This window comes from Branchiostoma belcheri, unplaced genomic scaffold (genome assembly GCF_001625305.1).
Source record: "Branchiostoma belcheri isolate BF01 breed outbred unplaced genomic scaffold, Haploidv18h27 scaffold67, whole genome shotgun sequence".
In the NCBI taxonomy this organism is placed as follows: Eukaryota; Metazoa; Chordata; class Leptocardii; order Amphioxiformes; family Branchiostomatidae; genus Branchiostoma; species Branchiostoma belcheri.
The window spans coordinates 1,300,827-1,372,146 of record NW_017804320.1 but is presented as its reverse complement, the minus strand read 5'-3'; the positions used below and the strand labels follow the sequence as shown (position 1 = coordinate 1,372,146).

The 71,320-nt window shown below is 40.4% G+C and overlaps 6 protein-coding genes and 2 pseudogenes across 7 annotated transcripts in view; 5 read left to right on the top strand and 3 right to left on the bottom strand.

The window, feature by feature from the left end:
* Positions 1-12,725, bottom strand: part of LOC109483902 (AUGMIN subunit 2-like) — a 15,054-nt gene extending 2,329 nt beyond the window's left edge. Inside the window, exons 1-5 of the mRNA XM_019787042.1 lie at positions 12,572-12,725; positions 11,767-11,880; positions 9,562-9,631; positions 5,181-5,300; positions 4,612-4,733 (exon numbers count right to left, since the gene is read on the bottom strand). Of these exons, the coding sequence (XP_019642601.1) occupies positions 4,612-4,733; positions 5,181-5,300; positions 9,562-9,631; positions 11,767-11,880; positions 12,572-12,676 (531 nt within the window). The 5' untranslated portion in view covers positions 12,677-12,725. The remainder of the gene's footprint in view (positions 1-4,611; positions 4,734-5,180; positions 5,301-9,561; positions 9,632-11,766; positions 11,881-12,571) is intronic.
* A 172-nt stretch (positions 12,726-12,897) lies between these two features.
* Positions 12,898-20,419, top strand: LOC109483963 (glutamate formimidoyltransferase-like). Of its 2 annotated transcripts, none has more exons than XM_019787115.1 (6): positions 12,898-13,081; positions 13,833-13,960; positions 15,445-15,559; positions 17,136-17,324; positions 18,327-18,568; positions 20,073-20,419. In XM_019787115.1, exons 1-6 carry the CDS (start codon positions 12,964-12,966, stop codon positions 20,271-20,273), a joined length of 993 nt encoding a protein of 330 aa, XP_019642674.1. In that variant the 5' UTR covers positions 12,898-12,963; the 3' UTR covers positions 20,274-20,419. The 2 variants fall into 2 exon arrangements, with proteins under 2 accessions (XP_019642674.1, XP_019642673.1); XM_019787114.1 differs by having other exon boundaries at positions 18,327-18,576; positions 20,078-20,419.
* Positions 20,420-21,766: 1,347 nt separating this feature from the next.
* On the bottom strand, positions 21,767-26,746 carry LOC109483893 (L-xylulose reductase-like). Its single transcript, XM_019787033.1, has 7 exons — positions 26,737-26,746; positions 26,105-26,202; positions 25,441-25,595; positions 23,888-23,994; positions 23,233-23,297; positions 22,474-22,591; positions 21,767-21,983 (listed from the first exon to the last, which is right to left on the bottom strand). The coding sequence occupies exons 1-7, from the start codon at positions 26,744-26,746 to the stop codon at positions 21,880-21,882; spliced, it is 657 nt and encodes a 218-aa protein (XP_019642592.1). The 3' UTR covers positions 21,767-21,879.
* Positions 26,747-31,166: 4,420 nt separating this feature from the next.
* LOC109483892 lies at positions 31,167-33,992 on the top strand. Its single transcript, XM_019787032.1, has 2 exons — positions 31,167-31,498; positions 33,446-33,992. The coding sequence occupies exons 1-2, from the start codon at positions 31,167-31,169 to the stop codon at positions 33,990-33,992; spliced, it is 879 nt and encodes a 292-aa protein (XP_019642591.1).
* A 3,742-nt stretch (positions 33,993-37,734) lies between these two features.
* Positions 37,735-43,451, top strand: LOC109483891 (annotated as a pseudogene).
* Positions 43,452-45,338: 1,887 nt separating this feature from the next.
* On the top strand, positions 45,339-53,155 carry LOC109483905 (L-xylulose reductase-like). Its single transcript, XM_019787045.1, has 8 exons — positions 45,339-45,479; positions 46,490-46,587; positions 48,021-48,175; positions 48,735-48,777; positions 49,065-49,164; positions 49,298-49,362; positions 52,331-52,451; positions 53,023-53,155. The coding sequence occupies exons 1-8, from the start codon at positions 45,428-45,430 to the stop codon at positions 53,124-53,126; spliced, it is 738 nt and encodes a 245-aa protein (XP_019642604.1). The 5' UTR covers positions 45,339-45,427; the 3' UTR covers positions 53,127-53,155.
* A 5,098-nt stretch (positions 53,156-58,253) lies between these two features.
* Positions 58,254-63,146, top strand: LOC109483965 (annotated as a pseudogene).
* A 5,444-nt stretch (positions 63,147-68,590) lies between these two features.
* The window catches only part of LOC109483956 (FAD-dependent oxidoreductase domain-containing protein 2-like), a 10,875-nt gene continuing 8,145 nt past the window's right edge, over positions 68,591-71,320 (bottom strand). Inside the window, exons 5-9 of the mRNA XM_019787104.1 lie at positions 71,102-71,267; positions 70,640-70,767; positions 69,969-70,079; positions 69,125-69,281; positions 68,591-68,800 (exon numbers count right to left, since the gene is read on the bottom strand). Of these exons, the coding sequence (XP_019642663.1) occupies positions 68,653-68,800; positions 69,125-69,281; positions 69,969-70,079; positions 70,640-70,767; positions 71,102-71,267 (710 nt within the window). The 3' untranslated portion in view covers positions 68,591-68,652. The remainder of the gene's footprint in view (positions 68,801-69,124; positions 69,282-69,968; positions 70,080-70,639; positions 70,768-71,101; positions 71,268-71,320) is intronic.

Below are 71,320 nucleotides of genomic sequence, written 5' to 3'. Positions count from 1 at the left end.
TTTTTTTTCCAAAATCAGGCAAAAATTAATGCATGCGCTGATGTCATCCATAAAAATTACTTGCTGTGGCCTTATTACGGATGACATTTCCATCGATCCATGCTTTATACGAATGAGCTTCACCTTACACTCTTGAGTACAAAAGCTTGAATAATTTTCGACCCACTGGCTTTTAATTGTGATTGACTCTAAACGAAACAGCTATTGATGTGAGCAGTGTGTCTTCTGCCAGACATATTATCGGGAAATGCCAAAGCTTGTTAGACTGGGACAGAATTAATAGGCTCCCCTAATACGTCCAAAGCAAGATCAATATCCCACATTAGAGACTAGTCCGGAAATTAGCTGATACAGGAAAAACTTGGCAGTGCATTTTGGTGAGAACAAGGCTCTAGAGTCAAAGTTGAGCACCTTCGTTGGCAGAGTCTGCTTCTATTCCTGACTCCATTATAAGGCCACACCAATTAAATTTGTTGGTTCTCGGATTTTTTCAGAAAAATATGAAGCGACAGGGCGAAAAAAATAAAAACAGGTCTAGGCATCCTATTGTAGCCCAAATGCTATGATAGGAGCCATTAAGTTAACACAAAAGGCTTGGTTACTAGTAATATTCAAACAATGAATTTTGAACTTTTAATGAAACCTCTGCATTGATAGATGGAAAAACTGTAACAACTATTAAGGAAGAAAAGGACTTTTCTCAATTGTTGGGGGCAAAATATGAGTCATTCAGAACCAGAATCCTTTTTTTTTTTAAATCAGATAACATGCAAATCAGAAAAAAATTAAGAGGTGACTCCGAGAACCAACAAATTAAATTGGTGTGGCCTTATGTGCTATCATGTTTTCATTTACACAGTTCTCTCTCTTCATTCTCTGTTTGAAAACTTGCTGTTAAATTTCAGCTTCCTACCTTCCTTCGTTACATTTATCTCCATGGAAAATAATTTCATTTCTTTTATTAGAAAACTTCATTAAAAAATTCTGTATGAACAGCACCCTGGAAAGGAACACTGTCTGTGAGCTTGGTGTCAACAGAAACCAAATGTATATTTTTACAGCAGACATCAAAATAAATGTCTTAATCACCTAAATAGATAATTAGTTAAAAATAAAAATATGTGCATCATCACGGGAATGCCTGCTGACGACGCATAAAAAAACATGCCGATTAAACAAAGGGAACCGTGTGTTTGAGCTGCAAAAAACCAACTGACCACAATACTCCTGCAGGGGGGATACCTCCTTCACGAAGTAATAAATTTAGAAGGAAAAGGCATCTTTGCCTTTGCTGGCTTAGTAGTTCAATGCCCCATATGGCAGGCAATACCTTACACAACTTACTACATTTAATTTGAAAACATACGAGTCACCGGATGAAGTTTCTGACTCAGCTTTTTTGCTACACACAAAAGAACTAGGAGATTTTAGGCATCTTTGCCTTTGTTGGCTTGATACTTCAATGCCTCCCATATGGCTGGCCGTACCTTACACAACTTACTACATTTAAAAACATACCAGTCACTGGATAAAGCTTCTGAGTCATAACGTACTTGGCAAAAATCCCAGAAAGAGGTAGGAAAGTCAATGAACAAATTATGTTGAAGTAAATGCAATATGGCTGGCCCCCAATGTGGTCTTATTATTGAGCCTTTATCATATAACACTGGAGCTCCCTATGGAGGATAAACCACTGACACATGGAGAGACTGTCTGAAATGGCAATTACTTTTTACCTCCATGAAAAATGGAGGTATTGTTTTTGGCGCGTCTCTGTGTGTGTGTATGTGTGTGTGTTTGTTTCCGCACATTTGTAGTCAGCATAACTTCAGAACGCCTTTATGGATTGTGATGATATTTGGTATGCTGGTAGGTCTAAGGAAGCCAAAGGTCAAGGTCAAATATGGGCCTCCTGGTGGCTGACCTCGGTACTGCAGCAGAACTTCCGGGAAAACAGATGTGCGGGGTGGCAGGGAAAACAGATGTGCGGGGTGAAGGCAGCGCCTGCCCGGTTTTGATTAATGAGGTTCTCCCATGGGAAAAGTCTACATTGACCATATCCAGGCCAAAGGTGCTATAACTGTGTGTTTGAAACCAAAAACCTGTGTTATTTCGTTCTGTACTGCAGTGTACTGTGTAAAAACATTTAGAAAAACTTAATACATATTTCATGGAGGTATGAAATCTCCCAATTCTTGTTGAACATTTTCAGGAACCAAAGACATGCCTGCATCAACACTCACTAGGGTACAGGGTTCCACTGAGCTTCTGTGGCAGCAGATGTCAAGTGTAAAGTTTGGAACCGTACCAGCACAGCACTCCTGGCAACTTCAAACCAATTCCTGAAAGATATTTAGGCCTAGGAAAAGAAATGTTGTGTTTCCTGTTTCAGTCCTGAAAAAATTAGGGTCGGTAGGTTAAGGGATTATCTTTTTCTTTGTGTTTTTTTTGTGTTTCCTGTTTAAGTCCTGAAAAAATTAGGGTCGGTACATTGTACGTAGGGATATCTTTTTTTTTTCCTTCTTTTCTTTTATTAGACTTTGGCGATTTCTAGTAATCCAACTTACACAATACAGTTTAACAAAGTTTAACTTGCATGAGGACACTTGATAATATTTTCGATGTCTGACTGTTGGAAAACTGATTGTACAATGTTTCATCACTCAGGTGTCAGATTATGGAGCTAGAAAAGGTTGATCGCAGTGAAAAATTTATGTCCCTTGCAGGAGTCTACACAAAAAAAGTCTCTAGGTTCGGCAGGTTTTTCTAGGATCGGTTGGGAAACAGGAAACACAACTTTTTTTTCCTACCTAGGCCTAATACTGGCCTGCTGTGGCCATGCATATGGTTGGCTAAGGCCACACCAATTTAATTTCTTGGTTAACGGATTCGCCGCTTCATTTTTTTCTGATTTGCAAATAAAAATAAAAATTTAGAATCAACTGCAAACTACTCATATTTTGCCCTGGACAGTTGAAAACAGTCCTTTTCATCCTAGTTGTTACAGTTATTCCATCTTTTAATGCAATGGTATCATTAAAAGTTCAAAATTCACTGTTTAAATTTTGAACGAGCATGGTGTGTTGACTTCATGGCTCCTATCGTACCATTTTGGGCCATAATAGGATGCCTATAGGCCTGTTTTTATTTTTTATTTTTTTTCGCCCGCCCGCTCCATTATTTTTCTAGAAAAATCCGTTAACCAAGAAATTAAATTGGTGTGGCCTAAGGTTAATTTGGAACTAGTATGTATGGGCCAGCCTGCATGTGGAATCTGACAGGACATTTTGCTGCCAAGACCTTTCACCATCACACGTTTGAAGCCAAATTTCTGTTGTTAGGGTTTGAGGGTTGAGGTTAGGGTAAGAATTAGGGTTAGGATTGAGGTTATGGTTAGGGTTAGGGCTGGGAATAGGCACAATTCCTTGACTGAAAAATGTTCTGACATCAAAACATCTAGAAAGCTCAGGCATCTATTTGGCAGGACACAGTATGCTCAACATGCAGTGTAGATTTTAAAAAATTTCACTCATGCATGTAACAACGTGGAAGCTTTTTACGTCAAACAGCAGCTTTTACTCCAAGAAAATTATGATTTATCAATCTCATTTCAGTTCTCCCTGTGACCCAGAAACGTGCTGATGTTACAATAAATTGCGTCAAATAACATTTAATGATAACAATCTATCAGACCCCTCTCTGTAACACAATTGTGGGACACGGTTCATAAAGGCTACTCGATCATAAAACACATCATTGACACCTGCTGACAGGGGGTCAAACTGTTGTACCGTATTCTGGTTGATAATTAATGATGTCTGCCAACCTGCACATTTGTCTTTGTCACAGGGGAATGAAAAAGCTGACAATCTTTAGGGTTAGAAATTTGATAACTTAAAGTTTTTATTATATAATAAATATTCTTATAGTTTTGAAATCGTGACACAAAGGTCCTTTCTGTATCTATCGATAGTATGTTCAGATTTTAGAATACTAGGATGTGAAAAATTCAACATGGGATGAACAAAAACTACTACTAGTAGTACTAGTATGGTGACCTAGCAAAATGCATGTAAAGAGAGCCTCCTTTAAATTCTAAAGCCTATAGGAAAAAAATGTTGTGTTTCCTGTTTCCTGACCGACCCTAAAAAAAAATGCCCACCCCAGTCTTTTTTTTCTGGACCCCTGCAAGGGACATAAATTTTTCAAGCTGATCCTGAACCTGAACCTTTCCTACATGTAGCTCCATGATCTGACACCTGAGTGATGAAACGTTGTACGATCAGTTTTCTAAAAAGAAAAATCAGCTTTTTAGAAAAAGAAAATAGAAGTGTCTTAATGCAAGTTTTATTTTGTTAAACTGTCTTGTATAAGTTGAATCACTTAAAGATTGCCAAGAATAAAAAAAGGAAGTAAAAAAGATAATCCCTACTTATTGACCCTAATTTTTTTTTCAGAACTGAAACAGGAAACACAACAAGACAGTCATGTTTAAAGTTAAAACTTTTGGTCCAACACAAAAATTCTTTCACTTAGGAAACACAAGAGTTTTTTTTTTTCTCTAGGCCTTAAGTTTTAGTTCCAAGTGACCCTCTGAGAGTTTGTACTTACCATGTGTCCATTGTCCATGGAGAATGTGCTGGCCCAGTGGATGTTGTCTAGGTTAGTCTGGAGATCAGACAGGATAGGAGCCAGCATGGGGAACACCTCTGATACACATCGCTGGTACTGGGCTGGGGGTAGCATGGAAAAGATTTTATTGTGTAAAGAGACTCTTTTTACATAACCAAGTCTTTTATTCAGCTGGCGTTTTCTGTAACTGTTAAATAACTGCCCACGTTTGGTAACGAAATTGTGGATGCATTTCCCTGTGGTCCAGTTGCGCATGTGGGTAGATGATTGTGTAAATGTTGTACATTTTCAGTGCATCTGTGGCGGCGACACCTGTGCTGCAGTGCAATGTGAACCAGTCAGAATTGCCCTGAGGAAAGTGACAGACAGGACCAGTATTCCTTGCTACATATTTCAAATGGTAGCACAAGAAAGTTATAATCTAATGATTATATTAATATTATCGTGAATGGCCAGAGTTTTACTTCAATGCATTTATTTGACACACCAATTGTACTAGTATTAGTAGCATGATGTATGACAAAGCACATATCTACAATGTCATGTACCTGCAATGTGTAGATATTCTCCTACAAATGGTTTCTGTAGTCTGGACTTCAGATGACTCTTGTGCTGCATAACAGCCTGCAGATGCTGACTCAGCTCATTCAGCTGTTTTATTCTGTTCTCTGCAAGTCATAAAATAAAGTGTATTAAAGATAGAATCAAAGCTCATCTGTGTTGGTGAATTATTCCTGTGTACCAGTTCGCTGGACCGGTTCCGGACTTGCAAAAATGTTTAGGTTCAGGTAAAAAAAAACCTGAAAGTCAAGAACTGATTACCTAAAAATCCATGCCACATACTCCATTTCTTTCCAAACCACAAAAAAAACTTCCAAATCTTTGCTGCAAAATGAAGAAAACATTGCCATCGGGCATCGTCAAGTATCGGCCTCCATGTTATGTGGCCACAATTTTGCCCATAGTAGTCAACATTGCAAGGTTGCCCACATGCAATTTTATATATGCCATGGGTTTAGGTCACTCTGGACTTTTGAGTCAAGAAACTGAACCAAAAGCTCTGGACTTGAATCCGGACATGAACCTAAATGTGGGTTTAGGTACTCAAACACATTCATACGTATTACTAATTAAATCATCATATAGTAACAGGAGTCTAAATCCCTCCTGCTATAAAATTGCAACATTATGCAACCCAACACTAGTTACCATGGTGATAGACTGTCTGGCCCGGGTCATTGACCCAGCACTATACTTCACATTAATCCCACCACACAAACAACGTCGTAACTCGTTAATTGAACACAAATTCAATTTTCTTCTTTTCTCAGATAACTCGATCATTGACTCCTGATACCGGTAATGTCCTCGTAACTCTCTGAATCACCAGACATTTTATAGGTCTGATTCAGTAAGGCCACACCGCCTTGATTTTATGGATGACATCCACGCGCGCATTGATTTTCGCCTGTTCTAAAAAAAATATATATATATATATATATATATATACATACTAGTATGACGTCCTCCGAGGCTCTGGCCTGGCTCTAGGCCTGGGTAGTCCATGGTACATGTACATTGTAGTTAGCGACAATACGGAGCCAGTGGTAACAATGGAGGATGGCCGGCACCCAGGCTACCAAAGTTCGGCGACTCAAGAACTCAGTACAAACGTACAGTGCCGATTCATAAATTCCGCAAAAAGCCAGCACGTGCCGGCTTGTCGTATACATCGCTATGTACTGCCGCAAATTCAGGATATTTACAGCTTTGTATTCCTGTGGTTTTTTTAGTAGCATTTTTATTTTTAGCCAGAATTTTTTTTTATTTGCCGGCGCGCACTAGTTTGGGGGTCTTCAGAGGATGTCATCCATAAAATCAAGTCGGCGTGGCCTAAGAGAATAAAATCACATCAGAAAAGCATCAAGTGCACTAAAACAGGACACTGCGGATCAGAATACAGACATGTTGGTGGCGGGGTGGCGGCAAATGTTTAACAGCCCGTAAGGCCATACCAATTTAATTTCTTGGTTAACGGATTTTTCTAGAAAAATAATGCAGCGGACGGGCGAAAAAAAAAAAACAGGCCTTGCCATCCTATTTTGGCCCAAAATGGTACGATAAGAGCCATGAAGTCAACATACCAGGCTGGTTCAAATTTTAAACAATGAATTTTGAACTTTCAATGATACCACTGCATTAATTGAAAGATGGACTAACTGTAACAACTAGGAAGAAAAGGACTGTTTTCAACTGTTCAGGACAAAATATGAGCATTTCACAGTTGATTCTGATTTTTTTTTTTTTGCAAATCTTAAAAAAAATGAAGTGGGCGAATCCGTTAACCAAGAAATTAAATTAGTGTGGCCTAAACAGGACACTGCGCATCAGAATACAGACACCGTGGTGGCAGCAAAATGTTTAACAGCCCATAAGAAGAGTTATAGCTCAGAATATTGCAGCCTGATACCTTTAGCCTTGAGATGAGATTAAACTGTCAGTAAGAAGATAACTTTTCCTGATTTATTGTAGAGCATGATATGATCAGTGATATGACAATTAAGACTCATCTTTCCATGAGGCCATACCAATTTAATTTCTTGGTTAACGGATTCGCCCGCTTCATTTTTTTCTGATTTGCAAATAAAAATAAAAATTCAGAATCAACTGCAAAATGATCATATTTTGCCCTGAACAGTTGAAAACAACTTCCTTTTCATCCTAGTTGTTACAGTTATTCCATCTTTCAATGCAATGGTATCGTTAAAAGTTCAAAATTCATTGTTTAAATTTTGAACCAGCCTGGTGTGTTGACTTCATGGCTCCTATCGTATCATTTTGGGTCATAATAGGATGCCTAGGCCTGTTTTTATTTTTATTTTTTTTCGCCCGCCCGCTCCATTATTTTTCTAGAAAAATCTGTTAACCAAGGAATTAAATTGGTGTGGCCTGATGGAAAAATTCTTCCCTGATTTTTTAATCTTGTATATAGGTAAAATATATTAGACACTGGTCACTGGCAATGACACTGAAAATATATCAATAAACCTTAAGCCTGATATTAATGTATACTATATATTTTTTCAACTAATCTTCAACTTGTTGCTGTATGTGTACAAATTAGAAAGTTTCACATAGTTCAAAAGAGCACAATTACATAAATACCATGATGGTGCATGTATTTTATATCTGTCTAAAGACTCTTATAACTTTTATTGTTATATTTAGCAATATACCGGTATGGTATGCACATTTTCTATTCAAAAGTTGTTCGCTGAATTAGACATTCGCATTCCAACTTCAAAGTGGATTTCCAAATTCAAACTCTCTGACATTCAACACAATTTTGGACACACACACATCTAGCTTTGATCAGACAAGTCCTCATCAAAAAGATCAATAAACTAAGTACTGTAGTAACATTTGCATTTTAGCATTAATTCATAATGTCTACCTTTTCATAATCTGCTCTGTTAATTCTTCCTCAAACACATTTATATATAATATGGTGACAGGAGTCTAAATCCCTCCTGCTATAAAATTGCAACATGATGTAACCCATCACTAGTTACCATGGTGATAGACTGCCTGGCCCAGGTCATTAACCCTTTGTGTTTGGAGAAGAAGAGGAGGAAACTGAGCAAAAACAATATGTTTTCCTTCAGTAAACATAACTGTGCCTGTAATTTATAGGGATCATTCTCAAGATCAAAATTTTTCATGTAGGAATTACTACATGGAAAATTCTGATCTTGAGAAATGATCCCTGACCTCGAACCTACAATGGGGGTCGTAACATTGTATTTGACAGTCATACAACCTGGCGTCACATTGACTGTATCACGCTCTAATTCCTTTACACAGGGAAGAGGGGACTGGACTGCAATAACACGACATTGATTTTTCTGCTGCATGCAACACCAGGCCTGAAATGTGCTCTAACGATTTTGTATAAAATACCTGTGGCTAAGTTAATGGGATCATTGTGTCCCACATATGCATGGTGAAAATCAAAGAGAGTGGACACTAGACAAGCCTCAAAATTGACTTTTTTTCCTATTGACTATTGTCCCAGCATTGTCCCAAAAATAAATTTCAACTGTTCCGAAGTGAGGATGAACGGTCCCAACCTACTTTTTGGTAAGTATATATGACAACAACTTGAAGTTGAAGTCAACTTTATTCTGCTCCTGTTCTAACTTCCAGGTACACTATAATTGCAGAGTAGACAAGAAATTTAGCCAAAAGCTGGGACGCGTTCTCAATCAACAATGATTACTTTTTCTATTTTCCCAAAAATGTCCCAGAATGTCCCACTCTACATATAGTTGTCCTGGCCTAATTTTTAGCGGTCAGTGGCCATCGGGACACTGTTAATTCCGAGCCCTACTAGAGTGACAGTATTATAGGGAGAAGCACTTGTAAGAAAGTGATGTTGGTACACAATTTTTGTATATGCCCTGCTAGAGTGATAGCATTATACTATAGGGAGAGGCACTTGTAAGAAAGTGATGTTGGTACACAATTTTTGCATACAATGTACGAGATGTTCAACAGTGGGCAGAAAGGACTTCAGCTGTACTTCACCATCTCTCCACCAGGGGGCGTTAGAAAGTAAGAAAGGGTCCGCACATGCAACTTGTATAATTTGAACATGTGAACTTTATAAACAGGTAGTAGAAGGGCTCTTGCATGGGTAATGCTTATTCATTGAATTTTGGCAAAGAACACTTGTGAGTATTTAAACTAATAAATACACACAACATTAGTTATACATTTGCAGTAATAAACCATAACACAAGGTTGAATTTTAACTTGTTTAAACACTAGTTTAATAACCATGTACATGTACACAAGACAAGTCTTGTGTACATATGACATTGAGAAAACAGATAAAATCTATATGTGTTTTATTCACAGAAAGATTACCTAGTGTGCTGAGATCTGTGATGTCATTAGTCTCCTGATCTTGCAGCCTGCACTGGACCTCAACATTGACCTGTATTTGGGAAGGCAGAAAACAGTTAGGCCTAGGAAAAAAATGTTGTGTTTCCTGTTTCAGTCCTGAAAAAATTGAGGTCGGTAGGTTAGCTAAATTTTCTCTTCCTTTTCTTTAATTAGACTTTTGGCAATCTCTAATGATGCAACTAATACAATGCAGTTTATCAAAGTACTCTGAGCTCTTTAATAGACGTACCGGGACGTTTATTTTTTTTCGCCTCAAAATCCACCCGGTACATTCTTATTTTAGACGGTACGTTTATTTCTTTTTTCAAAATCGGAAAAGTTCCGGGAAAATTCATTCCATTGTCGGCACAAATTCCTGTGAATTGTCGATGAATTGTCAATCTCGCCATGACGCCACAAAGAAAACGTTGTCATTAGTAGAAAATCTGACACCCCGCTGGCGTTTCACAACAAAATTTTCAGATAAACAACTCCGACTATCTTTGTTTCCATCGTGAAAGCTCCGATACAAAAACTCCCGCCGGCCGCCGCGAAGAAACCGCATGGTTGCGGTTTGACGCTAGTTTTCGGCAGCTCGGCGGAAAAATAAACCATCCCCAGAAGAAATGTTACGCATGAAAATAACAACTACAACTTTTTTTCCTCGTTATATGAGTTTTTGAGGCCGTAAAATGTTTAAAATGGTTGAAATTTGCTCGAAAAAACGGCTCGAAAAGCCACGGCGACCTGCTTTTAGAACAACAGTGGTCAAAGGTCAAGATAGCATCCAAATGTATAAGACATGTACTAAGTACATATTACAGTGCTAAAACGATACTTTAAACGCATGAAAAATATTTTTTCGGCTACAACTGAAATAAAAATTCACTTATATTTTAATAAGGATAACTTTCAAACATTACTGAGAAATTTTCCGAATTTATTGGTTTCTTGTGTAATATTGTTGTTTCTATGTATGTGCGGTTGGATGCTGTGATTGTAAAGATCCTTTACATTGGGAGAATCAGATGAGATATTAGAGATTATCACGCTTAGTACCCGAGTGTCTCTCAAAAATTGTTTTTGAGTGGAGTTTATAGACATGATCACATTTTTATTTGTTCAGCTGTGTCAATATGTGATTTGTTTGGGAAATAGGATTTGGTTTAGTTTTTAATATATTAATGTCAGTAAGTACATCTTTGGAATTAACTTGCTCCAAGTTCCAGGTAGTAAATACATGTACATTTTGTATCATGTATTTTTCACTTGTTGAACTTGTGGAAGCACCGTTGGCCCCCGGTTAGGGGTCATCCGGGGAACCTATGCCCAATTTTTTCAAAATTAAGGGTGCTAATAGACCTTTTTTTTAAAAATCTTGAACCTTTCTCCTGCCTTATACATCTGCAATTGTACAGAAAATGTAGAACTGAAGTTGCAGGAAATGACCTCCATTTGTGTTTGGAAAAGACAAAATGCAATAGCTTCCCCCCATGGAGGGGGGGTTTCCAGACCACTCTCCACCCTCTGTCAATAATTGCAAGTGACAAGGTCATACAGACGCACACATATATATACACACCATGAGAACACATTTTTGGAGCATAGACGTTGCTTACATGTCAATTTTTAAATTTTCCGGGGGGTACTTTTATTCCAGGGGGTACTTTTATTAGATTTTGAAGATTTGTCCGGGGGGTACTTCTATTCCAGGGGGTACTTTTATTCGAGAGGTGAGAGTAAAACTTACATAAGTACATTAGTACACCTCCATTTTCAATGCCAATGTTGGAAAAAAACGATTGTACGTTACGTTATCATTCACTCAAGTGTCAGATCATAGAGCTAGAAGTGGCTGAACAGCTAGAAAAATATACGTCCCTTGAAGGGGTTCACTCCAAAAAAAGGCTAGGGTCAGCAGTTTTTTCTACAGGGTCGGTCAGGAAACAGGAAACACATTTTTTTCCTAAGCCTTAGAGATATGCATGTGACACTACAGTCTTGCACTCTCCACTACTACTAGTACAAGTATTTATTCTAGACATTCTTCTCATAAATCTTGAGCCTGAAATTTTGTACCTTTCCAAACTTTGTCTTTCCTGGCAGAACAAAAAATTAGCACAAACACTGCTAGTGTTTACTGTAATGTGGTTGATTTTACATCCATGTTACTGACATGTGGCTTACCTTGTCCAGCTCCTTCCTCTGTGCTGTGATCTGTCTGAGCACCTGGAACAGCTGGAGCGATGGGGACTGTTCACGGGCGTGGTCTGTTGCCATGGCAATGTCACGATCCCTCCTCTTTTGGGAAATATGTAATATCAAGGATTTAAGATTGGATCTATAGATTCTATACTATAATCGTGTCCCTAAAAATGTTAATATTAATGGGCCTGCCAACCCGAGATTGTGTGTAACACACAAATTTATTTATAATTTATTTTGCACAACAATTAAAGTAATTTGTACAAGCATGGCATCTAGCACTGACTTATAGATCTCTCTATATACAATGTAACGTTATATAGTAGTAAGGTACATGCGTAACGTTAGTACGTTCTACAATAAGGTTACAAGAGTAGATAGAAACATGTAGCCCTAGTATACTCTTTGTCAATAACTTAAGGCTAGAACCCTTAAATATACTCTCGAAGCGAGGTTAGGGTTTTGGGTTATTTTTGGCGTGTTTTTAGACTTTATTTAATGGGGTTTCTTTTTTGCACAGGAATTTTTCTTTCACACAAAAAGCCTAAAACACGTTAAAATATCCCAAACCTCTAGAGATCTGATTGGAGAGTACATGTACCTTACTAGTAAATATACAACTACAAGAGTAGGTGGCTAGTAATTTAAAAAAAAAATGTAGCCCTAGTATACGCATGCTAAGTTGTTCCTCGCCCCACAAAATTATAGTAATACAGCGATCTTTGTCGTATAATTTGTCACAAAATTATTTGTCATGTGTATGTACCGAAGTACTGGGATGGTTTACCTTTTTCAGATGCCCCGACAGCTCTGCTTGCTGTATGAGGAGGCCATACGGGCCTTGAGAGCGTTGGTCACTTGCCCAAGGATTCGACACCGTTGAAGTATCCATCTAGAATACTGTGGTAGATTTTAAAAGCTCAAAAAATGACTTCACATCAAAAGTTCACTCTTCCAAACTTCAAATTACCGCCATTTTGACTTCCCATCGTGCAATGCGGATGACCTCTCAAGAAAATATAACGTCGCAGCCCATTGGTTAATGGATAGAATTTTAGCCAATCATCGCTGCTCTTTTGAAAACACTATTTTCAGGTTAAAGGTCACTTTGGGTTTGCAAAACTTTTACTGTGGTGTTCAGTTTAGTTAGTTGTTTGCGGTAAAAAAAATACAGGAAAGATGACAAGACGGCTGGTAGCATGTCTGCTGAACATTTCGGAGGGTAGGAGTAAGGAGACACTGGAGGCTATCGCCATGTCTGCACTGAGGGTGAATGACAGGGCAGACCCAGATAGTGGTAGGACAACAAAGTTTCAGCCACAAGTTTACTACTTCTAGTTCTACTACTAGTTACATTGTGAAACATGCATTTACTAATGTCATGTGCAAGTTACATTTGTACATGCATCTTCTAGCTTGAATCATGGAGTTAAAAAGACTCTTGTCTAGCTCCGTGCTTGAGTCAACGCCAATAGCCAACTTGGAAGTACACAAAATGCTTTAGACTGCTTTAAAAATTTACTTTTTGTATAGCCTATAAAAACCTATAAATTAGTATAATATGATATAATATAGGTTTGAAAAAAATGATATAGGTTTGAATAAAAATGATTCTGTTTCACTCTATTGTTGCACTCCAAGAATGCATTGCAATAATGCAAACAATAAATTTAGAATACACACACACACAAACACACACACTCACTCACACACACACACAGACACACACACTCACACACACTCAGACATACTAGTACACACACACACACACAAACAAACACACACACAGAGCACACACACACCGTGACACACACACACACACACACACTCACACACTAGCATGCCTGTCCTTGGTGCTGAACACTATCCACACTCACTCACACACACACGCACAGACACACACACACGTACACACACATACACACACACACACACACACACACACAGTACTCATACACACATACACACACACACGGTGACCAACAACAACAACATTCCTTATTATATGTATTATGTATAAAGCGTTACAAGTGGCAAAAATATTTCAGGCTGCAGAGCTTCAGTGCTGAACATTTTCTCTGACCATGAGTACAACAGATCCTCCATGACCATCACAGCCACAGTAGAGCACATTGGTGAGGCTGTGGTCCACGCCTGTACATCTGCCTACCAACTTGTAAGTAATATTAAACCACACTAGTGCTGTGTACCGGTTTACTGGACTTGGATCCGGACTTCTAGGAATGTTTAGGTTCAAGTCCAAAAAACCAAAAAGTCAAGAACCAAGTCCGGACTTATTACCCTGACCATTCACATACCCCATTTCTTTCCACACCTACTAAAACCTTCCAGAGATTGCAAAATCGTCAAGTGTCAGCCTCCATTGTTATGGGGCCAAAGTTTCACCAAGACAACATTGCAAGGTTGCCAACAACATGCAATTTTGTATATGCCATGGGTTTAGGTCCGGACTTAAGTTATAACCTAAACCTCTGGACTTGAATCCGGACCTGAACCTAAATGCGGGTTTAGGTATGCAGCACTAAGCCACACCAAGTAAATTTTATGGATGACGTCCTCTGGAGACCCTAAATCTAATGCCAGAGTGCAAAAAAAAGAATGGCCAAAAAAAGCAAGCATGTCTAGATTTGAAATGTACTATGGGATGACAAATGTTCTGGCACAACTTGAATGAGAGAACACAGTGTAACAACCAACAAGTCTTCTATTCGTCATGAAAACAGCAATAAACTCAGTTGAACAGCAGTTGTCATCCTGTTCTGTTTCTTTCCTTTAATCACGTCTTCCCTTATCCCACTGTCCTGACTCTTTGGTCATATTTAGTAGTTACCATTACAAGAAGCAAATTCGAAATTTCTGTTTTCTCAGGCCAAATCAATGTATTCGCAGACATCATCCATAAAAATTACTTAGTATGGCCTTACATGTGTATGCTATTTGTTACTTTTAGTCTCCACCAGACTCCAATAATAATATTGGTTGCTAGAAAAATGGTAGAAATTAGGCAATAAAATAATATACCAGAGGAGCACTATCCATGGATTGCAATTCTATGGATGATAAACTCGATCTGCAATATTATTGAGTCTTCTTGTGACAGTGTATTTGTCCAATTTCTACTTTTTTCACATTATCTATTACTAAAAGTAGGCCAGGTAGAGACAAGTAAGTATAGACTGTATAATAGACATCACTCTTTAGTTATACCCAAAATTTTACAGTCACCAATACTAGATGTATCTTAGGCCACACCAATTTAATTTGTTGTTTCTTGGATTTTTTTTAGGAAAAAATATGAAGCGACAGGGCGAAATGAAAATAATAAAAAAACAGGCTAAGGCACCCCATGATAGCCGGAAATATTACAATATGAGTCATGAAGTGAACATACCAGCTGCAGGCTGGTTTATAATTAAACAATACATTTTGAACTTTCTTCAATCATTGGGGCCAAAATATGTCTTTCATTGAGCATTTTGCACTTAATTTAGAACAAAAAAAATTTTTTTTTTTTTGCAAATCAGAAAAAAATGAACAGGGCGATCCGAGAAGCAACAAATTAAATTGGCGTGGCCATATGATGTTAAAAATTATGATAAGCTTTATGGATGGTGTACATTGTTGTTCTTGCTCACACAGATAGACATGAGTAGACATGAGGGAGGCCATCCCAGACTAGGGTCAGTAGACCTGGTGCCCTTCCACCCTCTGTCTCCAGGGGTCACACTGCAGGAGTGTGGGGACATTGCAATAGGTGTGTATACAATGTTTTACATTGTTATTAGATTATTGACTTTACCTTCGTAGGAGAAAATATATTGTTTTTGGTCAGTTTCTTCTTCTTTTCCAGACAAATTAAGTCATTGACCTGGACCAAATGTCTGTCACCATGGCAACTAGTACTGTAGCGGTGTTGGGTTACATTTTGTAGCAATGAAAAATAATAAGAATAATAAAAATAAATAATAACTAGAAAGGCCAATATTTGCTTTGGAGCAAATACAGCGATGGGTTCACCACATTTTACGACATGGCAGGGAAAGAATGAGAAACACAAGGGAAAACAATGATTTACATTGATATAACTATAATATGAAGTAAAATACAACTAAAACAACAGTTGGATAGCTATTCCCTACTTTATTGGTTAGGATTTTTAATTGCATAATGCAAACTGTTGATTTTCAAAATAAAAAAAAAACGTCCATGCCCCGCATTCCAATGCTGGAGCAGGAAAGCTTGAAATACCTACCAAAACACTTGAATACAGACATACTGTCAGTATGGAAATGCTCTGTGCAGGTGTTAATCAAGTTAAATCCCATCAGCCAATCAGCAAGAAATGCTCTGTGCAGGTGGAAATGCTCTGTGCAGGTGTTGATCAAGTTAAATCCCAACAGCCAATCAGCAAGAAGAATAGAGGAAAGCTGCATGCCTATTGGTTGATGCCCTGCATTCCATTGTGATGACTCATGCCCAAACGTGGTAAACAAGGCACACTAACACAGTAATATATTTGCTATAACACAGCCAAAAAACTCAAATAAAACCATTCTAAAAGCCTGTATCACAATAATTTAAAAAAACGCCTTGGGGTATTTGCCCACTGTACCTCCATACCAAATTTCAGGACCTTAGGCCCTAAAATGAAGAAGCTGAATCCATTTAAAAAATGGCAGGAGAAGGAGAAGGAGAAGAAACATCAGAAAAAGCAATATGGGTTCACCACCACTTCGTGGTGTGGTGAACCCATAAAAATAATAAAAAATATCCAACTCAAAACTAGAAAGGTAACATTTGCACATGACTTTACCTTCGTAGGAGGAAATATATTGTTTTTGGTCAGTTTCTTCTTCTTCTCCAGACAAATAAAGTCAATGACCTGGACCCTGGCCAGATGTCTGTCACCATGGCATCTAGTACTGTAGCGGTGTTTGGTTGCATTTTGTAGCAGGACAGAGTTAGAGGGGCTGCTCACCATGTGAATGTGTTTGAGTAAGAATAAACAAAGCAGTAGTTTGTTGGGATAGACCAGGTGAAGGTAAACAGCATGCATTTGCTTTGCAGATGTTCCTTTTCTAGTTTATTATCATATTCTAATGATGTAATATGCCAATCAACCAAAGTGCATGTTGCAACAGTATTGTCCTCAGTGCATAGCTCACCTCAATGCAAAGAGAGAATTTGGTTATTGACTATTAATTATAGGCAGTTCAAAGATATTGCTTTGTACACAGACTGGTAAACACATGCATACAGAAACTTTCATCCACAAGGGTTTGCTTTCTCTTATTCAGCCAAAGTTTTCATGTCTTTATTTCCTTATCTAGATGTGGCTCACAAGTTGGCCTCTACCGTCAAGGGCAGTGCATCCTTTCTCTTCGGCCATGCTGACCGGCCGTTGTGCCGACCACTTGCCCAGCGCAGGAGAGAAGTGGGCTGGTTTTCGACCGGTTGTCCCTTTGAGGAACTCTCACAAGACATAGGAGAAAAACCATCAAGCCGGTATGGCATAACAGGTCAGTGACCTATCATAAAAGTTCATCTGTGTTGGTGGTAAAACTTTTAATAAAAAAAAATCCAACACAAAACTATAAAGGTAACATTTGCAAAGCAAATGCATAATGTTTACCTTCAGTTGGCATATGGTCTGCTCTGTTAATTCTTACTCAAAAACATTTATATATATGGTGACTGGAGTCTAAATCCCTCCTGCTATATAATTGCAACATTATGTAACCCAACTATATCATGTTTTTCAAAATTAGAATACTCAAAATCAAGAATTGTTCCCATTCATGAAAAAACTTTAGAATCATTATATACTTAAGGAATTTTTATATCTTATGTAATGTAATACATACTATTATCCTTTTTTAGTTGCTCATTTATGCAGATCCATTTTCAGCTGTAACCTTTAACTGTAATTGTGCTGCATACCTAAACCGAATTTTAGGTTCAGGTCCGGATTCAAGTCCAGAGGTATAGGTTCAGTTCCGGACTTGTAAGTCCGGCCCTAAGCCCATGGCATATACAAAATTGCACGTTGGCAACCTTGCAATGTTGTTTGGGTGAAACTGTGGCCACATAACATGGAGGCCGGTACTTGACGATGCCCGATGGCAATGTTTTCTTCATTTTGCAGCAAAGATTTTACAATCTACGGAAGGTTTTAGGTGGTTTGGAAAGAAGAGGGGTATGTGAAATGGTCTTTTATGGTAATAAGTCCGGACTCGGTTCTTGACTTTTAGGTTTTTTGGACTTGAACCTAAACATTCTTACAAGTCCGAATCCAAGTCCAGTGAACCGGTATGCATCACTAATTGTAATAATGTGCGTGGGTTTGTGTGGCATAGCTCAGGTGAAAATGAGTATTGTACTGTCCCGTGTTTGGTGGCGGCATAAATATAACGGTTGAAAAAAACATGAGTGTGCCGTCACCACGTTTAATGTGATTAGATGTTGGAATAAAAAGATAATAATAGTAATGTCTCATATCTTTTTTTTTCATTCCCTGGCAGCTATTGGAGCCATGCCTTACATGATGGTGATAAATGTCACCATTGACACTCAGGACTTGAAGTTTGGGCAGCAAATTGTCAAGTCCATCAGGGGTCGAACACCTGGGGGCCTTCCTGGTGTCCAGGCTATGGCATTTACTCATCAGGGACAAGTGGAGATAGCCTGTAACATCATGAGTATTCCTCATGAAGAACAAAGTAGTACTTCATCTAGAATTCCCGGAACTGAAGAAAGGGAGAACTTGTACAGGTACATTGTAATTACTTTTTTTTATTAAAGATTCAAAGATTCATTCAAACTTCATTATCATTTGTAAGTGCAGCGCCACGGCCTTCCTGTTTTACTGATTGTTTCCGTGGCCCTGCTTCAGCCGGCAGATAGAGAAGGAAGTTATAACTCAGACAATATCAGACTGGCCTACCTTGTGGATGCTGTTTTAATCAGTAGGGTTAGTGGTGATACAAACGAAGCCGCCTCATCAAGATTCTGCTACACTGTCCTGTCTAATTGTTCCCTCTGAAAGTCCTGAATGTGCAATGATCTTGAATATGTCCTTGATTGTATCCCGTGTGCTTTCGTTCCCTAATCCAACTGCTCCCACATATCCACTGGTACCGATGTTGAGGTCCGAGATGTAGGCCAAAGATGTTTTCTTGTCGGAATGTCCGAATGTCCGAAATTGTCAGGTAAAAAACTGGTTTGTCCTCTATCCGCTGACTGCCTTCAGTCCTCTTGAGTGTTCCTTATGCACTGCCTCTTCTTGTGCCCTGTGCACTGTGTTTCTGCTTGTGCCTTGTGCACTCACAGCCTCTATCTTTCCTCTCTCTGCTTGTGCCTTGTGCACTCGCAGCCTTTTCCTCTCTGTCTCTCTGTCTCTCAGCCGGACGGGGCTCCCCTCCCTGGAGTTCAGGGGGGTAGGGATTTTGGCGGGAATCTAATCTATCACATATGTACTAAGCTAGAGGCGGCAAATTCGAAATTGGAAGTTGGCATTTACATCATTCACAATACAAAAAGAACCCATACTAGATATATAATCGTACATAATGATACATAAGAAACATATTGATTTTTAATGTGAAAGGAGTTATCTAGACGGTGATAATTGTGAAAATTGCTATTTTTCATTGTGTTCTATTTCCATAGTTTTGTTTATAATCTGTTTCTAAAAACTGTAAAGTTTGGTTTGAGATTTTTGATGAAGCATATATGGATGACATACGTGCGCGCATTGATTTTCGCCTGTTCTCAAAAACAAAAAAGAGCACGTCCTCCGAGGCTCTGGCCTGGCTCTAAGCTTGGGTAGTCCATGGTAGTTAGTAACAATAGGAAGCCTGTGGTAACTCTGGAGGATGGCACCCAGGCTACCGAAGCTCCACGACTGAAAAAGTCAGTCCATGTCATACGTACAGTGCTGATTCATAAATTCCGCAAAAAGCCAGCATGTGCCGGCTTGTCGTATATGTCGCTATGTTGTGCCGCAAATTGACAATACCAGTTTTGTATACCTGTGGTTTAGTAACATTTTTATTTTTGGTCAGAATTTTTTTTTATTTGCCCGCGCGCACTAGTTTGGGGGTCTTCAGACAATATCATCCATAAAATTAAGTGGTTGTGGCCTTATATATATACTGTACTTAGCAATAAGAATGCAATGTGCTAGTGTACTAACTTAATGGTGTGGATTTTCAATTATACTGTATACAATCATCATTTCGTCTAGGATCAGGACCTGTTTTATCTTGTACAGGTATGGTGAGGGGGTATACACCCCTCCCTCTGTTGTGGAGAGACGTATACAGGAGCTAGCTGCTGAAGAAGGGGTGAGGACTGTTGGGACTACTGTGGTGGGCTTCACACCACATGGAGCATGTCAGCTGGCTGAACAGGCACTCAGTACAGGCCAGGCCATGCATTGGAAGACAAGAACACAGGTCACTATGTGATCAGCATTGGAACATGTTTCAGAGGTAGAGATACTGATAATAATGTAAAGGCAATTTAAACTAGAGAAATAACATTTGCAAAGCAAGTGCATAATGTTTACCTTCAGACATGGTCTGCCCTGTTAATTTTTACTCAAACACATTCACATACATTGTACTACAAGTATATGGTGACAGGAGTAGAGCAGACCATGAAATTGCAACATTATGTAACTCAAGTTACACCAGTCACCATGGTGACAGACGTCAACAAATCATGTCATTGGTCAGGTTAGTGTTTGGAACAGAAGAGGAGGAGGAAGAAACTGAATAAAAACAATATGTTTTCCTTCGGTAAACATAATAAAGTATCGAGTTAGAGATGCCAGTAATAAATTAATAGTATAAAGGTAATTTAAACAATGATATTCATTAGGCCACACCAAGTAAATTTATGGATGACGTCCTCTGGAGACCCTAAATCTAATTCGAGAGTGCAAAAAAAAACAAGAATGGCAGAAAAAAACAAGATTTGAAATATACTACAAGTATTAAAGGGACAACAAATGTTAACAACCAACAAGTCTTTTATTCATCATAAAAACAGCAATAAATCTCATGAAGACAGCAATAAATCAGTGGAACAGCAGTTGTCGTCCTGTCCTGTTTGTTGTGCTCATTTACACATATTGCGTTAAAGGTTTTACATTAAATTTACATGCTATCTTAACTATTTGCGGTACTGTTGTGACTCTCTGGTCATAGGTATAGGAAGTGGAATTTCTTCAGGCCAAAATCAATGCGCGCGCGTACATCCATAAAAATTACTTGGTGTGGCCTTAGAATAACAAACTGGTTATGTCAATTACGATGATGTAAACATACTATCATGAAAGTTCATCTGTGTTGGTAGTTAAAATTTTTGGTCCAACACAAAAAATTCATTTTGTTTCACTTGACATTGTAAGGATTTTAGACACTGAACAAGACTATTTCCTAAGAGGGGTGAAGGAAGCTATTTACATCAGGGCCCATCACCCTTCATTGAACGCGACGGGGGCCGACATCGTCTACCAGACACCTTTGACCCAGTTTTGACGTAACACTTCAAAGAAGCCAAGTGACAAGCTTCACAGTCTACTGAGGAAAACCAGAGAGTGACTGGTCGAAAGCTCTAGGTGAGAGAATTTTTTGTGCTGGACCAAAATGATGTAAACAAGTGAAAGATGAGGAAATTTTCTGGTTAAGTAGCGAGGAAGCCTCCCTCTACTGACTCTACTAGTCTAAATCTGAAGTAGTTTCCTACAGAGGTAGTCTAAATCTGAAGTAGTTTCCTACAGAGGTAGTTTAAATCTGAAGTAGTTTACTACAGAGGTAGTTTAAATCTGAAGTAGTTTCCTACAGAGGTAGTTTAAATCTGAAGTAGTTTCCTACAGAGGTAGTTTAAATCTGAAGTAGTTTCCTACAGAGGTAGTTTAAATCTGAAGTAGTTTCCTACAGAGGTAGTTGGAGGTAGTTTTATAAAGAGGAAGTTAAGACAAGTTTAAACAGTTCATTGAAATGACAAACTGTAACAGTTGATGTCCATTATGATGATGTAAACAAGTGAAAGAAGGTGATTTTCTGGTTAAGTGGCGAGGAAGCCTCCCTCTACTGGCAGGTTTGTTCCAGTCATCATGGCTGCCTTGTCACTAAGCAGGAACAGGATGGCATGGACCACGTCTTCTACCTCTGTGGGAAAATCAAACAACAAACATCAATATGGAATTTTTACTAGCATTTTCCATATGACAGGACAACATTAGTTGTGTATACATGTATGCTCGTGCACTTTGACTGCGAACGATTTAAGCCCTGGTCACAACCCGCCGTGCGTGCTTTTTGTCCGTACGTTTTTTGGGAGGCCACGTCTGCTACGTTTTTCTGAAAATGTGCGTTGTACGCTCATAGGCTGTACTGGGCACGCGCGTCGCACGCACGGGTGGTGAATCCGCAGACCGCACGCATGAAAAGTTTTACATGCACTTAAAGTTCTACGGCGTGTCTGCGTGCTCCCGAATCTGTAGGATTCCGTACGGAGGCGGTACTCACCACGCACGGATGCCCTACGTTTTCCCACGTTTACATAGACAGCACGCAGAAGCACGTACGGCGGGTTGTGACCAAGGCTTAAGTCGTTTTTATGCACTAAACGCTGAAGTTCAATTAAAAATTAACTCACCTAGAAACTTGCCCAGAGGTATCCTGGCCAGCATGGGCCCTGACTTTGCCGGGTCACTCCAGACTTTTATCCCCATGTCTGTCATCGTTATAGTTGGGTTTACTGTGTTCACACGAATCTGGGGGGGGGGCATCATTTTAATGACCTCTTTATTATTTATCTTTTTGTTGAAAAGGGTAGGCACAACCACATTCCATTACAACAAAGAATTTGTCATTACCGTAACCTGAATGAAATCGAAGACGAGAGTCATTTTATTGTGGACTGTACTCTATATAATAATGAAAGATTCTCTTCAATTGTATACAAGATTATTTCCCTAGTTTTATAATCTTAGAAAAGAAACATTCACATGCCTCATGAAACTCGATAATCCTCGTACTATAAGCTCCATATGTTCTTACATTTACAACTGTCTTAAGAAGCGAGAAGAAGCAGAACCTGTACATATGTAGTTTTACTATAGATATATTTTAGTCTACCATCGCTATTTGCCATGACCTGTACTTAGTTCGAATGAGCAAAAATGTACAATAAAGGTCTTTCATTCATTCATTCATTATTTTTAATTACAGGCTCATAAAAGAAAAAAATATCATTCATGCTTTCCTGCAGTTAACACTTTAACATCCTTGGTTTCATCGGATGTAGGTGTTTAGCTATTATGAGAAAGGCAGTGAGTTTACCTTAAAATTCAGGGACAAGTAATTCTTTATGTTGTGAATTAAGTTAGACTTTACAATTTCCTCGTTTACCTACCTTGTGTGGCCCAAGCTCCAGTGCCATCACTTTACTCATAATGTCCAATGCTCCTTTGGAAGCACCTATAGCAAAAGAATTTTAATTCTAAGAATTTTAATTTTAAGAATTTTCATTCATTTTACTTAAAAGTAAAATGAATATTGTTTTATTGCAAATTCGTGCCCGATGGCTAATTGCAGGAACAGAAGAAACATTTGGTATAAGAAACAGATAATTAGTACACATAGAACTACTGATAACTACTAAGAAACTACAAGTAAAAACTACTGGGTTTGACTTCTTTTTTGAAGACAAAGGAAGACAAAGGATCCCACTTTTTCTGTAATTTGTGGGTTTTAGGATGTTAAGAGGAGAGTAGTTTTATTTTCATTTGTATATGTGTGAAAGTTTGCCAATGGGTAGAATTTGGAGGCTACGTCAAAGAGTTCATTTCGTTCATTGCTATAGAGGGTACAATTTGAGATAAAATACGTTTCGTCTTCCACCGTATTCAACGTACAATGTTTGCAAATTCGTTTAAGACATTAAGACATATTCACAAAGTGTATGTACCATTCTTGGTACATACATGTATTATTGAAAATTGAATTAGAATTTACAGTCAGGTTGGCATTTTCTCAAATCAGAAAATATGAAGGGTATTACTACTTACAGTATGAAGTATGTTCTTTCAGTGCACGTTTTGCGGCCGGACTTGAAACATTCACAATAGAACCTCCCGTGCCTCGTTCCACCATTCCTTTTGCAACTATCTGGGAAAGGTACGGCAAATAACCAACATTTCCCATTAGGCCATGTTGATTTGATTATATGGATGACATCCTCCGGGAACCTCAAAACTGATGCGCGCGTGCGAATAAAAAAAAAGTTTGCAAAAAAAAAGTTGTTTTCATTATGAAATATACGTGGTTTTGAAGGTTGAACAAATGGGACAGAATATGGTTTGGCGAATAATCTAGTCTTCAAGTTCATTTCTTTACAATTTCGTCTTTTGTCGTTTGATTTTGGCATTCATAGTTTTTATTTATTATTTTTTTGTAACTTACGGTATATTTTTGCTCATTTTGCAACTGTTTTGTACGATTTACAGTATGGTTGAAAACTTTTTTTTTTTTGGAAACGGCCGAAAATTCATGCGCGCGCGGATGTCATCCATATAATCAAATCAACATGGCCTTAATGAAAAGTTTATTGCAAATTATTGCCCGGAGACTAATTGCAAATTACAAAACACAATGGAATAGAGTATAAAATAACTAAAGTCTACATGATGAAGGTAGCTGTCTAGAACTATAACTATGTCTAAAACTATGTCTGAAGGGTTTGACTTCTCTTCTGTAAACCATATGGAAGACGTAATGTCCCACCTTTTCCAAAATGTGTGGGTTTTGGGAAGTTAATTTCAGGGGTCCAGAGAAGTTAAGAGAAGAATAGTTTTTTCTTGGTCTGTAAGTTTAGAGAAATTGGGATGAATTGTAGAAGTTTGAATAGTTAATTCATTTGGAGCGTTGTTATGTAATGAACTAATGAAGTCTACTAGTTCTTTGTAGACCTAATGTTCATAGACTCCAAGATACCTTTTAGAGGAAAAAGAAAAAAAATAAATGAACGTGGCGTGGCTTAAAGTCATTGTTAAGCGCAGAAGCTATCAGCTGACACCTATATAAGGCCACAACAAGTAAATTCTATGGATTACATCCTTCACAAACTCCAAATTTAATGCGAGCGGGCGAAAAAACAAGGCGGGACGAAAAAAAACAAGGTTCCTAAAATTTAAAATTTTGACTCAATTACTGTACAAATGGTTTTGATTCATTGGGAACATCACATATACACAGCCACCATCACATATCACTAGTACTGTATCAAAGTAAAAAAACAAGCTTAGCCTATTAAATCAGAGCCTTTTTTTGTCTCCTCTCTTCATATATCTGCTGTCCACCTTCCGGCATGGCAACAGACATCTTTGTCCATTTTCGGCATGTTGACCACTGTCAGAAGGCAACAAAATTTCTTGTCCTTTTTCCCAACATCGGGTGAAATTCAATGCGCGCGTTGATGTCATCCATAAAAATTACTTGCTGTGGCCTTACAGAAACTCCGCTCTCGTAAGCGTAGAAATGGCAGCTCCCTGCTCGCTACAAGCGCGATTTAATCAGGCTGCAGCCTTTGATCTTTCACAAAATTTCCAAGACCGTGTCTTACTTGTCAAAAGCATCCAAGGTAACATCCAGGAATGACTGGAGTATGACAATCCCAGCATTGTTGACCAGGAGGTCAATGGGTCCAACAGACTCCACCGCTGTCTTGGTGGCTTCTGGGTCTGCAAGATCACACTGAACAGGGTGGATACCTGGGCACTATTAAGAGACAAATAAGGTGTTAAAAAAGACAAAAAGTTACTCAAATTCCACCTTCCGTAAGCTAGATCATATGACACATCATGTGTTATTTGCGATGGTTATAGCCCCAGCCATCGCTTATTTCTCTAATAACGTTATGTATTTTTATGTTCACCGAAGGAAAACATTGTTTTTACTCAGTTTCCTCTTCTCCAAACACTAACCTCTGACCTGACCAATGACATGATTTGTTGACGTCTGTCACCATGGTGACTGATGTTGGGTTACATAATGTTGCAATTTTATGGTCTGCTCTACTCCTGTGACCATATACTAGTAGTACATGTATGTGAATGTGAATGTGTTTGAGTAAAAATTAACAGGGCAGACCATGTCCGAAGGTAAACATTATGCATTTGCTTTGCAAATGTTACCTTTCTAGTTCATGTCTACGTTTACAATTTCAGCAGAAATTTCGAAAGTATTCGAAAGAAAGAAAGAAAATCGGGATCGATCTCTATACATACCTCTTGTACCAGACTGTCCAGGTCTTCCTGAGTCCTACTGAGAGCAAACACCTCAGCACCGCACTTATACATGGTCTTGGCTACATCACGGCCAATACCTGTGGACAAGGACAAAACGCACCGTTTTTGTATTGCCAAGGCCACACCGTCTGAATTTTATGGATGACATCCTCTGAAGACCCCCAAACTAGTGCGCGCGGGCGAATAAAAAAAATCCGGCCAAGGATAAAAATGCTGCTAAACCACAGGAAGACAAAGCTGGTATTGTGAATTTGCGAAATTGAAAATATCAGAGTTATCAACCAAGAATTGAGGTATTCAAAAACCCCAGAACTATCGTAGACTGGAACTTGTTGCCACCAAGCACAGTAGGGGCATCATCACTAGAAAGCTTTAAACAACTGCTGCAATCAAATGTGCAAAGATTGAGTGTAACAAGCCGTTCGGTGTGATATAGCTAGCTGCCGCCGCGCCGCGTGCCTGCGAAGCTGGTGTGTTACGCCGAAGGGCGGTTATACCGGCTATACTGATACAGATACAGATGCGGCAGTACTTAGCGACGTGCCTTACAAGCCGGCACTGTACGGTATGTACAGTTCTTGAGTCGTGGGGGGCTCCGGTAGCCTGAGCACCTGGCTCCATATTGTCACCATGTGGTACCGGACTAGCCTCTGCCAGGCACCGCGGATCGCTGGAAAAAATAGTAGAAATTGGCCGAAATAAAGGGATAGTATACCAGAGAAGAGGGCCATAGAAGCTCCAATTTCCGTGGGTCGCAAATTGGAGCTTCTATGGCCCTGGATCTTCTCTGGTATACTATCCCTTTATTTCGGCCAATTTCTACTATTTTTCCAGCGATCCGCGGTGCCTGGTAGAGGCTAGTACCTGACGACAGGCTTTGACAAGAGGAATGAGAGCCTGTCGTTTTCGAGAGGTGCAGAAATACAAACTGGTCGCTGCATTTCCCACACTGAAGAGTAGAGCATCATCAACCACCTGTTCATACCATACAAGCAGAGTGATGGGTACCGTACAGCAGCGCTCCTAGCGATAAGGGTGCAAACTGCAGAGTGACGGGCAGCATTCTGGAGGAATGTCATATATCTCAAACTCTGTGATGACATTTGATAGATGCATACCATCATCAAGTTAGTTTTACTGGAGGAAAATCTCCATGCTTTTTGCTTTGCCGGTAAGAGTTTTCTTCATAGTCACAAGTTGTACCACCGCTTTCTTGATTCTTATGTTGCATGTTCAACTCCTTTTTCACTCCGATTCTCGTACTGAACGGGGTTTTTTTGGCGACGTCTCAGGGAGGAGCCTAATGGTACAGTATTGTGTGCAGTTTGCAAGAATTCTAGGAATGGTACAGGCATTTTGTCCACAGGCATGTGGAATGTCCACAGGCATTTCTCTGACCCACATCTATGCCCACATTCCTGGAAACCCTTGGGAAGACTCTCTTCCTGGGATGGCCCTACTTTCTGTGAACCCGGGGCTCGTTCACTATACACTCAGGGGAGGAGTGCACTTTATCTGTCTAGACTTAACAGGTACCAAGTCTTCCTCAAAATCATGAAATGATGGCAGTGCCATGCAAACAATAACCCAAACAGCAACCACCGTCGCCATGGCAATGTATGTGTTCATTGCCAGTCTTGTTTGTCATTGGGTTCACAGCGTGTTTCGTCTACTAAACCACGGCCCTTATTTTCCAAGACAAGAATTCAAAGCATGTTGTTTACAAGTGTATTTTTGAGTACCCGATCAAAGTGTTGTGGGTGCTTTTACGGGAGTTGAATAAGACCAAAGAGCACTTCCCATATATACACCCCTCTATGCATGTAAGAAATCGGAGAAATTGGTAGTTTGTTGATTTTAAACGCATTGTTACATGCATGTAACATACTAATAAGTAGTCACAAAGAAAACGTTTTCACTTAGTTTCTTCTGTATGCATATGGTACTGTGTTGGTCTTGTTGATACATTTAAAGCTTCGGTCACAACCCGCCGTACGTGCTTCTGCGTGCTGTCTACGTGCAAAAACTTGGGCAAACGCAGGGCATCCGTGCGTGGTGAGTAACACCTCCGTACTGAATCCTACGGATTGGGAAGCACGCAGACACGTCGTAGAACTTTAAGTGCATGTAAAACTTTTTCTACGTGCGGTCTACGGATTCACAACCCGTACGTACCGTACGGAAGAAGCACGTGTGAGTACGGCCTCCTTACGGTAAAGTTGCAATCGCACAGAGATCGTACGTTGTAAGCACGTACAACTCACCACTTGCGCAACGTACGATGCACGCAACCGCTCACGGCCAGACTTCGCATGCAGACCACACTCTTACACCTTGCGCAACCGTTTGAGCCACTCCTTCCCTACGTTTTCAGAAAAAATCGTAGCAGACGTAGCCTCCCAAAAAACGTACGGACAAAAAGCACGTACGGCGGGTTGTGACCGAGGCTTAAGCGAGGGTGTCGACGTCTGTCAATGACAAGTATTTTACGAATTTGGACCTTCGACAACGGTATGTGCAACTTGCTACGACGGTGAATAAAATGAATACACATATGACTAGAGAAGTAACATTTGCAAAGCAAATGCATAATGTTTACCTTCGGACATAGTCTGCTCTGTTAATTCTTACTCAAACACATTCACATACTTGTACTTCTAGTATATGATGACAGGAGCAGAGCAGACCATGAAATTGCAACATTATGTAACGCAACACCAGTCAGACGTCAACAAATCATTTCATTGGTCAGGTCAGAGGTCACTGTTTGGAGAAGAAGAAGAAACTGAGCAAAAACAATGTGTTTTCCTGCGGTAAACATAAAAATCTTTTTGGTCTGTGAGGTCTTTGTCGTTACACTGTACCATGAGAGGCCAGAATTTTGCACTTATCTATCTGTACATTATTATACATACGCAATGAAGAGTAAAGGAAGAGACTCGATGCACATTGTAGGGCACGGTAAGTTGATCTGCGGAGAATATTGCTTTCTGCAATGGTTTGATTACATTTGGATATTGATGAACTACTGACGCATTTCGTGAAAATTGTTTTGCGAACTCCCTTAGTCAGCTAGTTTTTTTGCCACATCAGTCTTTTTTACTTCTGACAGCAACTTCGAAAAATACTCAACAGCCTAAAAAGATTACCTTTAAAAGTGTATACGTGTACTATGCTACACAAAGGTAGGTTTTACGTATTACTGCTTGGTTGATACGCAAAAATCGGTGTCCCACAAATATGTGTCAGTACCAATCAAAGTGTACAAGGAGTCTCTACCAGACTAACTACGCTGGCTATACATGTATATGAGAATGATTGCCAGGGGAGTTTGGCCGCCTTGTAGGTTTGACTGGCCGCGCAGTTCGGAGGGAAAGAAACTACTCCCTTGGGAAATTTTACTCTCTTTCTTGCCGAACTCTACGATCCGTATTCCCGTAGAAAGGCCTGGTGGAGGCTAAATTTTACTCTCTTTCTTGCCGAATTCTACGATCCGTATTCCCGTAGAAAGGCCTGGTGGAGGCTAAATTTTACTCTTTATTTTGCCGAATTCTACGATCCGTATTCCCGTAGACTGAAGTCCTGGTGGAGGCTAAATTTTACTCTTTATTTTGCCGAATTCTACGATCCGTATTCCCGTAGAAAGGCCTGGTGGAGGCTAAATTTTACTCTTTATTTTGCCGAATTCTACGATCCGTATTCCCGTAGAAAGGCCTGGTGGAGGCTAAATTTTACTCTTTATTTTGCCGATTTCTACGATCCGTATTCCCGTAGAAAGGCCTGGTGGAGGCTAAATTTTACTCTCTTTCTTGCCGAATTCTACGATCCGTATTCCCGTAGAAAGGCCTGGTGGAGGCTAAATTTTACTGTCTTTCTTGCCGAATTCTATGATCCGTATTCCCGTAGAAAGGCCTGTGGAGGCTAAATTTTACTCTCTTTTTTTGCCGATTTCTACGATCCGTATTCCCGTAGACTGAAGTCCTGGTGGAGGCTAACTAGGAGTGGCGAGGGATGATATCTGGACTCTCGATGAGACAGACAAATTTCACAAACATATGTTCTTTTCACTGATTGCTTCTGAATACCCAATACGCAAAAGAGGTCAGAAGACAATGATTGTAGTATGATGTAGACAGTGCATGCCCACATATCATACAGTCACACCAAGGGAAGCCAAGAGACACGGGTGGACTGACTAGACTCCCGGCGACTGTTCGACTGTCCAGGGCCGCCTTTGTCGCAACTTGCAAGGTCTCTTTTTTATTTTTTTATTCCAACATGTAATCACCAGACGTGGTGACGGCACACTCAAGTTTTATCAACTTATATTAATGCCGCCACCAACACAGGGGACATCATCGGACAGTACTCATTTTCATCTGAGCGAAGGGAGGAAAGTCGTGTAAAGTGCCTTTCCCAAGGGCACAAGATCGGTGGCATGTCAGGACTCGAACCCGGGACCTCTAGGTTCCGAGTCGCGCACTCTGCCGCTACGAAACACAACCCCACAATAATTGCAAGGTCTCTTTTTGCAATTCAATTCTGCTGTAACTGGGTATGATATTGGTAGTAACAAAAAAAACCCCGCAGCAACACGAGACAGTGACAATTTTTATAGCTTTAATATATTTGAATCTTTATTTGCATGTTCATGCCCATGGGGCTAAATGCATACATCAGAGTGTGATGTTACATGTACATCATACTGAGTAACATGATACATAGGATACAGGGATAACAGAATATCAGAATGACGTAAAAGTCTTAACAACTACTAGAGAATAAACTAATCTAGGCCTTAAGGATTTCTTCTCTCTTTTTAAAGCAATTGAAGATAGATTCACATATTTTTTTATTGTATGGTCATTGCTGGTGGACATGAGATGACTGAATACCTCTTTCTTTGTTTTTACCTCTCTCTTTCTTTTTTCTTTAATAGAAACGTTATTTGACGACCTTCAACAATTACCGTGGCTCCCGACGTGATCTAATATCATTCTTTCCGAGGACATTGTTAGAGAGGTCGGAGTAAACCTCAGCAATGATGAAAGTTTTCGCCATCCTGTGTGCAGTTTTTATCATCCTCGTGTGTTTGGCTACACCAGCCCGTAGCGAGGCCTTGCCTGAAGACTGCGTCCGCTCAAAAACGCCGAGAACAGGCTCCCTGGGCGTGTATGGCGTGGCGGTCACCTGTAACTCCCGCGGGCTGACCACCTTCCCTGACCACATTCCACCCGACACTTTTGATTTGAAGATGACCAACAACAGAATCCGTAACGTCCCGTATATCCCACCGCTGAGATACCTGAACATATTGGACCTCAGTAGGAACCGCATCGAAACATTGTCGTGGGGGTCTCTCTGTAACTTACCGTCAGCGACTAACATCTACTTGAACCAAAACAAGATCACAGGAGTCAAATTTGAGGACTGTATCCACAACCTAAGCAAACTCAGGTTAGTTGATCTGGCAAGTAACTTGATTGCGTCCTTGTCTGAGAGTGATCTTGGACTTCCTTTGATGAAGGCAAAAATCCTGTTAGTTTCGAACCCTTTTCTCTGCGACTGCAAACTAGAATGGCTAGTCAAGAAGTTCAAATGCTTGAAAGAACAAATTCCCGAATCATGCGATGTGTCCTTTCTTTCCAACGCGTACTATCAAAATCATAACTTTCACTGTGACTCGCCTGTGCAGTTACGTGCTCAATCCCTGTCAGACGTTTCTATCAGTGAGTTAGTGTGTGTAACGACGCCTCTATCCACAGGCGCTAGGCCACCGAGTTTTTGTTGAGATCTAACAATACATGTAACGTTACATTGTTTTGTAAACCATTAAATAAAATCCTTATTATTGTTTCGCGCATGTTAGAACATACACTGTGTCTACTCATTCAGCCCGTTGCCATCACAATACAGTGGTCCGTTGAAATATTCCCAAAAATCATACAGTCACATAACACATAACACCGTGAACACGGCCCGTTGAAAGGTTCCCTAGAATCATACGTACACTGAACACGGTCACAAACTGATGAGGATTCCAAAGAACCATACGAACAGATACCGAAGTCTCCCGAAGATTGCCGAGAGCCGAACAGCGACTTCCGAACGCTTCATCTTGGTTAGGTACTTAGTACTAGTATACACTAGGTGCGAAATGCCATTTCAAAAGACCCTATTTTCTGCGAAATGCCATAAGGAAAATAAAAGTCTTGATACTATCTATAATCAAGGGGTAACTAAGTAGCCATGTAAACTTTTTGGGGGTATGATACCATATTTTAAAGAAGATATGATGCATTTTGTAAAGTCCAATTTCCGGCGAACTGCGTTACCAGGTCGCTGCTGTACAGGTCAATGACATCATCGCTAGCCAATCAGACGCACGATAGGCCCACATTTCCCGCGCGGTTCTAAAATGTAAACGCACACAACTGGCTACATCACCCGACAAGAGTCTTGACATGCTATGTGTAAATGTACTCTAAACACGTCCACAAACCCCACCGACATGTTTTCAGTTCTACATATGTTTCCCAGGCATGAGATTTGGAAAGTGTAGTTGTGCCCAATATCTCTAAAATGTACTATATCGTTGTTTTCTGAGTCTGGGGAGGCAGGGACTTCACACCGAACGTGATTCTAAGTCACATTTTTGCTGCCACCCCAGTTGGTAACGCAGTTCACGGGTAGGTGTTTCCTACCCTGTCATCTTTTTTGAAGTTATCACCGCTAGCGCTAGCCCCCGGCTTGGGGGTTCTATCGAGTCGAGCAGCGGTTTTTGCGACGCATTCGAGTTTGCGAAACCTGTTCTATTCCCGTCGGCCTTTGCGCTACCCTGAACGCCAATGTAACAGCTGAGTAATGAGTGTGCTTTTTATTGTATGATTCAGCGGACCAAGTACCCAGCAGTATGTATTATATATGTATGGTTCATTGTACAGAGAATTCTAGGGAAATTTTTCAACGGACCGTGTTCACGGTGTTATGCGATGAGTGTATGATTCTCGGGAATCTTTCGACGGACAGTGTTCACGGTGTTATGTGTTGAGTTCATGACTCTTCGGATCCTTTCAACGGACCGTGTTCATAGTGTTTGTGTTCAGTGTATGATTATCGGGAATCTTAAGCTTGTACGGAGTGCACAGTATACGAGTGTTCATAAAACAAAGCAACAGCGATCTCAACAAAAACTCGGTGGCCTATCGCCCATGCTCTATCAACAACAGAGGGGGCTGTATATAGCACCAGACAGAGCACACACGGTACAAGCCAACGAAATGTTCACCCTGGCGTGCCCGTTATCCAACAAGCGCAAAGCACCCCTGCATTTGGCAACACGACAAAAAATGGAGGCTTGACCGCCGGCACTGCCATAGTGAAGCGGGATAAACCAGTGTTCCGTACCGTCCACATCATCATCATGACAACAGCCGGTCTGCTAGGCTTGGTCTTTGCCGTCTGTCTGACTCTGAAGTTCGTCAGAGAGTGCCGGTTGCAGAACGCCAACAGGGCAGCAAACAACATTTCTGTGCCGCTGCGGGTCCTTAGCACAGACAACCAATCTACGTCCCAAACTGGACCTCCATCCGCCATAGAACTGTCGCAGCTGATACCTAACTCCTTGTATAACCGTAATAACCCAGCCGCCGTGTCGCACGTCCAAACTACAACCAACACTCAACTATCGCAGTTGGTCCCGCCGATAGCAAACTCGCTGTATCACCGTAATAGCCCAGCCACCATGCCAGAACAGCCACGCTTACCAACCCCACTCCCGCCAATACAAAATGTGTCCTATCATAGCACCAACCCAGCCGCCTTGTCATCTGAGGAACCTGACCGTACGTACGAATATATCCCATAACTAGAGAAGTAACATTTGCAAAGCAAATGCATAATGTTTACCTTCGGACATGGTCTGCCCTGTTAATTCTTACTCAAACACATTCACATACACTTGTACTACTAGTATATGATGACAGGAGCAGAGCAGACCATGAAATTGCAACATTATGTAACCCAACACCAGTAACCATGGTGACAGACGTCAACAAATCATGTCATTGGTCAGGTCAGAGGTCACTGTTTGGAGAAGAAAAAGAGGAAGAAACTGAGCAAAAACAATATGTTTTCCTGCGGTAAACATAAATATATACAGTATCCAAGACAATATTAAGGCTGATTGGACAGCAGGTTAGTTGTATTGACCCACTTTTCTACTAGCTTAATTATTTTATTTTATTTTTTTACATTCCAACATATAATTACAAGACGTGGTGACGGCACACTCAAGTTTTTTTCAACTTATATTAATGCCGCCACCAACACAGGGGACAATACAATACTCATTTTTTACCTGAGCGAAGTGTGGAAAGTCGTGTAAAGTGCCTTTTCCAAGCACAAGATCGGTGGCATGTCAGGACTGGAACCCGGGACCTCCTGGGTCCGAGTCGAGCACTCTGCCGCTACGCCAAACGACCCCACATTACATTTCAAGCCTTACAAAAAATGTTTTCTGTTCTTCTAAGGATAATATTAGGGAGGGCTGACGGATATCTCTTCCGATGTTGAACCGTAAAGTCCCCCCAAAGACGCTATCTATATGTTGAATGGACCAAATAGGGCGAACTTCAAGATGTAAAATTGTAACTTCTAGCTGAAAAACTGTCGAAGCAAGTGCAAATGCTAGTCATGCATGTTTGATGTAGTTGTACAAATGGTACTTCTAGTCCAGTTGTAAGAAACAGGAGGAGCCCGTAAAAACCCACGGGTCCCGTTTGCCGGATCTGTTGGTAGCGCGCCACTGTTACACTAAAAACAGTGGGGGGTTTATAGGCGCTACCAACAGATCCGGCAAACGGGTCTAGACCTTTTCGGCCGAGCGGTTAGATTGTCTGACTGGGGCCCGGGAGGTTGTGGGTTCGAACCCCGCCCGGGACCAGTGGGGTTTTTACTGGCTCCTCCTGTTTCTTACACAGTCCTGATAATTTGCAATTTTAGCCACCCAGACGTTTGGAAAGTAATATTAGAGTCTCTGTGAAAAGAAAGTGGGATGAAAGTAAAAAATATTTCAATCTTAGCAAGGCAGAATGTATAAAAACAGACACATAAGTATATAGAAAATTGGAGACAAAAGATGCACTACTTGACTTAGACATACATACATAAGGAACATACAGATACTTTACTAGGCTTTAATTTAGATGTTGAGTACTTGCGTTTCTTGATCGGGAAGTTACTGTCATTAAGACAGGGTAGTAAGGTAAGCCCGTAGATGTTTTTCCTCATAATTAGACATGTCTAATTGTAAATATTTATCTAAAAGTGTATCTTGTAGTCGAGTTTTGGAAATATGATCAATTATCAAAACGTACATGGCGATTACGAAATTTAGATGCAGCATTTAGGGTGTTGTTAAGGTTATGTTTTCAAAGGCTTAGGTACCTGATAACAGGGCTGGAAATACTAGGTGCACTTGAGCACGGTGGTCAAATCTGGGCTGCAAAGTTCCAACATTTCATAGAATCCGAATTGTGTTCGATCGTGTTCGATCTGGGCAATTCGAATCGAACCCCCGTTCTATTTCGGGGTCACCTGCGGTCATTTACAATAAAACGGCAAAACAAGCCCTTCTACCTCCGTTCCTTGCAACAGATGAAAAACAACACTTTTGATCTAGATACAAACGAATAACACAAGGCAGACTTTTGGTCGACATGACATGTCTGCAAAAATCGTTTAAACCTGCAAGCATGGAGAGTCAAACATACCCCATTCACGGCTCAAAATGACCATAAATGTTGTCCCGAAAAACCATGTTTTAGGGATTTTTGACAAATGGCCTCAATTTTGAATTATGGGTAATTTAGTGCGAAAAATGTAAAAAAATAATTTTTTTCACCAATATGTCGACAAAAACTAGACTTAAAATCAGAAATTAAAAAATCCCTAAAACACGATTTTTGATCTTATTCCTAGTCGTCGAAAAATATAAAACTCGGGGATCTGGGGCAATATACGCAGCCAGGTTTAAACGATGTTTGCCTAAAAACATGACATGACTTGTGGTCGGAAACCCGAAAATAATCGTCTTTCGGAGCGAAATTTAAAAAAATCATGATCAATGATTTAACATAAACAGATAACATTAAAAGGATGTTAAGACGATAATTTCATTTCAACTTGACGAAGTTTACCATTAAACCCTTTTTTGTTTATTTTCAAGTGTTTTATATACTGGTAGTCCAAAACATGTACAGGCCAAAATAACGTCTTGTAACCCGATACCTTTTAGAACGCGCCTAGCAATGGGAAAGAATACCGTAGCGACAGACCGTCGTGAAGAATTGCACCTTAGAGCACCAAAATTTGGAGCTGTGCATCCATTTTTTCTGTGGGTGCACCAGTGCACTTGAACATGTTGTGTAAAGATGTTAAATGCATACATGTCGAAGTATACAATATATTCTTAGATCTTAACTAGAAAAATAATAGAATTATTGCTTTAATCAAAATAAGGAAACATACTTAGTTTTTTTCTGACATTCTACTATTTTTATCTTATATGGTGCACCCAAAAAAAACTTCTGTGACCGAATCTTTTGTGACCGTACCAGTGCACCTATTCCCGAAAATGATTTTTGAGTCTTGCTGTATGTTACTACTTTGAGTCATGCTGTATGTTAGCTGTTAGTATGTAAAATAATTGGCTGTTAGTATGTAAAATAAATAAAATGGCATGGTCAATGCAAAAAATGTATTTTTCTTGCTTTAAGTTGACATGTGAATGAAACAGATGGTGCAAAAAGAAAGAAAAAGAGTTGGGTCCCTACTTAGATAGCTACTTAGATAGCTACTTAGATAGCTACTTAGATAGGTACTTAGATAGCTACTTAGATAGCTACTTAGCTACTTAGGTACTTAGATAGCTACTTAGATAGCTGCTTAGATATCTACTTAGATAGCTACTTAGCTTCTTAGCTACTTAGATAGCTACTTAGCTAGCTAGCTACTTAGCTACTTAGATAGCTACTTAGATAGCTACTTAGATAGCTACTTAGATAGCTTGTTAGATATCTACTTAGATAGCTACTTAGATAGCTACTTAGCTACTTAGATAGCTACTTAGATAGCTAGCTACTTATCTACTTAGACAGCTACTTAGACAGCTACTTAGATAGCTACTTAGATATCTGTATCTGTATCTGTATAGCCGGTATAACCGCCTTTCGGCGTAACACACCAGCTACTTAGATAGCCTCTTAGCTACTTAGATAGGTACTTAGATAGCTACTTAGATAGGTACTTACATAGCTACTTAGATAGCTACTAAGATAGCTACTTAGATAGCTACTTAGCTACTTAGATAGCTACTTAGCTACTTAGATAGCTACTTAGCTACTTAGATAGCTACTTAGCTACTTAGATAGCTACTTAGATAGCTACTTAGCTAGCTAGTATGCATGTCGTTGTCGTTTGTTAACAGTCACCCCTATACCTCAAGATGGTACGGTCCGATATGATAACATTATCATATTAGGTATGCTCAAGTTGTTACCCTGACATATGACGCCCATGATTAAAACACAACACGACGAGCTGGCATCATGGAATCGGCCATCCGATCCACAGGACTGTTCCTGAGCTGCCTGGCGATACTCCTGTCCTTTAGCTTTCTATGGCACCTCAAGGACACAACGATCTTCAGTTCTAATGTCTCCAACAAGTAAGATAGATTATATTATTTTCTATCCTGTAGGATACATGATAGTAGCCTCCGTAGTAGGCTTATAGAACTGTGGGTTTGGTGGTCTTCGGCTGTTTTCTGATTAGCCCAGTTCAAAAACGGGGGTAATTCAACCAGGCCGGCCATGTTGTCTATATGCAATCAGAAAATAGCACATAAAAGATCCCAAAAAACTCAGACCCCAGTTTTTGGCATGCTATGGAGGCTAACATGATAGGTAAAGGATTTTCCAGTCCTGCATTGATTTGGACATTCCCAGAGTGAAATGTTTAGTGTCTGAGCGAGGCCGCTTTAGCTTTGCTCTCTTTGAATTCAGTCACGTAACCTTGACAGTTTATAGCCATTATAGCAAATTTTTACACTATGTCTCTAATTTGCGTTAGTAATATCCCGTTGAGATATCTGCGATTTTACTGTAATTCTCGGTGTAGATCTAACAGCCAAACAGCCTCGTGAGGCCCTAGCCTCCACAGCATGCCAAAAACTGGGGGTTTGGGGGGTCTTCAGGGTCTTTGGAAGCTTTTATATGCTATTTTCCGATTGCATATAGACAACATAGCCGGCCTGGTTCAATTTCCCCGTTTTTTAACGTTATTAGAACTGGGCTAATCAGAAAACAGCCGAAGACCACCAAACCCCCAGTTCTATAAGCCTGCTACGGAGGCTAATCAGGCCCTGCATGTGAACTCAAGTAACCGCGGGACTAAGTGGTCCAACAAGTATTTTGACGATTGTAGTGCCTATATAGACCTACGCCCAAATCCTTCTGACTTCCTCTTGAACAGATATTGGCCAGGTTTGTAGACTTTTTGGCCGTGTTTATGTGAAGTCACCCAAATCGCGATTCGGGTAATTCACATTCCTCACATCTGGTCCACGTGCCACACACTCCTGTGAAACCGTGTCCGATCACGATTCGCTTGAGCTACATTTATTGCTATTTGATGATAACACGCAAGGTGGCGTGTTATTAATGTCAGAGGTCAACGACCTGCTTGCTGGTGCCCCCCTCCCAGCGTATCTCGGCCGAATGCCGACGTGGTCCCGCCAGGGGCGGTGAAGCTCGTCCTAGAACGGACACATGCTGCCTCGTAAAATTTGGTATTCCATATAAATAAAGAAATATCACCCCGTAATCCATGACCAGGCGAAGTCACATTGAAATCACATTGCCAAAAATGATTGCGTTCAGACGCAAATCGCGATGCGGGAAAACCGATTCGAAACCACCTCTAGAAGTGGCTTGGGATCGAGGCGCTTTCAATGTGATTTGGAGCGTTCAGATGGAGCCACTTGAAACCGGCTTCGGGGTAAACCACATGTAAAGCGCCTTGGATGACTTCACATAAACACGGCCTTTTGTGTTACCGGAGAAGGAAACAGGCAGGGTCCAAATTTTCTCAGTTTGGGGAGAATTTGTAGGTACAGTTCGGACCCTGACAGATCTCAACAAGCCCTGAGGGAATGGATGCATGTGAAATTGGTGTCAGAGGTTCGGTTTGAATGAGACCTTAAACCCCCTTTTTTTCTTTGCATTGTTCAAATCCCTTAAAAGCTGTTGCATATATCATTGCAGCAGATCAGTTACGTATGCTGGGAGCCTGCCAACATTCCAGAACAACGTGTCAGACTTGTACAATACAACTAGTGAGGGGAAATGCCGCCCTGTCACCAATTTTGTCTTCATTAAGGTATGATACTTGTGAAACCTAAACGTATCACTTTGTTCACATATGATAGTAAAAGGTTGAACTTTATTCCAACACACAATTGTACAGAGATCAAATTTTCAGCGACCACTGTCGCCTTCATCAGGATGATTAATGACCAATCCCTGGCACTTTTCATCAACTGCTTACGTCATGTATCAGTAATATCTCGTGTGAATAAGGTCACGTGGTTAAGGTAAACCGTAACTCTCGCGAGATCACGTTGTGAAGTGATTGGTCATTAGTTATCCTGATGAAGGCGACAGTGGTCGCTGAAAATTTGATCCCTGTACAATTGTGTGTTGGAATAAAGTTTAACGTTTTACTATGATTACTACCAACACAGATGAACTTTCATAATAATGTTCACATATGCTTAAGTCACTACAAAAAAGGATATGATTAGGTAAACTAAAACTAGTAGTAAAAGGTAAACTGTAAAATTGTAGAATAGATGTTATTTTTTTGTGCGCCAGGCTTTAATGTCTTTGTAGAATATAAATTTTAGCTATTGACTAGTACTGTACACTAAAGGTGAAATATGCCATATATGGTATGCATAGAGTTTCTTGTCTTATGTTTTTTCATCTTTTTTGCCACTCGACGAAGTATTATCCAATGTTTATTTGTGACATCATCATAGACATCGGCCGACCAATCACAACAAATCCATGAATCGTGTTGTAATTAGGCCCAACCAATCACAAGTTGCCGTTTTGTCTGTTAACTACATTCACCAATTTCACACTTCCCATAATGCCTAGTAAAAGTCACGGATATGACGTAAGACCACCCCTCCCCCTTCCTCGATGTAATATTTCCAACAAATTCTATCTACAAACTAGTCAACTATTGTTTTGAATTATTTTTCTAGTATAAAGCGCGTGCCATAATTGCATTTTTGTTGGAATGAGAGAAAATGACGTACCTTCGAATTCTATCGTTCTAATATACGTAATGCGACCGTGCGAGTAGGAGAGTCTTCGGTAGAAGGTAGAACGATTACAGAAGGTACATCATTTTCTCTCATTCCAACAAAAATGCAATTATGGCATGCGCTTTATACTAGAGAAATAATTCAAAGCAATAGTTTTACATGTGACCTCTGACCTCCACAGGAATAACCGACCTTGACCGATCAATGGCTTTTGAGTTACGAAGAACGATTTTGATTTGTTCTCTACGGTTCTGTTTGTCTCTAAGTAATCCCATGTATTTATTTTGTATAATTTGGTTACCTGCGTTATTTATGTTTTACATACAATTCTCTGTTACTTCTGTTTAAGTATTAACTTATGTTTCATTATTTCTGTAAACTGGGCCCCACTGAAAATCAACTTGTCAAAGCTGAGTTGGGCTACCCAGGTGTGTTAAAATGAAATAAAAAAAATAGTTGACTAGTTTGTCGATAGAACTTCTTGGAAATATTACATCGAGGAAGGGGGAGGGGGTGGTCTTGCGTCATATCCGTGACCGTTACTAGGCATTATGGGAAGTGTGAAATTGGTGAATATTTTTTCCATCCAGGTCCATAAGACGGCTTCAGGCTCCACGTTCATGCTCCTGGCCAGATTCGGCCGGAACCACGGAATGACCATCTGCTATCCTACAAACCGTATCAAAGCCAGCCACAAGCAGCTTTCATACCCAAGGTACACATTCAAACTCCCTGTATACTATATTTAAGGGTTGATGACCTGCCCCGAGGTGAATATGGTGTGATAAAGCCTTGTCAGTTGCTATAAACACCGAATAAAACCACTGAGTGAGCGCAGCGAGAAAGGGCCGGCCATTAACGCTAGTATCATATAGCCCATCAAAATCTACACAGTAAAGAGTGACACATTCCTGTACAACACATACAAACTTAAATAGAACAATGTGTTCCATTCGGAGTCACCTGAGGTCACTGAGGGAGGGCGTGTTCTATCTGGGTCAAAGTCAGGGAACAGGTGTTCTTATGGGAGTCACCTGAGGTCATTGGAACACAACTCAAGTTACTTTGGATTTTTTAGAACAAACCGTTGTTCCTTTCCCTAGGGCACAAGATCGGTGGGATGAGTCGACTCGAACCAGAACCCGGGACCTCTAGGTTCCAAGTCGAGCACTCTGCCGCTACGCCACACGACCCCACATTGGCATTTTTTGTAGTGTATTTGACACTAACCGACTTCAATACGTCCTACAGCGGACATTTGACAAAAGAAGACTGCAGGCCGGCCCTGGGAAGAAACTACACCCTCATTATCCACCATTCCATCATGAGAAAGACCGCCATGGACGGGGTTATGGCACCTGGGACCAGGTACATCGGCATCGTGCGAGAGCCTCTCAACCATTTTCGCTCCATATTCTTCTGGCAGAATCCTGGTGCCCGCCGCAAGAAGAACCCACTAGGGGCTTTTCTTAATAAAAAAAGCCGTAAGAAGAAAGAGGCCGTACTCGAAACATCGCAATTTTCAGTCTTATACCCTGGGGTTTCCACCAGAACTGATGACCAGCAAAAATACAAGCCTGATACACCAAGCAATAAGGTGGGTTTAAAGTTAAAACTTTTGATCCAACACCAAAAATTCTCTCACCTAGAGCTTTCGACCAGTTACTCAGTAGACTGACCCAGTGAAGCTTGTCACGTGGCTTCTTTGAAGTGTAACGTCAACACCGGGTCAAAGGTATCTGGTAGACGATGTCGGCCCCCGTCGCGGTTCAATGAAGGGTGATGGGCCCTGATGTATATGGCTTGCTTCACCCCTCTCAGGAAATAGGCTTGTTCACCTTTCACCCTTCATTGAACCGCGACGGGGCCGACATCGTCTACCATATACCCAGGTTACGTCATAACAACGTCATTAGTAAAATTGCACAGTATTCTGTAAAGTTGCACTGTATACTAATACGACTGCACTGTATTCCGTAAAATTGCACTGTATACTAGTAAACTTGCACTGTATTCCGTAAAATTGCACTGTATACTCTGGCAACCCTGGAAATGATTCTTAGAAGATCTACAGCTACCGGTCGTTCACCGGTATGAACAGGGTCTTAGGAACAAAAACACTATCTCTATCCCCCCGCCAGAACAAAAAGACTACAGAACTCTTTCCTTCACCAGTAAATCAGACTATATAACCGGACTGTACAGACAGAGTCTGGCACAAGATAATGGACCTTGTAATGACCTTTAAAACGTTATAGTTGTTGTAAATATATAATTTTTTTGACATTTTATCTTGTAAATATCAACGCCATTCAGGCAACATTGTATGTCATGTTTGTCTGCTATGTTTGATATCTTAATAAAAAATTGAATTGAAACTTGTTTTTGTACAGGACCGTTGGAAGCTGGTACTCTGTAGTGCTGATAACAGAGTATTGGGAGGAATCTCTGGTACTGCTGAAAAGGAAGTTTTGCTGGACCCTGTTCGACATCCTACACACCACACGGAAACTACATGAACTCCCTCCCCTAATAAAACGCAACGAACATGTCAAACTGACCAAGAAGCAGACAAACAACCACAGGAAGATGAGCAACATAGATTATATGATGTACAACTACTTCAATAACACATTTTGGCAACGTGTGAGCCAGGAAGGGCCCGACTTTTGGGAAGAGTTGGCGTATTACAAGACACTGAACCACCAAGTGAACCAACATTGTAACTCAGTAGGTGGGACAAGGGTCTTTTCCGCCGGTAAATGGAGTGAAGAATTTACGATAGATTCAAAATTCTGTGAGGAACTGCAGAAATGGGCGGAGGGGAGGTGGGCTGTAGCGTGTTGGGACGTGGTCGATAGACAAAACAAAGAGATTGAGGAACAAAAAGGCAAGCCTGTGAGTAAGAAGGTTTCAACCTCCTTGCTGTGAAGTTGATTCAGAATCATAATTTAGAGCGAGATGTTATAATTTCTTCATGTTTGTATTTTGTGAAACAACAATACAGAATGCATCCAGATGTATATGATCCTGACAACTGTTTCATGTTCAATTGCCTAAAGTATTAGGACTGTACGTAGATGGAAAACTTACCTACTTTTGATTATTCTTGACACGTCGTTTGCATACTATCTTTCATACTTTTTTACTCTTTGATTTGATAGTATTTGTCTTTAGTGTATTGAGGATACTTCTCCTGGAACAATGACAATGTCATAAGTTATGCTTGAAAATGTCGCCCTAAATGGTAGACTAGTGCACGCGTCTGTTGGAACTTTTTTTTCATTCCTACATGTACTCACCAGACGTGGTGACGGCACACTCAAGTTTTTTTTCAAGTTCACTCAACTTATATTAATGCCGCCACCAACACATGGGACAAATGCATGACAGGACAATACTCATCTACACCTGAGCTAAGTGAGGAAAGTCGTGTAAAGTGCCTTTCCCAAGGACACAAGATCGGTGACATGTCAGGACTCGAACCCGGGGCCTCTAGGTTGCGAGTCGCGCACTTTGCCGCTACACCACACGACCCCACAACTTTTGATACAGTAGATGGTTTATGATGTCAATAGAAGAAACTGTAACTGACATTTGGATGTATCTTGGATGTTATTTTAATAAACTCATGACAGACCAAAACGTACCTTCCCCAAAATCATGACAGTGCCAACAACCCTACCAACAACCTCCGTTGCCATGGCAATGTATGTTTTCATTGCCAGTCTTTTTTTTTTGAGAACAGGCGAAAATCGTGCAATGCGCGCGCGCGGATGTCATCCATAAAATTTAGGAGGCGTGGCCTAAGATATACTAAAGGGTGCACCAATGCTGCGACAGTATGGGATCCATATACAAAGAAAGACAAAGACAAATTGGAAAGGGTACAGAATCAAGCTGCAAGATTCTGTATGAACAACTATGAAAGAGGTGCTAGTGCACGGAACTTCGACCAGACTATGCATGATGTACAAAATGACTAATAAACTGGTGGACATCCCATATGACTACTAAGTACCAGCCCAGAAGAGAACAAATAGCCACGCCTTCAAGTACCAGAGTTATCAACCGAGGATCGAGGTGTTCAAGAATTCATTCTTTCCTAGAACTATCGCAGAGTGGAACTCACTGTCACCAAGTACAGTAGGGACATTGTCATTAGATACCTTTAAACAATATCTAGAGTTAGAAGTTCAAGGGTTAGGAGTAACAAGTCGATCGGTGTAATATAGCCAGCTGCCGCCGCGCCGCGTGCCTGCGAAGCTGGTGTGTTACGCCGAAGGGCGGTTATACCGGCTATACAGATACAGGATACCATTGCTGCAAGTGGACACACCCCTTGGATGAGTGCCACGCCCCTTTCCCGCCCAAAGCCTACATTAAAGTCAAACGTACGTAAGTCCTAAACCTTGTTCTGCGAAAAGCTTCATATCTCAACCCAGATCTCACCTTTCCCTGCTCCGGTCACAAGGGCCCTTTTCCCGTCAAATCTGATCTCCATGAAGTAAGAAATGGGAAGACTGGGAAGACTGGGAAGACCTTGGACTTTGAAATGTAAACGTAGCAGTATATACGTTACCGCCCATTCGACTATCACAATACGGACCAAAATGCCGCTGTCCGTTTAATCAAGGAATTTCTATGAATAGACAATGTGTCAAAGAGAACTGCAATGTCACATCCATTTTAAGTCTATATCAGTCTTTTTCCTTCTGCCGTTGCGATATACAAATTATGCTACCCTGTACATATGGCGAGTGAGTGAGTGAGTGAGTACATGGCGATACTCGAATGAGCCATAACGAATACACTGCTACGTTCACAGTTCAAAGTCCACAGCTGATGAGTCGGCCTCAAAACTGTTGGTTCAACATAGCATACGATCCCAACCTATTTCCTAAGTCATGGAGATCAGATTTGACGGGAAGAAGGCTCTCGTGACTGGAGCAGGGAAAGGTGAGCTCACGGTTTAGATGTAAAGCTTTTCGCAGAACAGGTTTCAGGATTTTTGTCCGTTCTAAGTGTGCGCTGAGGTGGGAGGGGGCGTGTCCATATGTTGTTTACCTCCTGGCTATACCATACCTATGCTTATATATAGTCTCCGTAGCAGGCTTATAGAACTGGGGGTTTGGTGGTCTTCGGCTGTTTTCTGATAAGCCCAGTTCGCAAAAAACGGGGGTAATTCAACCAGGCCGGCTATGTTGTCTGATAATATGCAATCAGAAAAAAGCACATAAAAGCTCACAAAGACCCTGAAGACCCCCCCCCCCAGTTTTCGGCGTGCTATGGAGGCTAACCTATGCTGTCATAATTTGCCATCATACATATATGCAACCTGTGTATATACATGACAAAGTACAAGAAGCTGGCAAATTGCAGGAAGGACTATTTGTGTGAAAGAAGTTGACTCCGTACTACTTATATATACGATATGTATGGATCACAGGGCTTGAAATTCATTTTTGCACTGGTGCACCCAATTTTTTGGAATAGATTAACATCTGTGTCCATAATATCACCAGGGTCCATAATATCACCACCTTGAGAAACAGTGTGCTTAAAGATATTTTTACTGAAACATACCCTAGGTATGTACATTTGAGGTGTGCAGGAGTGCATACCAAGAGTATGTTGCAGTAAAAATATCTTTAAGCACACTGTTTCTCAAGGTGGTGATATTATATGGACCCTGGTGATATTATGGACACAGATGTTAGGTAGAATATCAGCAAAGCTATGATTTTATCATTTTTCTGACACTAAGATAATTTATATTTTAAGAATATGCAGCGAGTGTATACTACTATACAGTGATCTTTAACGTTACAACTTACATACGTAAACCTATGAAAATATTTGGGTGTACAGCTCCAAATTTGGGTGCACTAAGGTGCACATGCACCCTGTGGATTATCATAACTCCTACATTATGAAACAACATCACATACACCGTTCCTTGTCCACAGGTATTGGCCGTGATGTAGCTAAGACCATGTATAAGTGCGGTGCTGAGGTGTTTGCTCTCAGTAGGACTCAGGAAGACCTGGACAGTCTGGTACAAGAGGTCTGTATACACATCCGTTTCTAGATTTTAGCCTGGATGCCATCCTCTGTAGTGTCCGCCAGCTCCCTAATGTCGCTGGCTACCATGGACTGCCACAGGGGGTGACACCCAGGCTATTTAGTTTCTGTACAGTTTAATAGCCATTTCTAAACATATGCGATCAATATAAGTTAGATTATTTTAGAGAGAAAACTTAAGATGAACTTTTGGATACTGAGTAGCTTAAGCATTGGAACTTTGTGGTGATAATTTGTGTGTAGCACAATGCAGAAGTAGATTGCCCATGTTTTTTTAAAGGTATATAAGCCAGGATCTTGCTTGGGGGGGGGGGCCTACATCAATTTCGCATCCACATAGCCTAGCGGCGACCAATGGGTGACCAGCATTCCGCGCCACGCCCACTTTGCGGTCGATTCCATTCGACAATGGGGATGAACAGCATCCTTCCGTACGGCGCGGCAGGTAATCGGAGTTGGAAATGTCAGATAAACAATGTAAGAATTGGTGTATTTGAGGTGAAAATAATGCAAGTACCGAAGTTACGGGTTCCTTTCTCAGCACTCAGAGTTGAGGCGGCTTCCGTCCTAGATCTTCAGTGCCGAAGGTACGTCAACACTTGGTGTGTCGGCGGCTTCAGCACTGGAAACTCGGAATCGGCAAATCAAACCTTGTCTTTAAAAAGGGTATCGAGATGCTGCCACTCATATTTTCGAGATCATACCGCCTGGGTAACAAAGTTTAATCGGGACAACAAGGTTATCGGCAGGACAGGACTGCAAGGCCTCTTTTCTTACATTTTCACAGACAAAGACTTGGCCTAAGATACTGTTTTGTACGCCGCGCGGCCGACGTAAGCACCAGAAGCCCAGTGCCGAAATGGTTTAACTCGGCTCGGTGGTTATTTTGCTCCAACTATTCAAAGACACAGAATTTCAGAAAACAATTTACAAATGTATCTTTTGAACAAGTTTGAGAAACATCTTTTTCAACCATATCTTGCTAAAGTGCGGGTTGTGGGTGTGGCCGAAATGCTACCCGCCTATTGGTCGCCGCTAGGCTGGCTTGGATGGGAAATTGAGGTTCCGGGGGGGGGGGTTCGTTCCTACTTTCTCAGGGACCAGCGAGCGCCAAAGGCGCAAGCTTTCTAGGGGTTCCAGGGGCATGCTCCCCCAGAAAATTGAACCTTCTGAAATGGCATTTCCTGCATTTTTGAGGGGATTTCAAAGGAAAAATCTGAGACAAATAGGATTCCAGTCCTGCTGGTGATACAAATCAGTCCACCTTTTAAAGAAAAATCTTTTGGACCTTTAGATAAAAAGTGGACCTTTGAGCATGTGTGTGGGGTTCTTCCAAATCCTTCCTCGGGCTATGGGCATGAGGTAGATTGTCTATGTTTGAACACATCACAAGATCTATGTGTCCTTTACTCCCAGTGCCCAGGTATCCACCCTGTTCAGTGTGATCTTGCAGACCCAGAAGCCACCAAGTCAGCGGTGGAGTCAGTTGGACCCATCGACCTTCTGGTCAACAATGCTGGGGTCACGTCACTGCAGCCGTTCCTGGAAGTCACCTTGGATGCTTTTGAAAAGTAAGAATACACCTAAGATATAGTCCTGAATGCTTTTGCTAAGTAAGATATAGTCCTGGATGCTTTTGATAAGGCCATGTTAATTTGATTATATGGATGACATCCGTGCGGGCATGAATTTTCGTCCATTTCCAAAAAAAAGATTTCAACCATACGGTAAATCGTACAAAACAGTTGCAAAATGAGCAAATATATACCGTAGGTTGAAAAAAAAACATTGGAAAATGATACCAATGTTGTAGAATGTCAAAACAAAACATAGGAAAATGTAAAGAAATGAATTTGAAGACTAGATTTCAAATTCATTTCCAAACCACACTGTGCCATTTGTTCAACCTTCAAAACCACATAGATTTCATAATGAAAGCAACTTTTTTTTGGCAAAACTTTTTTTTATTCACATGCTCGCATCAGTTTTGGGGTTCCCAGAGGATGTCATCCATGTAATCAAATCAACATGGCCTAAGTAAGATATAGTCCTGGAGATATAGGGAATATCATAAAGTGGCCGTATACAGATTGCGTATCATACCACTGTTTTGACTTGTTTCTCCTATAGGGTGATGAACATCAATGTGAGAGCTGTCATGCAAGTTTCACAGGTCAGCTGATAGCTTCTGCACTTGACAATGACTTTTGGATGATAATTTAGAAAATTAGGTGTGAATTATTATAGTAAGCATATAAATGAATTATGTAGAATGTGCCCCATGCAGAAGTTAGCAACGTTTTTGTAGATTAACTATATTCGTATTGGATCACAGAAGCTAGAAACTCTAAGAGTAGCTGGATAATTTTTGTAAATGCCGAAAAAAACAACAGTCTTTAGACTTTGCCTGGGGTATGTGTAGAATAATTACATTGTAAGTATTTCTTTTACTTTTCCCAGATAGTTGCCAAAGGAATGGTGGAGCGAGGCACGGGAGGTTCTATTGTTAATGTGTCAAGTCTGGCCTCAAAAAGTGCATTGAAAGAACATACTTCATACTGTAAGTATTAGTTTCTGATTTCAGAAATGCCACTCTAAATGTAAATGCGAATGTCATTGCTGATAAAAGCAGTGCGTCTTTGTTGCACTTAATGACTATGAGATTGTATTCATGCTTAATTTTGCTATATTAGGTACTTCTAAAGGAGCGTTGGACATTATGAGTAAAGTGATGGCTCTGGAGCTTGGGCCACACAAGGTACGTAGGTACATGTACATGTAGCAGCAGAAAAACTTTATTGCACAACAATTCCACATGGTACAATGTATAGCAAAGTACAAAAAAAAGAAATGTATTGAATAAGACCTTATGTAGAATAAAATCTAATATGTCCTTACTAATTATACTCAAGCAACTAGAAAGGCCAATATTTGCTTTGGAGCAAATACAGCGACAGGGTTCACCACATTTTACGACATGGCAGGGAAAGAATGAGAAACACAAGGGAAAACAATGATTTACATTGATATAACTATAATATGAAGTAACATACAACTAAAACAACAGTTGGATAGCTATTCCCTACTTTATTGGTTAGGATTTTTAATTGCATAATGCAAACTGTTGATTTTCAAAATAAAAAAAAACGTTCATGCCCGGCATTCCAATGCTGGAGCAGAAAAGCTTGAAATACCTACCAAAACACTTGAATAAAGACATACTGTCAGTATGGAAATGCTCTGTGCAGGTGTTATTAACAATCACATAAACTATGAAGCCATACATTGAATAAGCTATACATATAATATGATTATCATAACCTTTATTTTTAAAATCATGCCAGTGAGCTAATTGCATGTACAGAGTGAAAGAAAGTAAAGTAAAGCAGTAGAATTTCTGTACTAGCTATGATAGTACTTCATATGATTCGTCCTCATCGTCATCATTCAATGTGGTCTATCTCTTGCTACTAGTGACTGGTAATACCTCTGTAGATTCTTCACACTGGCAGAGTACCGTACTCCTTCTCTCTTGTCAGCTCAATACTTTTGTGACAACATCAAAGTGATTTTAATTTGTATGTTGGAAAAATACAAAAGACTAACATTCTAAGTTATTGACATTCTTGAGTAAGAACAATCAGTTTTTGAATGTTAAAAGCAAAACAACGAAAATAAAAAAAATAGTTGAAATTGTTAAAATGCAGAATTGTTAAAATTGTTAAAACTGATAAAATTGTTAAAAATGATAAAATTGTTAAAAATGTTAAATTGCTAAAAATATTAATGTCCGATGCACTGGGGTTCGAACTTGCAATGCCTGGGATTGCCGCCTTGCGCGTTTCCAACCGAGCTAACTCGGTGCGATACACATCACTCACTGCATTGTATGTCATAAAAAGTAAACAGCATGGCGGTATCGATCGCTTCAAGGCACCAAGACTTTCAACTATTAACTACGGGGTTTCCTTCTTTATCAGGTTTGCTTTTGAACCACCTTGATGTTACTTAACTATCAACCCTACAATTTTGGTGATACTTCGGAGATCGATAACAGAACCTAGATAATACTAGTTGGTAAAGATTGCGGAAAATTGTTGATACCGTGGCGCGCGCGCCGACGATACACATTACGTACCGCGTAACTTTTTTGTTTACACGCCGGGCGCAGGTCATTGACCTCCAACTTGCGTTGTTCCAACAGAGAAGAGCAAAATGTCTGGCTCCCGCAGAACGTATCGCACTCTCCCGCTGGACGTACCGCACTCTCCCGCAGAACGTATCGCACTCTCCCGCTGGACGTACCGCACTCTCCCGCAGAACGTACCGCACTCTCCCGCTGGACGTACCGCACTCTCCCGCAGGGAAGTCCCGCACAGCGTCCTGCACTCTCCCGCAGAACGTCCCTCGAAAATCGATGCGTATTTCGTGGCCTGTGCTGTACCTACCAAAACACTTGAGTTCATACTGTCAAAATGGAATGGCTTTGAACAGGTGTTAATTGAGTTAATCCAATCAAATCCAACAGCCAATCAGCAAGAAGAATAGATTGGTCTGCGTCAGGTTCATGCTTGCATGCCCATATATGGGCATACCGCCGAATTCCTTTCTTATTACGTCACGCGCGCGCGCCCCCACAGTACTTTCCTATGGGGACCGCTAAAAAAGCAAATAAAACGATTGTAAAAGCTTGTATCACAAAAATTTAAAAACGCCTAGGGGTATTTGCCCACTGTACCTCCATACCAAATTTCAGGACCTTAGGCCCTAAAATGAAGAAGCTGAATCCATTTAAAAAATGGCAGGAGAAGAAGAAGGAGAAACATCAGAAAAAAGCAATATGGTTTCACCACACCACTTCGTGGTGTGGTGAACCCATAACAAGGGCTAGTACAAGTCTTTGATATAGTGTTACAATTGAGTGGGACGATCAGGAGTTTCAGTATTTTTTCTAATAACATTTAAGCAGTCTTGTATAATTATATATCTACATTTTTGCATTGTGGGAATCATTGCTGAATGTAAAGATATATTCAAATCTGTCTCTAGCATCTTGAAATCTATTGTACTTGATTTGAGAAATTTAAATAACTTATTACGTAAAACATCATATTTAGTGCATTCCATAACAAATTAAGTGAAATTCATCTTCAATATGCTTTGGACAAAATGGCTTAGGTGCATCTGCGTTTGCAAAAAAGATCAAGCTTCAAATTTAAGCCCCAACATGAAGCAATACCGACTCTTTTCAGTTCACCTGACAACCTTTCTCAGATTGGCTTACCACCTACATCAAACCATTTTTCTACCTCCATGATCAAACCAAGGACTAGTATGTTATTTGGTTGACCATATTGTATCAGAATGTATCCTTGATCACACACTTTAATCATGGGATATCCAATGAGTACTGTTCATCACTTTGAAGAACGAATAGATCTACTTCTGGACACCTAGACTATCATAGAATGGCAATGAAAATGATATTCAAGTCAAGACAAGTTAAAGTTTATTGCACGATTGTAACAGGTACAATGTATGGCAGATAAATTTTTGTACTTAAGATTACTACATGTAGCTGGTATGAGTATGAGTCTATCAAAGTTCTACATATAAGTTCAATCGGTATCATGTCTGGCAGTATGTTGAATAGAACTACCAAGAACTATTACACCTCTACACTTACATGTTCATGTATTGATAGGTTATAATGTTCCATCCCCCAGATCCGTGTGAACACAGTAAACCCTACTGTAGTCATGACAGACATGGGGCAAAAGGTGTGGGGGAGTGACCCGGCCAAGTCAGGACCCATGCTGGCCAGGATACCTCTGGGCAAGTTTGTAGGTGAGCAAAAACCTTTCGATTTGCAACATTTAGTGCATAAAAATTGTTTGCCGTCATATTGCATGAACATATACAAAGCTACTGTTGTCAAGAAAGTTCATCTGTGTTGGCAGTAACATGATTAAGTTAGGTAAAATGTTTGTTCCAACACAAAAATGTTCTAAGGCCACACCAATTTAATTTCTTGGTTAACGGACTCACCCGCTTCATTTTTTCTGATTTGCAAAAAAATTTTGAACCAGCCTAGTGTGTTGACTTCATGGCTCCTATTGTATCATTTTGGGCCATAATAGGATGCCTAGGCCTGTTTTTATTTCATTTTTTCGCCCGCCCGCACCATTATTTTTCTAGAAAAATCTGTTAACCAAGAAATTAAATTGGTGTGGCCTTATGTAACCCAACACCAGTTACCATGGTGACAGACGTCTGGTTCAGGTCCTTATTTCCTTGGAGAAGAAGAGCAAGAAACTGAGGAAAAACAATATGTTTCCTTCGTAAACATAACTACTGCTGTCTTGCCCCATGTCGAAATATATTTCATATTTATGTTTGTTGTTTAATTTTCCCACAGAGGTAGAAGACGTGGTCCATGCCATCCTGTTCCTGTTGAGTGACAAGGCAGCCATGATGACTGGAACAAACCTGCCAGTAGAGGGAGGCTTCTCCGCCACTTAACCAGAAAATCACCTTCTTTCACTTGTTTACATCATCATAATGGACATCAACAGTTTGTTATTTCAAGTAGCGCAGTGCATTAAGTCACTGCTATCACATGAAAATTTCGTTTCTGCTCTTAAAACTACAGAAAATATAATTTTCTTACGGTTGAATAAATTATGTAATTGAGCACTGTGCATTTTGCACATAAAGTCAAGCTAAGAACACGTATATAATTTGTGAACAATGCGCATTTATACACGAACTGCAAAACCTTCATACAGTCTCAAACCCGATACATTCCTACACCACACAGCGCAATTTACGTCTCGCTGGCGCTCTTATCAGGCTTTCTACCCAGCCTTCAAGAATATTCGCTGTACTACTTTCTACTCACGCGCGTCTTAGACCGGGGGTCGACCATTAGTATTGTGTGTTATGCCGCGGAGGGACGGTTTTCAGGCTCTAGCGGAAACATTGAAAAGTACATGCTGACAACCGTGTACCACCCGACCGTTTCCCTGTGCAACCACAAACACTAAAGTTATCCGGGTTATCTAAGTTTCCAGTGATTGTGTTTCAACAGAAACGGAAGATGCGAATCTCTCGCCACGATAACCACAACAATTAGCAAGTGTCGTCTGTTTTCTGTCAGGAATCTTGGCGCCAAAATTTTCACTTCCCGCCATCTTATCTCCATCGCCTTGTTGGATGAGGTACTTCTGATCTCTCAAAACACCAAATATTTTTTCAAGTATTTCAAACATTCGTAACGACACAACATTACAATGCCAACCATGTTAACAAGTACTAGTAATATTCTGCCAGACAAAGGCTTCGAAATGTTGGTAATTTTTTCGTGGCGCCGTCCCGCTTTCCTCAGTTCCGGATCCCTTTATCTGCCAGCTTTTGAAGATTTCTGATATACGAAGATAGGACTTCGGCAAAAAGGGGAGTAAAATTTAGCCTCCACCAGGCCTGTCTACGGGAATACGGATCGTAGAATTCGGCAAAAAAGAGAGAGAAATTGGCCAAGGGAGTCCGGCCGCGGGAAGGCTGGTTCTTTCCCTCCGGCCAGTCAAACCTACAAGGCGGCCAAACTCCCTTCAAGTCCCTTGGCAAATACTAGTATTCTCCTATATACATGTACTAGTATAGCCTAGTCTCTACCAGACTAACTACGCTGGTAATATATAGGAGAATATTTGCCGGGGGAGTTTGGCCGCGCCTTGTAGGTTTGACTGGGCCGCTTTGGAGGGAAAGATACTACCTCCCCGCGGCCGGACTCCCTTGGCCAATTTTACTCTCTTTTTAAGTTTTTTGCCGAATTCTATGATCCGTATTCCTGTAGAAAGGCCTGGTGGAGGCTAGACATCATATAGGATTACAGAAAGTACGCGAGGGACTATATATAATAATCCTCTGTGACACAAGTTATATTTCGTACAAATATTTCCCGAAAAAAAGTCTGCTAAAATTTCTTTGAAGTGTGTGGCCTCCGGGCGTGTAGATAACGTTACATGATACAATAATATTTGTACATAGTAACGCCTTCCACATCAACTATAATAACACACTTGGCTACTTCTAACGCTTCCGGCGACCAGTGAAATGTCTGTCGATTCCTACAAGGAGCTCGAGGTTTCTGCAACTAAGGAGGTTAAATACAAGCCTCTTGTATTTAACCTCCTTGCAGGAATCACGATATTTGACAAATGTTGGGAGGGCTTCTACGATTCGTAGACAATAGAATTAGAAAATAATGGGTATAATCATGGAGGTATAATGATATAATGGCTTTATTATGTTCATTGACAGAACTCAAGTGACGTTGAATGGACAATATTGGTTAAACCTGTCATTTATCCATGATAAAAAAACTGCAAGAATTACTTGATACATAATCTAGCATAATATTTTCTACACTAGCCAGGAACGATCTGAGTGTCAGCTGAAACTGGTTTCGTCCACAAACTGGGTTTCATGATCCTTGAACATATTTGCGGTATGAACGCAAGGAAATTATACTGTCTAGTAACGTTAACCTCCTGGTGAACGATGTAAAAGCCGCATGGAAGAAAAAACTGATCGGAAGAAGTTGAAGAAGGCTCTGTATATGTTCATCAACACGCCATCCGCCATTAAAATTCGGCCTTTTCCGTTTCGAAGATACCAGAACAGGAATCCGTTGATATCATTCATTCTTCTTCCGCTAATTTCGGGAGCGCCTCCGACGCCACAAAAGAAGGGCGCACGCCTGGCCGGATGCCTGCCCTCCCGACCAGAGCATGACTCTAGCCTCTACCAGGCTTCGAGAGGCGGCTGGAAGAGTAGAAATTGCCAAATTAGAGACATAACATGCCGCACCCACACCGGCAAACTGTACTCTCTAGCCGACCAACTCCCTTGCCATGTTATTTCTCTATTTCCCAATTTCTACTCTTTTCAGCCGCCTCCGAAGCCTGGTAGAGGCTATAATACTAGAGCTTACTGTAATTCCTGATTTTTTTCACGGTACTTTTATGTTCACTGTTTTCACTGTCACTTTTGTACAATGGTGAACCAAGGACATACATTGTACTACTGTAGAACGTCCTTGAGTGAACTTATCATTACAGTCAACAAATAATTCCTCGACTTTCTTTTTCCTGCACCTGTCTCCATCCGTGAAGATATAGTTCCGTGAACATTTCCATTTTTCTCAGACCGTGAAAATTTGTTACCGTGAACATAATTTTTTACAGATACATTTGTATCTCCCGAGTGTTCCTCGATAGCGGAGCGGCTCGCATCGTGCTTTTCCTCGGCGCCAGAGTTACCGCCAGAGTTTACCATACCAATCGGTAACACAGACCGTCAAATTGCCGGTGTGCTTGTTCTGATCTCCCCACAGGTGCTCCACCCATGTTTGTTTTATTGATGACCTAAGGACCCGGCAATAGCCGTCGATCTGGAGGTCTGGATGAAGTAATACGGTGTGAACGAGGTCCACTTCAAACCAGAATACCCACGATGACTGTCGCCTGGCAGATCGTTATCTCTCGTGGCGTAGACGGGTTCCCATCGGGAGTCATTGTTCTACAAGTTAAGATCTCATTGTCTGGACATTCCGACAATTCTACTGGCACCACATCTAGTTCTTCACGTGTGATTGATATGAATTTGTAATTTTTTTTCTCTCTCTCGAAGAACGCCACAGTTGTCATGCCGTTTTCTCCTCGTTTTGCAATGTACTGTTGTTTGTTTGTGTCGATAATTTTGTAAAGCAAAAGCCTTTTCTTTCAGATTTAGAACAAAGGAATAAACGAAATGTGCTATCTTTAGATACTTTATAATGTGGACTGTATAGCAAAGAGAGAAATTAACTGTGTAGGTTTGTACAAAACCTATTCCCCTATTTCATACACTTAAAGCACTGCAGAAAAATTCATATTCTTAATGCAACTAGACAAACCATCCATCGAAAAAATTATCTGTTCTTTTGTTTGCTTTCTTTTTGTATCTGTCAACTATCTGCTCATCTTGTTTTGTTGTGACCATGGAGGTACCTCCATGTTGTGACCTGTACGTAGCCAAGTGTGACAAAAAAGTGCACAATAAAGGTCGTCATTCATTCATTCATTTATAACAATTTTATAAATGTATTGAATGATATAATGAATACTAGCTAGACGAACAAGAGAGAGGAATGAGAGAGAAAGAGAGAAGGGAACGAAGGGTGCAGGGTACTCGACTCAGAACCAAGAGGTCCCAGGTTCGAGTCCTGACATGCCACCAATCTTATGCCCTTGGGAAAGGCACTTTACACGACTTTCCTCACTTAAAATAGGTGAAAAAAGAGTATTCTCCTGTCCTGTATTTGTTCTCTGCGTTGGTGGCAGCATAAAATAAGTTGAAAAACTTGAGTGTGTCGTCACCATGTGTTGTCATGAATTGTTAGCCTCTACCAGACTTCAGGAGGCGGCTGGAAAGAATAGAAATATGTCAAATAGAGAGATAGCATGTCAGGTCAGTTTGTCCACTAGAGAGCTAGAGAGTACATTTGCCGCTCCCGCTTCTTGTTATCTTTCTAGAATTCTATTTGACCGATTTTTACTATTTCCAGCCGCCTCCCGAAGCCTGGTAAAGGCTAATAAATTGTTGGAATAAAAAACAACCTGAGTAGTAACAAGGCTGGATTTCACGCTACAATTTCTTTGTTGCTTTTCAGAGAAACAATTAGCTCCAAAAACAATAAGTTGTACCTGCCGTGCACCTGTCGGGACCAACGCCACGACCTGTAGTCTAGACAATAGGTGTTTTCTCTGGGCACATAATCGGGTGATTGATACCTTTGTTTCTCGTAGTGAGTATAATAGGATGATGCGATGGGAAAAGAAACTTGTTGAAATTGTTCGACGCCAGGTTTGGGTCCCGGCGACGCCAGGGACTAGTCTTGTAGACTATTGGTCATGAATATTACGGCTGGCACGACGGTGTTATACACTGCATGCATGTTGCTTGGCTTATTGTTGTTAGGCCACAGCAAGTAATTTTTATGGATTACATCAGCGCGCGCAATAATTTTCGCCTGATTTTGGAAGAAGAAAAAAGACAAGAAATTTTGTTGCCCTCTGACAGTGGTCAACATGCCGAAAATGGGCAAAGATGTCTGTTGCCAGGCCGGAACGTGGATGACAGATAAATATGAAAAGAGGAGACAAGAAAAGGCTCTGATTTAATGTTTTAATTTGTTCCTTATTTTGAATTTTTTGATGCAGTGATATGTGATGTTGGCTGTGTATATGTGATGTTCCTACTGAATCGAAACAATTTGTACAATGATTGAGTCGAAATTTTAAATTGTAGCAACTTTGTTTTTTTTCGGCCCGCCTTGTTTTTTTCGCCCTATCGCATTAGATTTGGAGTCTGCGGAGGATGTCATCCATAAAATTTACCTGCCGTGGCCTTATTTCTTCTCGTTAGTTTGAGATAGGAAACATTCTTCCTAAGTAGAGATGAAGTTACAAGTATCACATTTTCACATACTTAGTATGAGACATGGAAATGATAAGAAAAACTGCCCGCAAAACTGGGCAACATTTTAAAACCAAGCTTGCGAAGCACACTCTCCTAATTTGGGTCATTTGTCTGTAATTAATCAATTAACCCATTCCTGATCACAACAACTGTCCCTCTGGAGCCAAGAGGTCTCGGCGACGACTGTCGGCAACAAAAGAACAACAGTTGACACATCAGCGAGGCTTGTTCGGGTTTATACTCTAAACAAAACAACACGCAACGCCCACTTACATAAAACGGGAGGGACGTCTGTCAGAAAATCACTTCAGCTCCAGGCACATCGCGAGTAGAGACAGCCAGCTTCACAGAGACATTCCTTGGGAGAAGATAAAATCAAGAAGTGGCCTGGTTTTTTGGTCTGACATCCGGTAAACTAAAATGTTGTTTGATCAGAATCAGAACAACTTTCCGGCAAAGCTACGTGGAGAGGTCCATGTGGAGAAAGAACAACAGCACGCCGGCATGATGTTGCAGAGAAGTTTTGATGGCCTTAGTTTTGCCCCTCCACCGATCGCGACGAAGCATCACGGCGGTGTCAGCACGCTGCACTACCGCCCCATAGGTTCCGGGCCTACGGTCGGTGAGCACGGAAGGAGAGACGCTTTCAGCACGGGAGCGGCGACTCACCGGACGACTTCGATGGGTCACGCGGGGCGAGGCGCGCACGGCACCGGCGCGGTCAGTCTGAAGCGTCCCTGGGAGTCGGCGAGCGACGGCGAGGAGGACCAGATGAAGCAGCAGCAGCCCGACACACTAGGCCGGCCGAGCGTCAGGGAAGCTTCCCCGGCACAGAACAACTTTTCACCAAAGCCAAGTGCAAAGGCAGACAGTACAGACAGGGACGCATCGTCAGGTATGGACACAAACTTTTGCGCTTCTAAACTGTAACTTAGAATTTTGCGCTTGTAACCTGTAACTTAGAATAACATGGTCTGAGAGAAACCAACTTTTACAAGGGGTACCTTACAAGAGTAGTTTAACAGCTTTTTAACCAGTTTTCATGTGCTTTTCTTGTCACTGATTATGCGTTGCTCACATCATTTTTGTTCCTTGAAATCACATTCATGATTAGATGCAGAAAAAAGGCGTATAATTTTGGAATTGCCGTTTTTCAATTTCTTACGGAAATTCGCTTGTGGTAACGTTGATTGTGCGGTCCTCAAGCAAGCAAGCAAGCAAAATTATTGTCGGTCATTTGTTTGATTCTTCGACTAACTTCGTAAAGTACAAAGAAGGTCCAAGAAGGTTTAAACCTCCTTGGTAGGACACGCGAAATAGTAAGCAATGACCAACAGGTAAAAAAACTACAACCATATCAAATTGTACATGTACATGTAAACTGATTATACTCTCCGAGAAGAGGTTTGGATTTTAGTTTATTTTTGGCGTGTTTTAAGCTTTTTTTTATCGGGCTTTTTTTTTTTTTGGACTGGAATCTATTTTCACGCCAGCAAAAATATTCCAGTGCAAAAAAAGAAAGCCCGAAAACAGCCAAACCCCAAACCTCTGCTTGGAGAGTAGTAAATTCTAAAGATATATCTGGGTGGGGCCTGTAATTCGTGAGCTAATTACTCCCACTCTGTGGTCAAATTTTACTGCCTTTTGTTTGCTCACTATCTTGAGTGTTTTGATGGCGGTTGATTGAAACATAAATGGATTACCTTCTTAGAAAGTTGCCTGAAAGCCCTTTAATTAAACAAGAACTTACATAGCAAGCTACTAAAATGATTTATTTTCATTGCTAGCAGAAAAGTAAACACAAATTTAAAATAGATACTGGTTTGAAATGAAAATTGGCTTTATAGCTCGTCAAAATGTACATAAAAAGTATATGTCGGCAGTTTTATTCGTACTGTACACTATGTTGCCTTTTTGTCTTTTATAAAACAAATGCTATGTTAAAACATAGTATCCACCAGACCCCTTTGCAGGCTGAATAAATAGTAGAAATCGGTCTAAAAAGGGGATATCATTGGCCAGAGGAGTTGGCCAGCCAGGGAAGCTCCATTTCACAATTTTGCCTGCACGGCAACTTCTCTGGCCAATGCTATCCCTTTTATTTTTTTAGGCCGATTTCTACTATTTATTCAGTCTGCAAAAGAGTCTGGTGGAGACAAGTTACTAGTACAACGAACGAAAAGAAGAATTCTTTTGTGGAAATTATAAGTTGCAGGGTACAGACTCATAAATTAGCAAGGGGGGTCCAGGCGGCAGACCTCTGAAAAGATACCGTCTAGGCGTCATGACTCTGTCGCCAGGTTTATGAATATGCAACGTTTTAATTTTATACACTGTATTTTGTATACATGTAATTATTGGTATGACGTGATAGACTTTGAAGGCGGTTTTAGAAAGTAGATAGAGATGACGAAAAATGATAATTTGCCGAAGAAAGTAGACCGAAAAAATTAACTTTGAAGTACATATCTTAACCGTTAAAGTTAGAAAAATTTAAAGGGAGTTTTTGCAACGTTTTCATTTTATACACTGTACTTTATATACATTAAATTGGTATGGCGTGATGGGCTTTGATAACTGATGATTTGCACGAGAAAGTAGACCGAAAAAAGAACTTTGAACATATCTTGAGAAAAATTTACAGGGAGTTTTTGCAACGTATACATTCTATACACCGCACTTTATATAGATCTATATATGGTGACATGTTCTTACTTAAAATGTCTTCAACCACGATGTATTAGACAAAACTCAAGAAGAGAGACAAAAAAGTTTAGATGTAGATAGAACATAGTATAAGTATACTATACTTGTAGTCTTCCTGTTCCTATTTGAGCACAGGGGCTGTCTTTTGGGGGAGAGCCTTCATAAATCTTTCAAAAATGAAAATATAACTTTAGAATGAAGCTATAGCAAAGCTATATCTCTTCACAAAAGCTGTCCCTCAATAAACGAGAAATAGTGTCTTTGGGGGTTATGAGTTTCCATTTTTTGGGGAAGTATACAAGACCCGCTGCTGAGGTCATGTTTTTGGTACTCAATGGGCGACTTGTGCCGCAAAACTTACCCTTGTGTACCTCTGACCCCTACACTGTGAAAAAATTGTCATTGTCATTGTCAATAAACTTTATCTTATATTCCATCCCTATATAGACGGAGACGACAGCGGTGACGACAAGAGTTCGGGTAAGAACAAGGCCCGCACGGCGTTCGCAGGTTACCAGGTGTTCCAGCTGGAAAAGCGGTTCCAGACGCAGAAGTACCTGGCGGCGGCCGAGAGACAGGAGCTGGCACAGAGGATCGGGCTCACAGACACACAGGTCAGAGAAAGCTGTATGGTATCTGTATCTGTATAGCCTGTATAACCGCCTTTTGGTAATCTCCACTGGCGGCAGATCCCTCTCGGTGGCAAAAAGACAGTATCAAATTGGCCAGACAGTATCCATTAGCCAGAGAAGCTCCGCGGCCACCGGCCACCGACCGTTGGTGGGGGTCAGGACAAAAAAACGGCCATCTATAAAAATGTAACGATTTCCCCCACAACCTCTGCTTGGAGAGTAGCCTTTTGGCGTAACACACCAGCTTCGCAGGCACGCGGCGAGGCGGCAGCTGGCTATATTACACCGATCGACTTGTTACACCTAACCCTTGAACTTCTAACTCTAGACATTGTTTAAAGCTATTCTAATGACAATGTCCCTACTGTACTTGGTGACAGCGAGTTCCACTCTGCAATAGTTCTAGGAAAGAATGGATTCTTGAACACCTCAATCCTTGGTTGATAACTCTGGTACTTGAAGGCATGGCTAGAATCGCTGATGTAGCTAGCCTCTACCAGGCTTCGGGAAGCGGCTGGAAAGATTAGAAACTGTACGTATTTTCCAAGCAGAGGGTTTTGGCTTTCTTTTGTTGTGTGTTTAGGATTTTTATTGGGCTTTGTTTTTTTGCACTGGTATCTTTTTGGGGGGGTTGGCGTAATACAAGATTCCAATGCAAAAATGAAAGCCCGATAAAAAAGCCTAAAACACGCCAAAAAAAGAAAATGCCCAAACCTCTGCTTGGAGTTGGTCCGCGCTAAGAGAACAGTTTGCCGCTCTCTTACACATCATCTGTCTATTTGGCCAGTTTCTACTATTTCCAGCCGTTTCCCAAAGCCTGGTAGAGGCTAACTACACTTACTACAGTGCAATCTGGCCCTAAGTCAATTTATTTTTATGAGAGCACGAAAGGCATCCTGATCAAATAGATGACATGAAACCACGAAGAAAACTTGATAAGCTGTATTGCCATTCCAACTGACTAGCATGATATTCCAACTGCTAATTTTGTGACTTTCTTATGGCAATAACAATGTAAATGGATTCGAACGTCTTAGCGTAACGTCTTTCAAGCAAATACAGTAGGAATATATCATTTTGAGGGGCGACGGTGTCATTTTGGACGAACCTGAAGCTAAATGTGCTAAACCAGAAGCTAAATGTGCTAAATGAACCATCTGCTTCAATGTGTTTCATTACTAATTGGTCGAGAAATATCTAAAATGTTTGTTTTTCCTTCATTCCACCTGCAGGTAAAGACGTGGTTCCAGAACCGGCGCATGAAGTGGAAACGCCAGCAACAGGAGGCCCAGACGCAGGCCCTCAGCATGTCCCTGCACGGTTACGCCGGGACCGGACCGATGCTGACAGACCCTCGGGCGCCCTACACTCCCCTCACCGTCGACATCTCCAACGCGACCCGCTTCCACCATCCTTACTTCTCCAGCAGGGTTCAAGCCTACAGCGGCATCCCCGATGTCAGGCTACCGGCTTCGCAGTCCGTCATCCAACCGACGATCCTTCCAACATGTTGCTCGGTGTCCTACCCGACAACCCCGTACCCTTTCGACTATACCGCCGCTGGATTTAGACCGGTCGCCGGCATGCCCATGGCCTTGGACTACGGACTAGCTTCCACACAACACACGCACGTGCACACCGACCCATCCACCGCGAGCGTTGTGACATCAACAAACGCACAGCACAACATGTAGTGTGCGAAAATATTCAAGAAATCTATGAATCTAGACATTAAATTAAATGTACTGTAGTTTTTTTACTGACTGTTGTTTTTTGCGAAATTCAATCTAATGTTATATGTTGCTTAAGTCGTTTCATTGCGAGCGTTTAAAGGCATCCAATGCAGTTTTTAGGGCTTGGAAACCCGATTTTTCAAAGTCAACATTCTAGTCGTTTATCTACATACTAAGTTGAAACCACACTATCCAAATGTACATTGTATGTTGACCCTCTTAGAGCAAAAATGCCCAAAATTCTGACGGAAAACTGTTACTGAAAGGGCCATGGGCTAGTTTCTAGGGTACCACCTAGAAAATAAAGGACTCATCTTGGGACTTGTTTCTGCAGTTTGAAAAGCCCAAAGTATGAAATACCGACTCAAATGTGCTAATGTGAAGCAGCATGTGTCAATGTCACAAAGATTGCCTTATTCAGAATATTTCCAGTTTTGCTGCCCAAAAATCGCATTGCATGCCTTTAACAGTTTTCTTAGTGAGTGCTCTAAGATAAAAGAGTATGCTGTATTCATGAGTACTTTTTGTGCAAAATCACGACTTCGAATTCACTGTACGTCGCGGATATGATACAATGTACTTTACGCAAGTGTACATTGTCAGTTCTAATTCTAATGCCATTGTCTGTGTTTAACATGTTGAATAATGTTTCTTATATGCATTTGTGAGTATTAATCTGTACATACAATAATAAACTCCGTCCCTTCACAAGTCAGTTTCTTTGTTCTTCTGTGTATAATGTACGCTAGAAAAACGGAATAGAAAAACCAAGATTGAGCTTTTCTTTCAGTTTTAACTCAATAATGCTACTGAGAAAAAGAAAATGAACTTACTCGTACAAAGTGTATCTTTGATCTCATTATCTTATTCTCCCTAAATCATGATACTCATATTATAGCTTTTTGGGAAAATTAGCCTTTGTACAAAATGAGGGATCGAGAATAAACTGATATCACTCGCAAAGTGCCCAAGTGGTTTAGGCCATTGCTGCATGTCCACAGCGCCACCTAACTGTTGCTACCAAAATTGCAGACAATTTTTCAAGATAGGCATATAGGCACTAGTATACAATAATAATTTCTCACAACTTTCATGAAGACTGATTGAAAATGATTGCCCGTCCAGACTACATCCTTCAATATTATAAATTTTAAAAACTTTCTTGATAATATATATCTATGTAACGTTACTACTTGAACCCATAAATAATATGTCTGACACTTTCATAAAAGATATGCTTTATTCCTTCACCAAATTGAAACTGACATACATTACAATAGATCATACAACATTGCTGTTGCTCCTGGTATAGATAAAAATACATGAAGTTGACCAATACCATCACCAAAATATAATATCATCACTTTAAGAAGAAAAAAGTGTGCAAATGTCGTTAATACAAGAATTGGCAATACCACACAGTGGCAATATATGATTTCACTGCAGAAATAAATTGTGACATTAAGAGTACATATCAAGGCTAAAACTACTATGGTATAACAGCAATTTGAACGAAATACTTTGGAGTAGCATGATGGTATGTAAAATTGAACGCCAAAAGTAAAATACTTTGTAGCATGATGATGGAATGTATGGGCCACACATACAAATCTAAGGGGGCCCGCAAGCCCTTTTCCGTAGAGCGTAATCGGCTGTTTTAATTCTACTTACAACGTAGACGGACTGCTCAAATATTTTTGCGTAGAGCGTATTCGGCGTTTTAATTCTACGTAACGCATTGTAGCACTTGGAATTTATCGTAAAGAGGTTTCCTAATTCAGCGTAGAGCGTTGTCGGGACCCCCCCTTGCAGGCCCTCATCTAATGGAACACTGTCTATTTTTTTGTACAATGATGTTACTAGTATTTCTTGACAAAGTGATTGAGTTCATAATCTCAGAACAACAACTGCATGTGCATGTTCAGTATATACACCTGTGGTATGTCTTCACAGCATTGCACACTGAAGTTAAATCTGGATAATGTTTATCATATAGTAATTGTTACAGAATGATGTTCTTATGCCATTGAATTACTGCATATATGTAAGACACATTGTTCCAATTTCATGCCCGTAGTTTGGAAGAACCCCCCCACAAGGCTCAAAGGTCCACTTTTTATGTAAAGGTCCACTTTTTGGTCCACTTTTTATGTAAAGGTGCAAGATTTTTCTTGAAAAGATGGACTGGAATCGTAGAAAAACTGCTCCTTTTGTCATTGAATAAAAATTTATCTCTGATTTTTTCTTGGAAATTCTCTCAAAAACGCATGAAATGCCATTTTAGAAGGTTCATTTTTAAAAATTTCCCAGGGGAGCATGCCCCCAGACCCCCCTAGGAACCTCATGCGTTCGGTGCTCAAGGTCCCCTCAAGCAGTGGGAAGAACCCCCCATTCAAAATCCTGGCTACGGGCATGAATTTAGACCCAAAGTAACAACAATAATGGTGACCTAAATGAAATCCTGTATATATGTAATACTATGTTGTATGCTATGTCAAGTCTCATTTATAAACAATTGTTTCCAATGATCAAAATGAAAAATATCTCCAGCTCAAATATTTTCCTAGACTCAGTGATCACATTTGAATGTTGAACAAGTACAGTGGGTAGAAGAATAAAGCAACTGCATTGTTCCTTTAATTCTAAAACTCTCTATGATTCAGAAAAATATACATCAATCAAAATATCTTACAATCACTGTGGTTGGAATGTGCTGATTTCTCCTGTAAGTACTATTGTTGTTATCCATTGTAAGTACCATCAATGATTCTTTTTAGCATCTAAAAGCTACTGTAGTACAAGACAAAATAAATCCTCCCAATTCAGCCCAATAGAAATTTAAGGTGACAAAACCCATTTTTCCTGTCCACAGCACCCCCTATCTGTTGGCATAAGTACTACAACTTCCAAACCTTACTGCACTTCATAAAGAGGGCTCCAAGATGAATTATCTCTTAAAGTCTCAGGAGTCTTGCCCAATAAATACCCTGCACCTTTGTGGCTCTGATTCTGAAGAATGTTTAAAGTAAATATAGTAACCGTTGTTCCCTGCACAATTCTTATTGACACCAGGTCAATGGAATTATGCCAAGGCCTAAAGGAATAAAATGTTGTGTTTCTTGTTTCAGTCGTTGGAAAAAATTGGGGTCCGTAGATATAGGGATTCTCTTTTTTCCTTTCTTTTTTTTAGACTTTGGCAATACATTGTATCTAGTGAGCCAACTTGTACAAGTCAGTTTAACAAAGTAAAACTTGCATAACAACAGTTATATTTTCAATGTCAATGTTGGAAAACTGATTGTACAACGTTTTATCACTCAGGTGTCAGATCATGGAGCTAGAAAAGGTTGATCAGCTCAAAAAATCTTTATCCCTTGTGGGGGCCCACACAAAAAAGGCTAGGATCCACAGTTTTTTTTCCTAGGGTCGGTCGGGTAACGGGAAACGCAACATTTTTTTTCCTAGGCCCAACATGATATACACACCTCTTGGTCTAACAATTCAGGTGAGCATTAAATATTGTCATCAGAGACTTTTTTAGAGCATATTTGTGAATGAAAATAGAATGTTCTCTTTCACAGCTCCTTAAAACCATGGCATTATCAGGCTATCACCATGTTAACACCAGTAATATATAGACCTCTTGTATATGTACATAAAAACACTGGGTTACAGGTATTTTGTATTTGCCAGTTCTTCACAGTACCCTTTTGTAATATTCCTATAGCCTAAAAACTGGTGGTTTCCAGCACAGATTCTAAGTACTAACCAGCACTTAGTATCACCGTTGCTTTCCTTTAAAGTCATCCAATGCAATTTCAGGGCAGCAAAACTGGATTTTCATTCAAAGTTAATTTTCTGGTCATTCTTTTTTATTGTTCTGTATGAAATTGAATCAGTCCTATCCCACTGCATAGTTATATCTGTGTGACAAAAATGCGATGTCACTGATGGAAAACGTTGTAATTGTGCTGTAGGCTGCTTTGTGTCGTAGGATGCTTTGCACTTCTGGCTATTTCTTGGCATATCTTCTTTTTAGGCAAAGTATATATTTTTAGATGATGACGAAAATGTGGTAAGAAATGGCATCAAAATTAATGTCAATATCAGAGATTTCCTTATACAAAATTTCTGTTTTGCCATTCTGAAATTGCATTGGATGTTCTTTGACCACCCTTGAAATATAATAAATATGGGAAAAAGGGGGCAGAGAGATCTAGCAGCACATCTGCAGAAGACACCTTGTGGTACCTAAACATTTGCTGTACTTTACACTCCCTTTCATACAGCGTTTGGAACATGTAGGAAGAATCATTGAATGCCAAACTAAATGCTGAATATATATAACCAACCACCTTACAGGTGATCTTTGGAGAACTTCAGGAAAGAAGATGGCATAAACTTAAGGAAAGAAGATGGCATAAACCTGGAGCTTAATATGATAAACCAATCCCTGTGATAACTTAAGATAACCTTATAGGTATTGTTGTCATCACAGGGATAGAATAGGCATCCTCATCTCTGTATAATACTTTAAAAAGTGTGCACAATCTCAATACCTTCCATATGAACTAACACCAGTTAAAAAATTTTTTCCTCTTTAATACCTTATTTCAAAAGAGCTCATATATGTATTTCTTTCTAATACCTTGTGTTGCCTTGGAATGGTACTGCATAGATTTTACCAAGGAGCTCAAAATCTAAAATTTCAGGAGCTTAAAATCCAGAATTAAAGCTCCTTGATTTTACATAACCCACTCAAATTCAGCTCATTCATTGGTCCAGAACATACCACATGTAGAAAAGTCTAGTACTGTAAACCACTTTATATTCACGGTAGCAAAATGTCATGGTTTGAAAAAAATGTATATGTTCGCGGAACTATATATTCATGGTGGCTTGGTACGGAAGAAAGAAAGCGGGCAAATTATTTTTTTTGTAGTAATGATTAAATTCACGGTACAGAAGTGACTGCAAAAACCGTGATATAAAAGTACAGTGAATATTAAGTGGTTTACATAGTGATGCATACCTAAACTCAATTTTAGGTTCAGGTCCGGATTCAAGTCCAGAGGTTTAGTTTCAGTTCCAGACTTGTAAGTCTGGACCTAAACCCATGACATATACAATATTGCATGTTGGCAACCCTGCAATGTTGTCTGGGTGAAACTTTGGCCACATAACATGGAGGCCGGTACTTGACGATGCCTGATGGCAAATTGTTTTCTTCATTTTGCAGCACAGATTTTGCAATCTACGAAAGGTTTTAGGTAGTTTGGAAAGAAAAGGGGTATGTGAAATGGTCTTTTATGGTAATAAGTCCGGACTCGGTTCTTGACTTTAAGGTTTTTTTGGACTTGAACCTAAACATTCTTACAAGTCCGGATCCAAGTCCAGTGAACCGGTATGCATCACTTAGTCTAGGTTTACAGTACACTGTTGAAAGCCTGGTCCCTACATGAGCAGCCCAGACTTGACAGCCTGTTCATACAGGTTGGCTGTCGGCATGAGACCCTGACCCTGCAGGTAGTGTTCCTCACACTCCTGTGGCACGCTGCGGTACTTCAGCGCCATCTTGAAGCAAGACTCGGCAAAGAAGTTCCTGAAAAGAAATGAAAAATGATTATTTCCTATCTCGTTACAAATGCAAATTTTTTTGAGGATGCTACATGTATATCACACAATGATTCTATCTATAACTAGAGTTCCACAATCTCATACCTTCGCCAAATGATGTTAGCCTTTATGACTTAGAAATTGAATTATATTAATCCCCCTGATTATGCAAATAGGATCCTAAATTGCATGAATTATATCCATAACATTATAGAAAATCCCTTAACCAAAGCTGCAGGCAGGTACTCATTTACACCTGCGTGAAGTACTAGTGAGGAAAGTCGTGTAAAGTGCTTTTAAAAGTCCCTACCTGAGGTCTGTGTCCAGACTAGTCTCCAGGAAGCGCCTGATAGGCAGGATGTGGCTCTTTGGAGCAGTGAAGCTGGTGAGAAAGTCCTCCACGGTGTGGTGCAGGTGGTTAGGACGGGGTAGGATCCATTTCTCCGGCCGGGCCAACATGTCCGCTTCTGTAAGGAGAGAAACGGCCATTAATAACATGTTAGATGATAATACTGTACAGCTTTAATTTTATAAAACATGTGCATACAGTCAGAGCAATATGTTTCATCCAAGTTTCCTGTTTGACAGATACACTGTACAAACTGCCAGTGAGTGAGATTCATCTTACTGATCTTAGCATCTGAGCTTTTTAGTTTATTTTGTTGGTCAAAATTCGTTAGATTTATAGAATAACAACAGTACTGTTCTCTGGGTTATTTTAAAACTATTAGGCCCAGGAAAAAATGCTGCATTTCCTGTTTCAGTCCTGAAAAAATTGGGGCAGTATAATCTTAAAGTTTATAGATTTTGGCAATCTCTGGTGATCCAATGTATACAATACAGTTAAGTGTGAGGACAGTTATGTTTTCAATGTCATTGTTGGAAAACTGATTGTACAATGGTTCGTTACTGAGGTGTCAGATTATGGAGCTAGCAAAGGTTGATCAGCTTGAAAAATGTAATACTATGAGTGCACACAAAAAAAGGCTAGGGTTGGCAGTTTTTTCTAGGGTCAGTCGGGAAACAGGAAACACAAAAAATTTTTTTCCCTAGGCCTTACAGCCCTCTCTGTGTCCCCATGTCCTATAATGTCCTATAATGTACTCATTCAAATGCATCTAATATATAATATGTGTATTTCAACATCCACTGACCAGTAGGTAGTTTGTTGTAGTGGTAGAAGACAGGGTGGAGGAAGTTGGAGTTGTGGGCATCGCTGGCCTCTCCAGTAGCTCGGTCTGACCGGAATATGTCCTTTCCAGGGCCTAGAGGTCAAACACATAGGAACTCTGTTCAATTCATCATAGTGAATAAATATTACTAGTATCATCATATATATTAAATATAATAAAAAGTGACATGCACACAGTCCTTGTACAGTTACAAAATATAGAACAAAGCAACATAACATACATATCAAAGTCAACAAATTTGTTATTTTGCAAGTACAGAACAAGTGTCATGAACAAGCTCTAGTAGACATTATTGTCAGCAGTGTTCTAGCTGGCATGAAATGTTTTTGGTCATCTCAATTTTGTTCAGTATAACATGAGTGCCAAAGCCACAAGGTGACGACCCTCAATCCGGGTGCAAGAGGAGGTTTTTGAAATCTTGACCCTCTGAAATGCTTTTACCTAGTACGTGTATATTGATGGGCAAATGTTCCTGGTATACATCTGGCTATTAGATAATCATTACACGCCAATTTTTGTTCATCAAAGACAAGGGATTAAGCAAAATTTGTGTCGAAATTCTGTGAAATGACGGAAAGACGGATGCTGGCAGGAACTCTGCCACCATATACTGTATCAACCCAGCTGCCCACCTGAAAAGTTCTTGCCATACTCCAGTGCCACCACTATAAACTGTTCCCCGTCATGTCCTGCAACCTTAGGGAGGGCAGGCAGCAGGCGGATAGGGAATTCTTCCAGGTACGCAAAAGATGTTCCACCACTATGGACACACAGAAGAATAAACTTTAACATGTAACAAAAATAAACTATGTGAAATGCAAAGTGACACTGTCAACACTCGACATAACAATAATGATTGCATTGTGTAAAGTGTTAAGAACATAGTACAAACTGTACATGCACTAGCTAAGTAATACATTGTAGTTGCAAGAATTCTTGGAAGTGTTAATTCAAAAAAGTTTCAGTAGTCTGTGAATAGTTTCATTAGTTGGCTATCTCAAAAGACTGACTGACAGTAGTATACATAAAATTATACTTCGATCTTTGAGTAGATACTTTTATATCTACTTTGTAAAAATCCCATTTCCCCTCACTTTTTGAGAATGATGATGTCGCCCAGTACACTGAACATCTGGTAGAAGCCTGATCCCTCGTTGAGCCGTTTGACAATGGTGCTGAGTAGCTGTGTGGTGGGCAGGCTGACGGAGGGCCAGGGAACACCGTGGTTACGCCACTCCAGCAGGTGGGACATCGCACGAGCTACAACAATAACATGAGTACAGGTTTAACTAGTGCATAATGTACCGGTTCAC

Coding starts and splice junctions, on each gene's coding strand:
- LOC109483963 (XM_019787114.1), top strand. CDS start 12,964: ATGACAAGACGGCTGGTAGCATGTCTGCTGAACATTTCGGAGGGTAGG. Junction 13,961..15,444: donor GTACATCTGCCTACCAACTT/GTAAGTAATATT, acceptor TTGCTCACACAG/ATAGACATGAGTAGACATGA. Junction 15,560..17,135: donor GTGTGGGGACATTGCAATAG/GTGTGTATACAA, acceptor TTCCTTATCTAG/ATGTGGCTCACAAGTTGGCC.
- LOC109483893 (XM_019787033.1), bottom strand. Junction 25,596..26,104: donor TGGACAGTCTGGTACAAGAG/GTATGTATAGAG, acceptor GTCTCTTAATAG/TGCCCAGGTATCCACCCTGT. Junction 23,298..23,887: donor GAAAGAACATACTTCATACT/GTAAGTAGTAAT, acceptor CTTTTGCTATAG/GTGCTTCCAAAGGAGCATTG.
- LOC109483892 (XM_019787032.1), top strand. CDS start 31,167: ATGATGAAAGTTTTCGCCATCCTGTGTGCAGTTTTTATCATCCTCGTG. Junction 31,499..33,445: donor GGGTCTCTCTGTAACTTACC/GTCAGCGACTAA, acceptor ACAAGCGCAAAG/CACCCCTGCATTTGGCAACA.
- LOC109483905 (XM_019787045.1), top strand. CDS start 45,428: ATGGAGATCAGATTTGACGGGAAGAAGGCTCTCGTGACTGGAGCAGGG. Junction 48,778..49,064: donor CTGTCATGCAAGTTTCACAG/GTCAGCTGATAG, acceptor TACTTTTCCCAG/ATAGTTGCCAAAGGAATGGT. Junction 49,165..49,297: donor GAAAGAACATACTTCATACT/GTAAGTATTAGT, acceptor TTGCTATATTAG/GTACTTCTAAAGGAGCGTTG.